Source organism: Chroicocephalus ridibundus, chromosome 1 (assembly GCF_963924245.1).
Source record: "Chroicocephalus ridibundus chromosome 1, bChrRid1.1, whole genome shotgun sequence".
NCBI lineage: Eukaryota > Metazoa > Chordata > Aves > Charadriiformes > Laridae > Chroicocephalus > Chroicocephalus ridibundus.
In genome coordinates this window covers 14154107-14211467 of record NC_086284.1, presented here as the reverse complement: position 1 = coordinate 14211467, position 57361 = coordinate 14154107, and the positions used below count along the sequence as shown (strand labels likewise).

At 38.6% G+C, this 57361-nt stretch overlaps 1 protein-coding gene across 1 annotated transcript; it reads right to left on the bottom strand.

Moving 5' to 3' along the window:
* Positions 1 to 5598: 5598 nt before the first annotated feature.
* DEUP1 (deuterosome assembly protein 1) lies at positions 5599 to 48309 on the bottom strand. Its single transcript, XM_063329131.1, has 13 exons — positions 48197 to 48309; positions 42451 to 42622; positions 40997 to 41092; positions 35045 to 35179; positions 31980 to 32093; positions 29331 to 29543; positions 24210 to 24355; positions 23446 to 23551; positions 21681 to 21878; positions 20571 to 20657; positions 17822 to 18021; positions 12354 to 12654; positions 5599 to 5930 (listed from the first exon to the last, which is right to left on the bottom strand). The coding sequence occupies exons 1-13, from the start codon at positions 48250 to 48252 to the stop codon at positions 5760 to 5762; spliced, it is 1995 nt and encodes a 664-aa protein (XP_063185201.1). The 5' UTR covers positions 48253 to 48309; the 3' UTR covers positions 5599 to 5759.
* Positions 48310 to 57361: the final 9052 nt, after the last annotated feature.

Sequence of the window (57361 nt, the reverse complement as noted above, 5' to 3'; positions counted from 1 at the left end):
AGAGCAGATTAGAGGAACAAACCCATCGGTTTGTTGGCTGAGGAAGGGCAGCTGGAGCGCGGTGTATTACTGTCTGGGGCCATTGCTCAATCCACTAGTGGAAACTTAGATGCAGCACATTAAATTACAGCCTATTTATGGATTTGAAGGTGTCCCTGTGATTAAATAGTAACTTGGAGACAGTGAACTTTGAGATCTGAACCCTACAGTGAGAAAAAGCAACACACAGTTCCACATTGGTTTGGCCAATTCAAACAAGCTCTGCTATGAACAACCTTTAACCTGGCACTTTCTCATCAGACTGATGTCTGAGGAGAAAAAAAAACTTCTCTGGCACAAAGCGTTCGGCTTAAAATCTAGTGGATAGCTCTTTTGCATAGAAATAAATAAATAAAAAGTAAAAAAAAAGTTACCTTATCACTCTCTACAATGTTGTCTATCTGGACTTTGGTAAGGCCTTTGACACCGTCCCCCACAGCATTCTCCCGGAGAAGCTGGCGAATCATGGCATAGACAAGTGTACTCTTGGCTGGGTAAAAAACTGGCTGGATGGCCGTGCCCAGAGAGTTGTGATGAATGGGGTGAAATCCTCTTGGCGGCCGGTCACCAGTGGTGTCCCTCAGGGCTCAGTTTTGGGGCCAGTTTTGTTTAATATCTTTATCGATGATCTGGATGAGGGGATTGAGTGCACCCTCAGTAAGTTTGCAGATGACACCAAACTAGGTGGGAGTGTTGATCTGCTTGAGGGAAGGAAGGCTCTACAGAGGGACCTGGACAGGCTGGATTGATGGGCCAAGGCCAACTGTATGAGGTTTAATAAGGCCAAGGGCCGGGTCCTGCATTTCGGTCACAACAACCCCAAGCAGCGCTACAGGCTTGGGGAAGAGTGGCTGGAAAGCTGCCCCGCAGAAAAGGACCTGGGGGTGCTGGTGGCCGGCCAGCTTAACATGAGCCAGCAGCGTGCCTAGGTGGCCAAGAAGGCCAACAGCATTCTGGCTTGTATCAGGAATAGCGTGGCCAGCAGGAGCAGGGAAGTGATGGTGCCTCTGTACTCGGCACTGGTGAGGCCTCACCTCGAGTGCTGTGTTCAGTTCTGGGCCCCTCTGTACAAGAGGGACATTGAGGTGCTGGAGCGTGTCCAGAGGAGAGCTACCAGGCTGGTGAGGGGTCTGGAGACCAGGTCATATGAGGAGAGGCTGAGGGAGCTGGGCATGTTTAGCTTGGAGAAGAGGAGGCTGAGGGGAGACCTCATTGCCCTCTACAACTACCTGAAAGGAGGCTGGAGAGAGGTGGGTGTTGGCCTCTTCTCCCAGGTGAATAATGACAGGACCAGAGGAAATGGTCTGAAGCTGCGGCAGGGGAGGTTTAGATTAGATATTAGGAAGAATTACTTTACTGACAGAGTGGTCAGGCACTGGAACAGCCTGCCCAGGGGGGTGGTGGAGTCACCATCCCTAGAGGTGTTTAAGAAACGTCTAGATGCGGCACTTCAGGGCATGCTCTAGTGGCAGAGACTGTAGGGGGTTTTTTGTGTGTGTATGGTTGGACTTGATGATCTTAAGGGTCGTTTCCAACCATGAAGATTCTGTGATTCTATGAACTACTTGAAAGAAGGGTGTAGCGAGGTGGGGGTCAGTAAGTAACAGGCGATAGGACAAGAGGAAATGGCCTCAAGTTGCACCAGGAGAGGTTTAGACTGGATATTGGGAAAAATTTCTTCACTGAAAGGGTTGTCTAGCACTGGAACAGGCTGCCCAGGGAAGTGGTTGAGTCACCATCTCTGGAGATATTTAAAAGACATATAGACGTGGTGCTGAGGGACATGGTTGAGTGGTAACTTGGCAGTGTTACATTGATGGACTTGATGATTTTAAAGGTCCCTTGCAACCTAGACAATTCTATGATTCTATGAATGTGAATGATGTAATTGGCTGCTGTTGGTTGTAAAGCCAGACAGGAACGTAATCCCATCGTCTGTGTGATACAGGGTAAGGACCTTCTCCCAGTGTCCTCTCCCTCCTTCCAGCTGTCTGGTCTCTGAGAGAGCCACAGGCAGAAATCAGCAGGACGGAATGGAGCTCCATGTACCTGAGCTGCCCGTGGAAATAAAACTTTGGTAACTGGCCTGAAGTACCATAGATGTCCAGTCACCTGGGGCTCATCTCATTAGACAGTCTCTGTTGATGACTACAGGAGAGATGGGGAGGGACTCTTTATCAGGGACTGTAGTGATAGGAAGAGGGGTAACGGTTTTAAATTGGAAGAGGGGAGATGGAGATTAGATATTAGTAAGAAATTCTTTACTGTGAGGGTGGTGAGGCACTGGCACGGGTTGCCCAGAGCAGCTGTGGCTGCCCCATCCCTGGAGGTGTTCAAGGCCAGGTTGGATGGGGCTTTGAGCAACCTGGTCTGGTGGGAGGTGTCCCTGCCTGGGGCAGGGGGTTGGAACTAGATGGTCTTTAAGGTCCCTTCCAACTTGAACCAGTCTGTGATTCTATGACTTCTCATCCCCACTTGCAGTGTATAGTCTGGTTTTGAATCATTAAGTGGTGGTGGGCTTGATTCTGTGCTCTACTGCACCACTGTTAAATCAGGAATTATCACCAGCTGCACTATGATAAACCCAGACCACGGGGTTTAGGCGCTTTCTGTAGTATCTCTGATCAGAGCAGAGATTCATTAGCCTTTGACTGGGCAAGCTCAAGTCATTGTTTGAGTCGACCCATCAGAGATGCCATGCCTGTGATTTTTCATAAAGTTTGTCCAGTTTTGTGTTCGTTTGGCACCGTGTGTTGCTGCTGCTGTTTGCATTCCTCTCTGCAGGGATCAGCGTACCCACCAGCTGACACTCTCCCATTCCTATACTCCTAAATTTCCCATACGAAAAAGAAGAGAGGAAGAAATGGTAGTAAGAAAATGTGCTAAATACCCAACTTCCACGTGAGCCACTTTTAAAGGTTTCTGTCCAGGGACTGTTGTTTCCCCGACAGCCCCATCAGAGTAAGACTGGGGAAGTGACTTGGTCAGCAACGGGCTGGCAGCTCTTCTACCACCAACTATTTCCAAATTATATCTCAATGAAACGTGTTGGCAGCTGTGTGTACATGACCTTTGTTTTTCCTCCAACGAGAAAAGCTGGTGGCAGCCTGAATCGTTGTTCTTTTTATGTAAAACAAGTCTTTCAACTGGGAGCCAAAAAAATGCTTTTTGGTGAAGCTTTGAAAAACCGCAAAAGTCCAGCAGCTTACAAGAATTTTCCGTTGCCCAGCTATTCACAAAGTAGAACAGAAATTTTTGGTATGTTTTGGGTAATCCATAGCTCCCAAACATTGCACCTTGTCCTGTCAAATGAACTTATGATTAATAATTCATTTTTTTCCATTTTTATTGGTGCTTTCAGACACTTAAAGCCTTGGACCCTTCTGATTATGCCTTTTTTGACAATATACATACATCTCCAACCCCTGTTCATAAGGTGTATCATTCCTCAGTCTTTAGTATTTCTGCTGTCCATCACTCTCTAAAACGTTTTCCAAATGACTTGAAGTGTGGTACGTATTGTACACACTATTTTTGGCATGATAACACCAGGAATATGTGTTTTCCTTTGGACACCTCTCACCAGTTCAATCAAGTTTCTACTTTTTAATATCGTTGTAAAAGCACTGAGAACCAGCGGGGTGGCTCTGCCTGCTCTCTGGCAGCAACGGGCTCTTGTTTGAATTGGGGATCGTCAGATGAGGAACCTTTGCCGATTTTGGCTGGAAAAGAGAAGGATGACCTTTCAGGTAAGTATGTCTTGAAAATAAATGGCACTTTGATCCATAGTCTCAGCACATTTGGGGCATAATATGCTCTGCGCAGGAAATACCAGTAAATAAGTAGGCTGTTCAGATACGGGTGCTTTGCAGTTCTCGGTGCTTTTCATGGGGAGTTTCTTACATGGCATTGCACAAATGCCAGGCTGAAACTAACTCCCTTATTTCGTTAGCCAAAGCCCAGCCAGATCTTCAAAAGCTTTAGAAAAAAACCTTATTAATTTTTTTATAATTTCATTCATTCATTGCGTATCATCACACAGATCTGTATCATGAGAGGGTTCCTCAGGCCTGGACTGGATTCAGACACACAACGTCTCTTCGAAGAACTGGTGCACAACTGTCTTGTTGTACGTTTAAATCTTACAGCGGCAAAAGAGTCTGGCTAACTGGCTAACATCCCACATTCTTCTTCTCTTGCCCTTCTGAAAGACAACATTTTGCCATCTTTCTGCTTCTACAGATCTTTCCCAGCTTAAAATTTAGCTTCATTTCTAGAGGCTCCTCAAATTTCTTCATTCGTTCTTTTAAAACTCCTAGATGCATCTCCCCTTAAGCTGAGGATGCTTATATATTTAGTTTGTTCAGATGGCCTTCCATCATCTTTTCTTTCAGTCCTCGTTCCTCCAGCTGAGTCTAGTAATTTTCCTGAATTTTCCTGTAAAAGGTTCTTTGATTTCCTCATTTTCATTACTCATTTTATTGCAAACCAAGCCAAACCGGTATTTAAAATCTTCGTATTTTGTGTAAGTGTGATGTAGTGTATTTTGTCTTAATGGAAATATAGCTTCCGAAAACAATTTACATTTTTGCTGTGGTCTTGAATATTAATGAGACTTCATTTACTCACAAACTGGAGCTGTTTGACAGTCTGGTATTATTTTTATCCAGATTTTTCCAGGAAGCTGGCAGCAGTATATGCTGGAAAGCAGTTCTTCAGTATCTCTTTCACTGAAATTGGTGGTTCATCAACACTGTCTGTAATTTCTGTTTCGCTTGCACAGCAATAGAATTCAGTATGAATTGCAAATAAAAGGAATCTCAGCATTAGGCAGTTTTTTGGCACATGGAGTTGAATTAACTCTGCTCGGTTTTATAACGTTTTCCTATGTTATAGAAAAATATAAAGAATTTAGGCCCTTACCTAAAACAAGCTGTTTGAAGTTAAAGGTTTTTTTTCCCCTATTCCAAAGTAGTTACACAATGAGCCAGCAGCGTATCCAAACAGCAGTACCAAAACAGGGGCTTTCGAAGACAGAATTTTAAAATTATAAAGTATTAATGTAAAGCACGTAAAGCACCTGAGATCAGGCTCTGCCCCAGGTGAAATCTATAGGTCTGGCAAAAGAGGCAACACGGGTGGCTTCCAAATATGTGCTTTGTCTATTTATGTTCCCCTCACGGACCTGCATGGCTTAAAGCGTAAGAAAGAGCGAGCTCAAACTTCTCATTTCAGGAGTCCCAAGGGCTATTTCTATGGGCAAGAATAAGCAGAGCACAGATAAGCGCTTTATGCTGGGAGCTGTGACATGGCTAAAGGCCCCTGTTGTTCTTGTTCTGTGCAATCTAGAGAATTTCTCTTGGCTGATTATATTTTCAAGGGAATAATTCCAGTTATTAGCCCTCTGTACATCACAGAATTGAAAGTATTTATCTTACTTAATTTATAGTGCTGCAACAGGGTCTCTGCTGCACACAATTTAACTATGCGAAACCAACCGGTATATTTTAGAATATGTTTAGAGTACAATATTTTGTAATACAGTCAATTTACAATACAGCTAAATAGGTAGGATAATGATTATCTTCCTGAAACCTTGGCGTTAAAAATACATGCTGTTGGCAATGTGCCTAAACGCATTAAGCAACTAGTTGCAGATTTTAGTTCTAAGAAATGCATGGGTGATTACTTGCTTTTATTTCCTTAGTCGGGTGAGGGGCTTAAGTATGCCTGCTTTGCTGTGTCCTGGCATATTTTTTTAGGGTATTTTCAGAATGTCTTTGCAGTTCTTCAAGGTGCGAGTTTAAGCGGTCTTCAAACTCTCTCGTATGTTTCTCTTCCTCTTGAAGGAACTTCTCTGTTGTTGCAAGGAAGGACCTCTCAGGGGGATACTAAGCAATGAACAGAACATCACAGTCGGTAAAAGCAGCAAGTACTACGACATGTTTGCATTATCAAATTTTAGATTTGAAAAACATCTTAGCCTATAGCAGCTAATAGTGCTATAATGCTTTATGTCTCTCCAAGAGAACACGAATTTGAGCATAGATTTTTAAAGCCATTCTGGTGCCGAAATGACATAATGCGAACATGATGTTTGACGACCTGTGATATTCACAGCATTAGGATGTAGATTTGCCATGAAAAATTTAAATATCCCATTAGACAGAATTAAGCTGCTTCGCAATCTCTAAAGTCTTTGGATCAGCTAGAGGTTATGTTCGTCACTTGTGTAATTTAGACCAGGACAGAGGACAATAATCTGTTTTTTGGAATTACAGAATATAACTAGATGAGTACTGCTGATTGCCTCCTGTAATTTAGCTCTCTGCTTCTGTGATGTGATGCTTTCTGAGAAAAAGAAGAAAACCTATGCTCATTTCAGTACTATCAGCTTCAAGCCCTGATATTCTGGAAAATGTACTAAATTTTATTCGCTGCAAGTAGTTCACTGAAAAATCTTCTTTCCATTTAAAAAGCATTTCGTAGACTGAGACATAAACCATACCGAAATCGGTCTTAAAATGGTTGTCGTGGGATGCGGAGTTGTAGAAAGCAAAGGACATGAGCGAGTCTTTGCTGGAACAAGTTCTAAATGTTTAAGTAGCCATTTTTGTTAATTCTTTTTGCTAGTACTTAATATGCACTCATTGGAATGTCTTTATCAAAATAAATATGAGCTATTTTTTCTTTGCCTGAAGATATTATGCTTGTTTAAATAAATTCAATGTTTATTTGTATAGATAAATACAATTATATGACATGAATTTTTAAGTCAACTGAGAAAAAACTTAGTATAGGAGCTCTAATACTGTATAAAAGAAAGATAATGTTCTCTCTTTATATGATCATATATTGAGAAAGATGACTGACATTTATGATCTTAATTAAAACATGTTAAATAGTTTTAATAACTGATTATTAGTCTAGAATCTCTGGTTTTGTTTTTCCCAGAATGTAAAAATGAGAGTTTATCTGTCAGCACATCAAGTAGGAATGGCTTCAAACGATGTAAATATTCAAATGTTTTGTGGAAAAGGCCAATTCTATTACACCTGTAAATTTTGATTCTAGGCTCCATTGTATCAGAACGGGGTATTCCCTATTTCCACGGCAGCTGGAGGCAGATTTGGTCTTTGCTTTAAGCCTGGTTTAAAACTGCCCTTTAGCAGCCTTTCAGGCCAAAAGATAATACCTAGAGAAATGCTTTGAAGGACTATTCTGGTCAAACTCTTTGCAGCAGACCTGGAGATGAAATTTAGAGATTTCCTATAGCAAACCCCTTTTCTTTTCAAAGTACAGCAAGTAAGCGATAGCCGGAAATAAATTCTGAACGTAACACCATCCTCTAGAGGGAGACAGACTTTCTAAGGTAGGGCTCCTAAAATAAAATTCACAGCTAAAGCAGAATATTCCTTTTCTGTCCCTCCAAATTAGTGTTTTAACAGGGCAGGGAAGAAAAAGTGACATAATTTGCCATGAAGGAGTAAGGAACCCAAAGGTATTGGAACATTTTGTGCCACAACACTCTTCTATCAATCCCTGCCCTAGCAGAGATGAGAAAGAATGTTAATCTTCCAATGTTCGAGAAACTCTGGAGGGGGATCACCATCCTCAAAAACATAGGCATGATCTCCCACCCAAAAATCATCACTGTTTTCCTATGAATCACAGAACGGTTTGGGTTGGAAGGGACCTTAAGGATCATCTAATTCTGACCCCCCTGCCATGGGCAGGACACCTCCCACTGGACCAGGCTGCTCAAAGCCCCATCCAGCCTGGTTTTGTTGAAGATTTTGAATGCCATGGCTACATTCACATTTATTCCTTCATGGGTGAGGTCACAAGAATATCTCCCTGTGATGTTTGGATTCAATGATAGAGTTGGCAGTACTAGTTTCATAAGTATTTGAAGAATTATGTATTATGAAAAAGACATTGGATTTGGAGGCTTTATTTAAAGAATCACCATGTGTTTCACTTACTGAATACCAGCTCTGAAACCACCGATTCAATACTGAGCAAATAAAATACTTCCAGCGAGAAGTGTAAGAAACTGGGAAAATGTGAATCTGAAATACGAATTTAATAGGTGTCATCACCTAGAGAAAAGTCCTGTCAGGCTTTTGCATATGGACGGCAGATTGACATGAGTGCTATTCTTCAAAAGTGTTATATCAAGTTATGAGAGATTCTCAGAGATTCATTGGAACAATGTTTACAATTGATGACTTCTCATTCGAAACATATTGGCCTCATGATCAAGCTAGCTTCCTAAAATGCTAGTGTCCTACACTTCAACTGGTACTTACTTTGATGTATTTTTTCTTGAAATACACTGTAAACTGCAAATGAGACATTTCTGAATTTCCTCAGAGCTGAGAGAAGAATGTTTATCACTTAGAATAAGCAGATCATGGTTCCCTACAGCTCCTTACCCGAGGGTCAGACATCACTATCATTTTAGATAGGTCCCTAATGCACTGCTTTTTATGCACTTTGAGAGAAGGTTGTATATAAACAGGTCTAAAAGGCAACATTTCTTGTTAGCAACTAAGCTTTGCTTTCAAGCCTGTGGTCTGTTCTTTCACTATGTTCTTTATTGTCTTTACTTTCAGTGCCTGAGGAAGAAAAAACACAAAGAAACTGCTTTAATCCATGTCTGAGATGAGATTCATGGTCCCTAGTTTTGAATTTCTTTTCCTCAGATAACACTTTTATGTCTTTAGGTTTTCTAACTGGAGCTGGATTGAAATAGGTTCATTGGTAAGCTTTCAACCTAACATTTTGGGTAGTTAGGCAACAATAACTCTACTTTTTCGTTTCTCCAGTGTCAGCTGATCCCAGATTTCTTTGGGGAAGACCCGTAACGAGAATCACTTTTTTGCCTCATCATTTGCTTGAAATGAAGGAGTGCACCTGATAGAGGCGCGTATTTCCACATATGAAATCTGTGCTAAATATGTCTTCTCCTTAAGCAAGAACTACCCAAAGTGCTTATGGGCACTTCAGGAAGCTGGGTCTATTCTCTCTCGCAGAATGCCTAATTCATTTGCCTAGAGTTATCTCTTTCTTGCCCCATGAGTTGTCCCAGCATTCTTGGCTGCACCTTCATCAGGGCAGCAAGAAGCCTTTCACACTTGGGATATTCTAACATTTAGTGGTCAAATCATGAGTGGTCAAGTCCCACAGTGTTAAAGTCTTCTCACGTTTAGCCCCTTCTGCTTTCCAGGAAAATTCTTGTAACGCCAAGACTAGAAAATTGGCCTTGCTAATTTTAGTCTCTCTGTGACTTTGGGGGGCTTTTCGGGGTATTTTCCTCTAACCCGACACTGCAATACATCTCAGGCAGCAGGTACAGATGCCTGTCTTCAACACACTTCTGCTCATATATGACAATCAAAGTTGAGAAGCCTAGAAATTGCCAAGCCATATAGGAAGGATTTTAGAGGGCCTAAGCACCTAACCAGCTAGGTAATAGCAATACCTAAGAGAGGCATGGACCACAGAATGTCTCAGGGTAGGCTCAAGACTGTCAAAATCATTCCTAATAATGTCCAGTGGTAGAATTTCCACAACTTTCCATTGCAATCTATTTATTAAGCAATTTCCCATCCTTAACGTTAGAAAGTTTCCTGATGCTTAATTTAAATTTCCCTTGCTACAGCTTAAGTTTTTCTTGTCTTTCCAAGTCTTGAAAGCAAAACCAGACAATGTCTGTCCATCATCGGAAGAGAAACATGAGAAAGTAAAGTTAAAGATGCAGATTGTGAAGTACAACATACAAAACTGCTTGCTCCACCTGAAATGGTGAAATTGTGTAGAAACGTACTATTCTGAAGGGGCAAATAATTTTATTGCCCATTTAAAAAAAAATATTTATTTTTCTTGAAGCTGGACATTGGACTGTTCTATGGAATAGTCTTCCCAGAGACCAGGAATGGATCAGGCAACTATTTTCTGAAGTGATTTATTTCAGAAAGAGAGCACACCCCAAAGCACTCTCCAGAGAAAAATATTTCTGTAGATTTGGAAAGCCTTGAAACAAGAATTTGGGGGGTTTGGGGAATTTCCAGTGAATCCCAGCTGAACTTTCTAGTTACTTAAAGGCAGTAGTGACTTTCTCTACACGTGTAACCTCTAAGTAGGAATGTGAAAGGGAACCTTTACTAAGGTTGTCTGAAGACTCTCTACTGGGAGGAGAGATGTAAGTCTTTGTCTAAAGCCCTAGAGACTATTTTCTCTCTTCCCTAAATACCAACAGAGTAATTTTGGTACGTATCAGGACATCGCCTGCAATTCTGATGTTTTCAGTTGGTGCTACAAATATTCTTCAGAAAAATGGTCCCTTATAACATCTTCAGAAATTTTGAACATACCGGAGATTTCACTTAGGTGAAACATCATTCCCGAAAACTCTGTCAAAGAACTCTAGTTTACAATATATTGTGTGCTTTTTTCCTCTTTCTCCTTGATGCAATGGCTTTCCATTTGAACACAGAGCTCTAGAGTAACAGACTGTTGAGTCATCTCTGCACTAAAGCTGTGGTACCCAATGTCAGTCTGAGCGATGATTTAATTTTGGCGATCTTCTGAACTTGTACCTGCTTCAAAGACACTGATCTGGACTTAGACACTGTATGAGAAATATCCCTTGCTTAATAGTTTAATTATGTACTTTGCCCACACACCAGCTGGAAAGTGTTTTCCTTATAATCTAGTCAACTGTCTTGGCATCAACCCTGTCCTGAGTGCCAGCTGGGAAATAGTTTCCTTGCAGCTTGCAAAAGTGTCTCAGAATGGACATTTTCTTTGGGCTGGCTGGGAACAGAAGCTTTGTGATCTGGTGTCTCTGTCTGACACTTCTGACAGAAGAGAGGAAGAGAACTGGTGTATACCAAACTCTCCTAAAAAAGTCCAAACAATTCTGTCTACAATCATCAGTTTAAAGAGGAAAGCTCTCAAGCCGGAAGAAATCAAAAGCCATTTACTTAAAATTGCTGTGAAGCCTAAGAATCTAAACATGCAAGTGAGGTCAAACAGCCAGGACTGGGTGGTTCTCACTGTTCTCTGACTACTGGGGCACAGCTGCCGGGACCAGGGTCAGTGAAGGGCTGCACTGCAACCCCAGCTTCCCAGGCAGGCCAGCACTATGGCGCTCCCTTATCAACAGTGAGATCCTGGACTATGGAGACAGTCTTCCAGCCGCCACGTTTCCAGTAGGAAAGGATGTGTGCCCATTTCTGAAGTGGACAGCAGAACTGGGGACCACCACAAACTGATTGAAGATGATTGTTGGTGTCATGATGTTCACTTCTACTTAAGTGGCAAGAAAATTGCCTATTGGTTCCCCCCAGTAAATGCTGAAGTCTTCCCTCTTCTCCCTCTACAGGCTCAGCCACACACCTGCACCTGAAGGAGACCTTCAGGGTCTCCTGGGTACACAGATGCATGAATCACAGCTGGACAGAGAGATGGCTACAGTCCGCTCCTCACTAATCTCTTAGTTCCATTATTTAATGATGGTGTGGTTGCACGGTTTGAGGTCTGGAAAATAAGTGCTAAGTTTTCAAGTGGAAACAAATAGTGGCCTGTAGTGGAGGCCTAAGGAAGAATAGAAGATACTAAGAAAGAGGATAAAGCGCAAATTTAGAGAGAGATCTAAAGTCAAAGAAGTATGGAAAGTTTTTCCTAAGAAGTTGCCCTAGGCAAAGTGGGATTTATCCCACTTTGTCATGGAGGTTGGTAATCTCCAGCCTACGGAGACTGAAAGAAAGAATGCCGCATTATTACTCTTTCATTTCAAGAAAAATAGGGATTACAGCAGTTATCGTTTCTGTTCCTTTTCAAATACAATAGCTAACACATAGAAAATAGTTGTTGCAATTCCTCTAATTTCATCCATCAAACAAACGCTGTAGAAACTTGATTTGTTCTAAGAGCACTTAAGGCAGTAAGTTTGCAGGCATTATAGAAATACACTTAAAGCAGAGTGCCCTTGCAGAAGGCAATAAGAAGCAGAGTGCCCCAATATAGAAGGCAATGAGCTAAAATGTAGAAATCTCTCCCACAATCACATAACGGCAGGTAATTATCACCATTGTTATTAGAACAGAGGTATGGCCCAGTAGGGGATGTTTAATCTCCAGAAAAACTGCATTTATGTGAGGATAAGGTATTTCCATTTTTGCTGGGCTGGCACTGTATAAATAATAATGACACCAGGGGTGATCTAATTTTTGGCTCCTCCGAGGCTGCAGTTGGTCCACAGATGGATCTTTGAGAATATATGTTATAGGAAAATAGTTACTTACTGATAATTTGATTTCTTTTGCAGTGTAAGTAGGGCTCAGTAAGCTGCCTGTTCTGCCCTTTTCAGGAAACGGCCCGCCAAAGCCCACAGGATACGCCCCTGGGGCTAATGGAGACTGATCGTCTGTTTTCTTCTCATGACCTCTGGGAAGTGTACGAGAAGATGGAGTGCTATCACTTTCTGAACCAGCGATATTGCCTGGGCCATAGAAAGTAGGACTACTGTTTCTGTGGTAGCCACTGGCTGGGAACACAGCACTCTGTTGCCATTCAATTTCCCACGCTTCTTTCTTTTGGAAAGTTCTAAAAGAGAAAAAAAAATCGAAGTATGAAAACCAGTTCAAACTCTAAGCTACGACAGCAGAGCCAAGGAGGTTTTTTTGTTTTATTTGTTTGTGCAATTTTGATTACTTAGCAAATTTTTACAAATACACTTTTATTATTTTTAAATTTTTAAAATACACTTTTTAAAAAATTGTACAAGAACGTGCTTTTGTAACACTAAGTGAAATCTTCAAGCTTACAAAAGAATTTTAAAGTATTTTATTATGATGTTCCATAGTTCTTGTATCCCACTTACAGTGATCAGAATGGACGTGAAAGCACGTATTTGTAGTTGTGTAAAGCAAAAACTATAATGCTTAACAGCAACTTAAAAAAAAAAAGCAAGCTATTTTCTACCCATTCAGAATATCTTCTTTTCCTGACAGTTAACCGAACAGTTCTGAAACCATAATGTTAAGAGCAGGGAATTTTGAAATGAGCTTGCCCAGATGTCTGCTGAATTAGACTGATTTTCAAATGCATCTTTACTTCTATTGTATACTAAAACATGCAAAAAATTTTTTAAATTATTTCAGATTTTATCACATTTCTGCTATAATATTTCTGACCGAGGTAAAAATTTCCATTGTACTGAGGTCTGTGCTTATGACAAAATTGAAATTTTAGTCTTGGGAGGTAACTACTGTTCTTAACCGTGACAGCTGTTTGAAAAGATCCTATCACTGAAAATATCCTAAAACACTTTACTAATTTGAAATGCAGCTATAAAAGCTTTTAAAGATCAAGTTCCCTGCCATTAAAATATAATTGCTATAAATATCCAAGACTATGTGCTGGTAAGATCCAAGGAAAATAGCTTTTTGGTTTTTTTTAAATAAAAAAGAAGAATTTGCCAAGCACAGGGAATGGACAGTGTTTTCTGCAGAAAGATCACACTATAATTTTCTAATCTTAATTTAAATATTTGGTGTTGGGAGAGTGTGGCTGTGCGGTCCTAATGGATCCTGCTTGTACATACGCCCTGAAACATGAAACTGAGTACTCCATAAATGGACTGTGCAGAACAACTCAAAGAACTAATGAAGAACATATTTTTCTCTGATTATAAAAGAAGTAGTGATTAAGATACTCTGAATGCTACAGGAAAGCAAATTATAAGCATGATGCCATAATATTATTATTACTATAATATTATTATTATACATTCTAACATAAAACTCTCTGAGAATATTCACGAAACCTTCCAGTTTTCTAAATCACCTAAAAATGTTTGCCTTTACGGGGGCAGAGTTTTCTCCTTTCTTTTATGCTTTACTTTACATAAATACATTCTGCTCTTTGGGCACAGGAAAATACCTTTTCTCCTTTTTTCCCCCCTATTTTAAAATCCATTCCACCTATTGTTTGGATGAAGGGCGCAGTGAAAAAAAACTGCCACAATTGAAGATAGATGGCATGAATAATAAAATCGCAGAGTTTTTTTTCATCTTGTGTTCTGACCTTTTTGGAAGTAATTTCCTCTGTAAACCCACAGTAAAGTCTATGTGATCTGTGTTCCTTTTTTTTTTTTTCTTCCCAGAACTGCTTCTCTATGCATTTAATAACAGTTGTTACTGTTATGTTATAGCTTACTTCACCAAGACCAGAATTCTCAGACTTGGGTGCCTACAGTTATGGTAGCTTTTAGACAGTAAAAACAGATACACCCCCCCCCCCTTCCCCCAAAAGGACTGATTTTTTTAAAGGAACTCCACTTCCTACTGTAATCCATAGGATTGCTGGGGCTGTCTGCTATCTTGGAAAAACAGGACACCTACATTTGGGTGCTTTGATATGGATACCATGCCTTCATTTCAGACAGATTTCACAGTTGGGGTCTAAATTTCTGCCAGTTCAATGCAAAATAATATCTAAGAACAGAGTTCTACTTTGAATACAAACGCAAAGGTAGGCAAAGATCTGTAAATTTGTAAATAACTGTCCATTTGTTAACACTGGCAATGCAAATACACTATAACTGCGGCTGAATAACTGATGCTTTCAGCGGGTATTTAACATATACATATACTTCACAAAAATAATATCACTGTTGACATGGCGACATCTGGGACAGGAAGCGAAAGTCCTCGCAAAGGGAGTTTATACAGACAGGATTGATTTTTCCAGACTCATATAAAATCAGCCTGGGCCCTATGCGATCAATGACTTCAGTGGTGCAAAACAAACTCCTTACACAGCTTGCGCTGGTTGACGTACCTAGTCTTGAGAAAGAAAACAATAGGTCTTTAAAGAACAGACTGTCTTCAGAATTCGTGTCCTTGCTTTTACCTTGCAAGTGTAACTGCTGGCTTGATTTTAAAAATGGTTGAAAAACATTTTCCTGAAGAGATTTGTTTTCACTGCTTCCAGTTTATCTATTGCAAGAACCCATACAGCGGTGAGTGTGACTAAGGGTGTGTTACCTCCAAAGGGTAATGAAAAACTCCTTAAGACAGATACACCACCGTCAACACAGATCCTTTACGAGATGCCCAGCTACCGTAACAGGCGTTCAGTCCTAGCCTTTAACCCCTCACTTTGGCCACATGATGACAGCGCGCTTTGGCTTGACCAGTTAACCTATTTTGTGTATATTTTTATGGTAAGTAAATAGCCTTTCATCTGGGAACTCCCATGCTTTAATTTTGGACGAAACGGGCTAAACACATCAGCTTCATCAGAGAAAGCCCTCTTCAACCATGCCAAAATTTAAATCAGCTGTATGTGGCCAAGGTCTAAATAAAGGATTGAAATCCTGAGGGTGGGGAAAGCTTATGTAAATGGCAATTAGAAGTAAATTACTGAGAACAGTAATTCATTAAAGTGGTTACAGGTAGGATGTGGCCAGTCTTTTTTAGCAAAAAGATGCCACTCCTGCATATCTTTGTAATATTTAGAAATTCACTGTATGCTACAAAAAGGAAGAAAGCATGCCTCTTTCTAAACTGCCAATACAATTTCCTGCAATTTCCTGTATTTTCTCTAGAGGTCTCCTAACTAACTAATGACTGTGCCCCATGCTTAGGATTCTAGTGCTTATTGTGAGACATGCCTGAAAAATATTATAGAATATACTTGGTTGGAGACTTTTTTTTTCATTGTGCAAGCCTTTTCAAGTTTCTGAATGCAAACAGAAAAAACAAAAAGTACAGCTTCTGAAAATTACTGTTTAAAACACAAACGCACACCCCTTCGCACAAACACTATGTTTTCTATTTTTTCACTATATAAAAAAAAAAGTCTTTTTGCCCTTTCTCCAGTGCCATAATTACCATGGAAACAGAACTGAAAATTAAAACAGAGAAAACATGGTTTACGCTCACAATAAAATAAAACACACCCCAGAGTTTAACTCAACCAACATCAGTTGCTTGGTTTATCTGCATACATTTGATGGTTGACAATTTAATTCTAGTTTTCTGAGAAAATCTTGAGGTAGTTCCCTGTTTGGGAGCAGAGAACAGACAGTATAGGGAAAGCCCAATCCTAAAAAGACGGGCTGGCTGATGTGTATATACAGGACACATGGAATTTGCACATTTTTTTTTGAAATCTGTGTATGTATTTATTTAGCTAAATAGCTTTTCATTTAGGAAATCAAAGGCTCAATGTATCTGTTTCATCAGATTAATTAGAATCATAGTTTCAATGATGTTCAGTAATGTGGCTGAGATCTGTGTTGTGCGGAAGGTTAGCCCTCCCAGGTTTCTCTCCCCCTGTTTTGGTTTAACATTGGTCTTCAATGGCTATGAAATCAAAACCCTGCAATTACCTGCGTAGTTCTATTGTCTCTTACTTAAATTCTCATGAATGAAATTTCTCAGTTCCTCATGTACAGCAAGTGTAATTCCTGAGAAAATGGGAAAAAACCCTTACTTTTTCTCACTTAAGAAGAGTAGAAGCATGAGCAAAAATTGCTCTGACCAATTTTTGGGGAAATTATGAGACCTAAAGGTGCAGAATAGTCTGGATCCTGGTTTGCAAATATTTGTTTCAGCAAAACTTTCAACATTGTTTGAAACTCTATATTCTGTGTGTGTGTGCATATATATATAAAAAAATATGTACATACAAAATATAATATATATATTTACATACACATGAATGCTACCTCCAACACTAAACATCATATTGAAAAGGAAATTTTAGGTGAGAATGTAGCTATATATAATGGGATGCCTTTCTATTTTGCAGAACGAAAATAACTTTAAATTTTGCCAAAGACTGAATGTATGAGTTTGAAATCTTAACCTGTACAATCTTGTCTCCAATTATTTAAACTTTTCTTCACAGAACTGTTTTACATCAGTGCTATCGTGTAACTTCTTTATTAATTACAAATGATCAAAATATTTAGCTTCCTATTAATTTTTACTCTCCCGTACTGTGAAATATTGTTTAGCAGGGAGTTTAATTTTCTTTTTATTACTGCAACGCCATGTTTATAACATGTTTCAAGGTAATTCAGTTCTTCACTGAACACAGGGAATGAAGAAAGAAGTCATGACTACAATATGTTCTCTATGAGTCTGAATATTCTTAAATCTCATTCTTTTTCCCTAACAAGGAGTTTATTGTAGTAATGATTTATTCAGGGCATCTGAAATTAGGTTTCTTGTAAAAGTCAGGTCACCTAAGAACACCAAAACTAGACAAGGCATTAAAATACATTTAATGAAACTTCCAACAAATGAAATTGGCAGGGCATAAAGCTTTTCAGCAGGAGTTGTAGTTTAATCTGCTTATTAAGATAACCTCCTGTGGAGCAGTTTACCTCTCATGTTGGTTTTTATGTCCTTTCCTTGTCTTGTTTTTATTTGGCAGTAAAAATACATTCCGTCCTGTTTTGCAAAACCTGGAACTAAGAATAACTTAAGCAGCACATAAAAAGTTTTTAAAGTTGTTTCGTGTGACAAATATTAAAATAATGATCAAATATTTCTGGGACTTCATTTATTGCCAAATTCAGTTAGCCACCTGGAAAAATGTAGGAAATTCTTACAAATATGCTAACTAGGTCTGATATTTGTGTCGATGGGAGTTCTGAATGAACAGAAACGGGAAAAAAGCTTAAGAGCTTGGCCCAGTTAGATGCTTCCAAAAGCCTTACAGGAAGTTTCATATATGTGTACAACCTAAATATTACCTCTCTTCCTTTGCGTGCATCTTTGAATGGGTATGGTAGCTGTGCTCTGTTTCTCCATATGTATCCATGCAACCCAGTATTGATGTTTCTGTGTCATTTTGTAGTTTAACAAGACCGTTTTGTAATTTTACATTCTCATGTTCTAGTTTGTTAATGGAAGCTGTGAAATTTCCATGTCCTTTGTTAGATAAATCTATACTCTGTGAAAGGAGATAAAAACATCATTAAATAGTCATTTTTTCCTCAATAAATGGATGTCAGTATTTTTACCAAGCAAACACAAAACAATGTTCTATGCTAAAGAAAGACCTAGCTACCATATATAATCATGCAGCACTTAGAGCAAACCACGAGAATTGCCTCTAGAAAAAAAAAACAACCACTAGATAAATGGGAAAGAAGGGATAGCAGCCTCTGTAACACAATAAAACAAATTAAAATTTCTCAACAAACATGCATTCAAAATATTATTGTTGTAAATTCATTGCTTGCTTTGTAAAACTTATGACATAAAAGCAACCATAACAGCTATAGCTGCAGACTGTATTGCTCCCTCCAGTAACAATTCCACCAAAAATAGCAAGAAAAATTATAGAAGTTCATTACTATCCTACATACCGGCTATGTCTACAGGCGCAATTTAATATCTGTGCCGAGATACAGTCACCTTCAGCTTCAGAAGCAGTAAAGCCACATTAGCACGGTGCTCTCCGTCAGTGTTACTAAACCCTGCTTCTCAGTGGGGTCAGCCCACATGGTATAAAAGTCAAAACACTGGAAGTGCAAGCAACACGTGCACTGCGACCAGGGGCTAAAGAGGCCCATTGACTAGAATATCAAGAGGGGAAGATGGAGCGTAGTTCTGGAAGCTGACTGGCCAGTCCTTTTTTGTCCTGTCACTTATTCCATGAAGCCTATGCTGCACGCCGAGCTAGCTAATTTGGAACTACCTCTCTGCAGTATACTGCATTGCACTGTGTAAATATATGTGCAATAAGACTGTCATCAACAGAAAACTCTCAAAAGATTTATCAGACTACACACAAAAGACTAAAAAACCCATATATTTTATTAAGTTGTGCTTCCATGTATTTCTAGCTTTACCTCATTCTTTGGGAACCCAGTAACTGCTGAGTATTAAGGACTGGGTTCTTAGTGTACTGCTAGCACAACTGGGCTCCCGCACCCGAAATCTTGTCTATTGCTTGCACTAACTGGTCTGATGTCATCTCTTCCTGTAAACCTTGCCTTGCTTAGCTAGTTTAAGGGGAAATTTTTGATCCAAGCGGTCACGGAAGTGCCAGCAAATATAAGAAAATGTAATATTTAGTGCAAGGATAGGGGGCAGGCGGTCAGCTATGTCTCCCAAGTGGAGAGGAGCGGCAGAAGAGGAGGAGGAGAGTGCTATGTCACCTTACCACTAATAGCTCTAGAACCAGCAGTACAGTTATAATGGCATGAACCCCAAAACTGAGCTGGCACAGCTACGTTGCCTTTGAAATCTAAACAAGTAACCCTGCCTGATGATGTCTTACACCATACTACTTAGGCTGGCACTAGTGTGAGGGGGTCTGTGTAGTGCTCTACCATCCTGTACAAACACATCCGTAAAAATCTCTCCAGCCCCTGCAGTCTTAATATCCAAGCACCTCACAATCTTTAATGTTTAGATCCTCACAATACACTAGTAAACCAGGAAATAATTAAATCCACAAACGCATTGACACGTGTAGTGACCTTGGTATAGCTAGTAACTGGATTTTACTGTTACAATTTAACAAACACGTGGTACCTACAAGGATTCTTGCCAAACAGCTCTTCTCAAACTTCATGAACAATTATCATTGTAGAGAAGAGCTAGATATGCATACACACATCCATTGATGTTTCCACAATAATATCTCATATATATACATACCTATATCCATAACATTGTATGTGTATATATAGGTAATACGTCACTGATTGATAGACATCTACTATTTTAAGGGCGTGGGGAATGTGAGATTCTTTCATATATTTGTCAGTCTACAAAAAGGCAATTAAGAGGCGACAAATCCCCCAAAGATGTATTTACAGCAGTATTTACAAGCAACATGCCAGTGTTTTTCTTAGTGATAGATACAATAACTACAGATGTTCCATAAGCAGGGGACATTTTGAAGCTTTTTGTGTAAGGCAGCGTGTATAATATTTATTATATCCATACAAACTATAGTTCTACATGATATTATGGTGCACTTTTTATGAATTAAACTTTAAATATCTCCTGTTTGGAGAGAATTAAATACTAAACGGAAAATAAGCTGGGTGGGAGCAAAATGTGTCAGTTTTTTACACTGTTACTTAAATATCATATGAACAAAGGGATAAAATAGTAAAAAAGGGACATATTTTTGTATCTGTGAGAATGACGACTGTTTAAAAATAAATATTTTCTGAAATAAATAACATCACTTACAAAAAATAGGTGCCCAGAAACTGTTTAGTGTCTACACTGTTAGTGAAAAATTTAGCTTGTGTCTAGTTTACTACTATTAAGGTCAAAATTACTCCTAGCTATACCCATCTTCAGGCTGTGTGTAAACACCACTTGCTTTTGATTATGTCATACACCTTCTTTTTATTTATTTATTTATGTTATGCAAGCCAGAAATCTCTAAATCTGCCATGATCTCAATCTGCATTTACAATAAATACAAGTAACTGTTCTGCATTTCCGCATATTGCATACATTAAAAATCATTACCGTGCAACTTTTACACTCCTGGTTTTCCACCATCTCTTTTAGATGTGTGTTTTCAGATTTGATAACGTTGTATCGGAAATCCAACAACTAGGAAAAGATTAATTTCTTCGTTAAATGTTACTGTTACCTTGAAATAACACTGAGTATAGATATACGTAAGTTCAATTTCACAGAATATACACAAAGAATTATGAAACTAACTATAATAACTTTTTTAAGTACAGCAATCCTAAAGCAGAAAGAAGTCTTAAACCATCTATAGAAGATATACAAACGCAATACCTCTGATTTTATTTACCTTTTTGAACGAAGTAATCACTTAGGAAAATAAGAGAGGTCACATGCAGTTACGAGATACAAAGAGGGACAGATTTTGCAGGCCACTGAAACTGGATTCCGAATCATGAAGCCTAGGAACGACATCCACTCTTCTAGTGACATGACAGGGAATATGGCCTGGTAAAGAGTGTCATAAAGTAGGAGACAACTCTCATTTCCCCAAACATTAACTTTCCTTTTGTCAAAAGGAAAGTACTTCATTAATCACAATTTTCAATATGCAGCGACCCTCTCAGAAACCACAGAGGTACCCAGAAACTCTAAATATGAAGGTTCTTTTGGTTTACAAAACTTAAGTAATGAAGATAACATTTCTTTTTAAAACTGAAATTTGCCATTAAATGGCAAATGGGCGATGTTACAGTCTTCAGCTTTAAAATTACCAGACTTCTCTAAGCAGATTTGTAACATTCTTCAGAAAGCTTTAAAAAAAATTGAAAAATTAGGAAACATTCTAGATAACCTAATAAATGGTTCTAATGATAAGGCACACACAATAACATCAAACTGGAAGTTTTCAAGATCTTTTGCATGTTAAAATGGTAACCAAGTTTGATGGCCAGAATGCATTGCCATTTTGATGTACAGTTGACATTTACGTTGTTTTCTTGTTCCAGTATCAATTTGGCTGCTTTAGTAATACTTCACAGATATTACAGCACTGCTGATGAAAACTACGGAAAGAAATGTAATGTCTTTTTTCGCAGAATGTATGTCATCATTGATAGCGTGGAATAAAATGAACTAGGCTGGTTTTGCCTGCTTGCATACCTGTTGTTTTGCTAACAATTTGTCTTTTATCTCTAACTCCATTTTTAACTGTCTTTCCAGAAGACTAGCTTTCTCCATGATAGTTGCTATAGTGATCTCCTTCTGATGAAGCTCTTCTGTCAGGTCAGAGATTTCTGTCTTCATTCTTTCCTGCTCAGAGCGGTGGGACTGCTCCTCTCGATAAAGATGGTTTCTTATCTGTAGCAAATATGTTTCAAAAAGAAAAAATGTTGTGCAGTAAATATGATTGCATCACTTACTACCTACTAGTGACTTTTTTGCTGTTGCTTCCAAGATACCAACTCTTCTAACCAAATCAGAGATTTTTGAAATTTTATAATAAAATGTCTTCATGAGTCAGTGCACAGGGCTTTATTTTTACGTCTTTTTTCAGTCCTTCTCTTGTGTTTTCATTTGCTTATTTAGTATTAGAAATGAACAAAACACAAGGCATTTAAATTAACATTTTAAAAGAATGTAATAAAAATGATGTTAATTTTAAGAATTGGAATTTACAGCAAAGAATACCCAAGGAAATATCCATTCAACAAACCTAAGTATGATTTATTTATATTGCTCCTAAGTTAATTTAGGTTTAAAATAAGTTTAATGCCGCCTAAATTAACTTGGGAGCAATATAAATAAATCAATATCTAGAGACTCTTTAATGAGAAACTATGTTAGAAATAAAGAGTATATATGGTAAATCACTTTATGAGAATCTCTCTTTCCATTATATACAGCGTTTAAGGTCAAACTTTCTGCACTATCTCCTGTGCAGAGTTCTCCAAAGAATCAACACAAAATTTGTTTTCATAATCTTTCTACTATAACCAACAATTAAGTACTGATAGACTTTTGTATTATGTAAGAAACAAAACTACAAAAGCTAGCAGAACAACCTTTGAACCCATTTTAATAATTCCTCACAGTACTGTACACAATCAGTAGCAGATGGCATTTAATTTTTATTTATGCAAACTACACAGAAATTCTAGAATTGTAAACAAATAGATGTAGATGCGAAAAACCTAAGAGCTAGATCATTACTACCATGCGAAAATGGCTGCATCCAAGTCAGCTGAATGCAATTAGAGATATTCCTGCCTACATTGCTACTCAGCAAAACCACAACATGCCTGTGAGATGAGTTCTGAGAATCCTCTACTCCCAAAGTGTTTTGGCCTGCCAAGCCATATGCCATTCCACAGTGCCATGCCGCTACTGCTTGCACGCAGCACTTCTGCAGTGCAATGCAATATGATGCATAGTTCAAACAGAAGAGCACTGCCCCAGACCGTGCAGCAGGTGACTGGTTAAGCTCAGCCTCGTGTGGGTACCTGCCACAGTAACTCGTATCTGTTGATCTGTTGGCATATCTCGCGTCTGAGACCGCCTACAAACTACTGCCTACCTCCTATAGCCTATGAATTACTCATGCCTTGGCGGGTTTATTACATGCAAGGTGTTACCTGAATATGCTTAGGCACGGTCTCTCCCGTTATTTCAATGAGGTAGCTAGCTGTGTGGTTAGCGCACAGAATGACACTATGTGCGTACAACACATAGCTGTCCAGCTGCACAACTGCCTCCAGAAATGTAACCATATATGAAAACTTTTTCATATAAGAAAACTCTATACTCTCCTAAAGCCACAATTTATCCTCCTGATCTCTTCCGCGTATGCATGTACCCTAGGTCAGTACTCTGCTCTCTTTCTAAAATCACATATTGTACTTAAGAAATACTTAACAATATGAAATACCTTGTTTAGCTCTTCTCGTTGGTGTTCTTGACTTTGTGCCAATAGTAATAACTCAGCATTTTTATTTTCAAGTTGCTCAGTAATTTGCACACAAGATGATTGATGCCTTTAAATAAGAAATAAACAAAACACGAAACAAGCAGAACGTTCAATAACCTCTACCTTACAGTATGCTCTCCTCAGCGTAAAACTGTGTAAGACCTGCTCACTGATGGGAAAAAAACAAACAACGAAAAGATTTGGCCTAAACCAAGTTCAATCTTGGAAGATATCTGGAGATTAAGGACAGTGCAAGTGCGTGCAGAAAGAATCATGAAATGTCTTGTACACGGTATTTCATACAATCTCAAATAGCTGGGGTAGATTAGGTAAACCATAAAAAGATGAACATTTTCCTCAAAGGAGGTTAGCGAAAATCTTAATTGCACTACTTCCAAAGTGTTTTAATGCTGAGAAAATGAAAGGCACTGTTAATATGTAAATAGAAATAAATTAAATGCATTGATTTGTAAAGATCTAGGCAGCATTAAAGCCTTTTAGCAGAGCCCCCATCTATTGCCCGCAACCTTGTCATATATAATGGCTAATGAAAATGTTTATTTGAAAATTGTTTAAAATCTGACATTTGAATCCAGAGTATCTTTTTAAACAGACTTAATTTAAATCAAATGTAAGAAAAGTTATTAGCTTAGAAGTACTTGTTAATTTAAATATTTTTTAAATATTTAAATTGTTTAATGTTTAAAAGCTTTCAACATACATACTTTATTTGAATTTCCTGCATATCTTTATACTCCCCGATTTTCAATATTTCTGTATGCAACTGGTGGCATTCCAGTTGTATCCTTCTCCAAAGAGCATCCCGTGACTGCAGCTCATTTCTCATTTCTGAAAATTCGGCCTCCATGTTCTAAAGACACAAGCAAATACATAAATAGTTAAATAAAATGAGACAGTAGTGGCTCAAAATGCTGTTATTTTAACACATAATTTTTGATACCTGTATAATTTGTGTGAAAGGACATACATGTTTTTATTTTGAGTTTCATTTCTGAAAAAGGCACTGCTTTCATGTCAGTTCCTTTCTCCGGAAATGTCATCTAAAAAATAAGATGCTGAATATTCTTTAGCTCTTGCAATGTTCCAATGCATCTGTCTCTGAAACTATCACAGGAAACACCGTTCAGAAGTTCTTCATTGTACTAAATACATCTAAAATACACAGTCTGCTTGTTTCAGCAGGTTCTGTACCCTAGTACAGGCTTCACATGCAGAATTAGTGCCATAAGTAACTTGCATTTTCTATTTTCCTAACAGCATTTCCAAATTTATAAGCTTGAAAACTAAAAGGCTACAGAAAAGCAGGATTAGGTGCATGTCTTCATTAAACATTGCCTGGAAGCTCGGAGCAGATACATCTAGACTTAAGTACTTAGATAAGGTATGTACCCAATCATCTCCAAAACTAGTTCTATCTCCATGGAGCTAATTGCTTATTTGAATGAACATTACAAAATTTTAAGCAATCACAAAAAGATTTTTCTTAGAGACTCCACAAATCTTATCTCTATTGTACCTTTAATTTCTGATTGATAATGTGATAGACAACCCAAAGATACACGTTATGTTTGGCATCATAAAATCTGAATTCCCCAAAAAATCAGAATTCCCCCAAAATATACTGAAAACATACTAAAGATAAGAACTTGGACATATAAATCACAAATAACAAAAGTAGCAATAATAATCAAATTATTGCAATAATAATATCCAGAGAATCCTTATTTCCTCTCACCCAAGATCCAAAAGCACATTCCAGAGTACAAAAAGAAAAAGGATTTTCCAAGGATGTTGATCCTTTGCCTTTAAAACTATTACACTAAAAAATGGTAGCATTTTTCGTCATTTCTTCATTTTATTTTAATATCGTTTCCACGTTTAAAAGCAAAAATAAAGCCTTTGAACTTTCAAAAGACAACCGGAATCCAGAAATGACACCGCATGCAGGAACTTCAAAGGTCTATTTCCCTTAGAGCCTCACATGAGCATGACCTTCCTTCCAAGAAGCCTGTGGTTTTCCTCTGGCTGAAAGGGCTGCTGAAGACAGATACGAAGCGCTTTTACGTTTTTTATAAGGATTGCATATACAGATTCATTCATCTTATCCTTTGTTAGATAAAGGCTGAGAGTGCTTTTTTAAACTCAGAAATGCAAGTCAGGGCATATTCAAGTGAAATAAAGCCTAATGAATTGTTAAAATTGTCTGCAAGACTTGCTCGTGATCATCTTCATGACTTCAACATTCAAGAAATAACCACAATTATTTTATAATATATGAAGCTCAGGGAGGGTTACTACCCCTCTGATTTCATTCTGGGGTAGATAAGGGGAATGAATGCTGTACAACTGTGTGGTGAAACACGTACCATCTGTGGCAAGACTGCAGTCATCGTACGTATTTACATAAATTGTATTTTCTTCTGTGAATTATAATAATAGCATGAACAACAGCAGCCACAGCAGCAGCCACAATAATAATTGAAACAGAACTTCAGGTCAAGAGTTTCACACATCACTTCAAAAAAATCATTTAGAGATGTACCACTTATTATTTTAGGAAATATCTATTACATCTAATTAAAACACCAAAATGAAAATTAATTTTGAAGCAGAAAACTTTAGGTTTAGTTTGTAAAATATCTAATGAAATATAACTTTTTAAGAATCTGTTTCAAGTTCAAAAATTTGCCAAATCCTCTCTTTTCTTCTGTGAAAAGGTTTGCTTCAACTAGCTTGCTGTGTTTGATACCCAAAGGAGGTCTCAAAAAATTCCTGATCAGCTCCTGTTCTAATTCTACTCAAAGCTGTTCAACCTTTGTAATACAATTATATGCTGTATTTCGATGTAAATTAGTGTCCAGCAGACGACTTAATAAAGACTTTCAAGAACCAAGCCTCCTGCATGACGTTTTCAGGCTGCGTCTCATGTATGCCTGACTTTTTGGCATTTATGAATGGTCAGTTTGTCTGACCATTCATAAGATAGCAATAGTTTGCTATCTTAAAAAAACCCAATAGTTTGGGTCTTCTAAAGTTCGTATTTGCTGTACAGCCAACAAACTGGCCTTCCATACATTTCACCTTATCACTGTTTCCTTGCTAATTAATAGGATGACAGAAATATTTAGAAGCAGACAGGAAATGGTCATAGGCATAGAAGATATATGAGGATAATACTACGCTTGCTGTCATTGCCATCAGCCTTCTCCCCACCAAGATTCCCATTTCACAGAACCACAGAATGGTAGGGTTGGAAGGGACCTCTGGAGATCACCTAGTCCAACCCCCTGCCAGAGCAGGGTCACCCAGAGCAGGTTACACAGGAACACGTCCAGGTGGGTTTTGAATGTCTCCAGAGACGGAGACTCCAAAACCTGCCTGGGCAGCCTGTGCCAGTGCTCTGCCACCCTCAAAGTAAAAAAGTTCCTCCTCATGTTTAGGTGGAACTTCCTACGTTCAAGTTTGTGCCCGTTACCTCTTGTCCTGTCATCGGGCACCACTGAAAAGAGCCTGGCCCCATCCTCCTGACACCCACCCTTTCAGTATTCATAAGCATTGGTAAGATCCCCCCTCAGTTGTCTTTTTTCCAGACTGAAGAGACCCAAATCCTTCAGCCTTTCTTCATAAGAGAGCTGTTCCCATCCCCTAATCATCTTGGTAGCTCTCTGCTGCACCCTCTCCAGCAGTTCCCTGTCCTTCTTGAACAGGGGAGCCCAGAACGGGACACAGTACTCCAAATGCAGCCTCAGCAGGGCAGAGTAGAGGGGGAGGATGACCTCCCTCGACCTGCTGGCCACACTCTTCTTGATGCACCCCAGGATGCCATTGGCCTTCTTGGCCACAAGGGCACATTGCTGGCTCACGGTCATCCTGTTGTCCACCAGGACTCCCAGGTCTCTCTCAGCTGAGCAGCTCTCCAGCAGGTCAGCCCCCAACCTGGACTGGTGCATGGGGTTATTCCTCCCCAGGTGCAGCACCCTACACTTGCCCTTATTGAATTTCATAAGGTTCCTCTCCACCCAACTCTCCAGCCTGTCCAGGTCTCTCTGTATGGCAGCACAGCCTTCCGGTGTGTCAGCCACCCCCCCAGCTTTGTGTCATCAGCAAACCTGCTGAGGGTGCACTCTATCCCCTCATCCAGGTCATTGATGAATATATTGAAGAGGACTGGACCCAGCACTGACCCCTGGGGAACACCACTCATCAATGACCTCCAACTAGACTCTGTGCCCCTAACCACTACCCTCTGAGCTCTGTCTTTCAACCAGTTATCTATCCACCCCACTGTCCATTCATCTAACCCACTCTTCCTAAGCTTCCCTATGAGGATGCTGTGGGAGACGGTGTTAGATGCCTTGCTTAAGTCAAGGTAGACAACATCCACTGCCCTCCCCTCATCTATCCAACTGGTCATGCCATCACAGAAGGCCATCAGATTAGTCAGACATGATTCCCCCTTGGTGAATCCATGTTGAGTGCTTCTGATAGCTTTCTTTTCCTCCACATGCCTTGAGATGACGCCCAGAATGAGATGTTCCATCATCTTTTTTATTCCACACTACCAGCACAGGTATTCCACAACTTTCTGCCCTTCAGCTGACAATGTTATATACACCTAGTTCCACTTCTACTTAAAAAGTCTTCAGTGCGTCCTACAGATCCTGCATTCTATGCACACAATTCCAAAAAGTCTCTTGCTTGAAGATTTTCTTAAAGGCTACAGCACAATGACATCTACTCTCTCTGTTGTACAGCATATATCCACCTGCTCCAATTGCCATGATTTGTTCCACTCCTATTCTAGTTCCAACACTTTTGATGGCAGCCCTTTAGCAGGCCCCAAAACTGAGGTTTTTGCTTGCATACTGATAGCTTGTATACAGACAAATGACTCCGTGAACTAATGTGCAAATTAAATGTATAAAAATCACATGCGCTAAACTTGGCTGTTCTGCCAATACCTGATATTAACCTCCACCATATGTATGTTAATTCCTATAAAGTATATTGCATATGCAGTTATAACTCTTCAAGGTTGTCTATAAACAGAAATAGATTATCTCTCTCCAGAGTCGAGGTTATTATAGGCCACTCAATATATTACTGAACATTGAAGTGTTTAAATAAATAAGCAAAAGCATAATTTATGTATGTTACCAGAAAAAAATAGCAACAAGAATCTCATTCCTGATCTGTTTCAAGCATAGCTAATACAAAAGGCTGTAAAGATTTTGTATTATCTCAATCTTGTCAGAACTCATATGTCACAACTGAAACAAGAGGCCCAAATGGCTGTCTTCCTAGAGCGATGCTATGTTGAAAAACGGTAAACTGGGGGTAAGATAAAAACTGATGGTTGGTTCTTCACATGGCCAGCAACTTAATAATTCACTGACTGCAACATCTTCTCTCAATAATAAAGTATACCATACACTTTTCTAGATGCTTATTTACTAGCTACGTGGCACAGCGTACAACAAGGTGTAAATCAGCTGAAGAGATTTCATAGAAGTCATTTATATACAAGGAACCAAGTGAACTAGGCTAAGTTCCTGTAGGCGCTATGGCTATTGGAAAGTTAAAAAAAACCTCGATAAACAGACAAGAATAAAATATACTACTACATATCAAACATATTTCTGTTTTCTCTTCAAGTGTTACTCAACAAATTGTACTGTTCACAGCTTATTCTGTGCTCCTGCAAAGAATATGCCTAATGTACAGATCTTTTATATAGGCATCTCACTACAACTTTTTAAAGTATACTCTTAAGTAATTAATTCTCCAACATTATTTCCACAGTTGTCATGAAAAACTATTACTACCTGGCATTGGTTTTGGTACATTTTTAGATCCTCCCGGAGTTTCAGATTTTCCTCTTCTAGTTTATTCTTGTTTATTGCTATTTCATTCACAGTTGCCTTTAGCTTTTCAATAATCAGCTCATCCTTTTCACTTTCGGGCTGTCCATACGTAACTACCTCTTCTTGGGTTTGTTTCTTATTGCTTATTTGGAATTGATCATTCTGGGTCTGCTTCTATAAAACAAGAAAATATTTTAAATGAAATTCAATAATTATATGTAAGTTGTTCGGACCAAACCATTACTACTATTTCCATTTCCACCAGCATTTGCTTAGAAAAGATGGCACAATTGTAACAGTTTGCATTACTTCTCTAGAGGATACTTCCTTGTTTTAGACTGAAGTTCTTTGTCCTCAGTAAGAAAAACGCTTCAGAAACTTTCAAGGGCACAGAATATTTTTCAAGGATTTTTCTCCTCTACTGTGTATTTCCCTAGCACCTGATGTTAATTAGCCCCAAATGCGAAGAAGGTGAATATGATGACCTACTCAAAGCAGTTACCTATAAAAAATAATTTGAGGGAAATGTTCCTCTGTGATTCACTGAACTCAGTAGGAGTTGTGTGTGTGCGCGCCTCAGGATAGACATTAACCTTTGACAGGAGGACTAGCGTTACATAGTTCATGTATAAACAGCTCAGTTACTACAGTAACTGTACTTCTTTGATATCATTATCCTTAAACTTGGGGAAGAATCATTTGCACATTCTGCGGAGTCCCACACTCCATTCTGGTACCAATTAAAATCCTAAATCCAATACTTCAGAAAATCAGTACGGCCAGTATTTGTGAATTCACAGGCATCGTGAAGAAGCATAATTACTATGGTAACTGGTTTTGCTGTTTAAAAAATTATCCACATGCATCCCTCTACTGGGAGATTAACAAGCAGCAGTAATCTTTCAGAAGACTGAGAATTAGCTGAAAAATGACAACAAAATATAACCTGGAAGCCATGTATCATGTGCAGAGATTAAGTTGAGCATGAAAATGTATATTAAAAATACATAGGGTTACAAATATCATATTTCATGGATAAGGACTGCAAAAAGGCATGCTTTAGTCAGCTTTTGATGTCATCAACTATGTTCCCCTAATTTGTGTTGGATGAGCACCTAAGCAGAACTGAGCACTGGCTGCGTATCAAATCAAAAGCCAAAAGAAATTTGCAGGTAAGTTTCATTTCTATAGGTAATAACTGAAGGTCCCCCTGACATCTAAGTTACGGAGTCTAACATATCGTAATGTCAAAACATCCTGTGAAAAATATGGCGCAAGACTCCAGCTGGAAATCAAAGACCTCACAAAAGAGGAATTTGAGACAAAGACACAGGACCAATCGAAGCTTTTTAATACAGTTAAGGGCTAACAGTTCATCAGATTTCTATTTAATAAACTAGTTGGTGTTATGTTACAGTCTTGAAGAAAATTGTCTTCAAAGACAGTTCACAGATGGCAGTGATGTAAGTCTCAACAGAGAATTGTGGATGACCACCTTCAGTACTCTATTTTGACTTGTCTAACTATATAAGCAACATAGTCGCAAAAGTAGTTTTGTCTAGTCAAAGCCTTGCTTTTTTAACACGTTTGTACGGAAGTCCAATAGTTGCAATAGAATGCTTTTAGCATCTAAACCCAAACCTTATCTGTCACCCTTAGAAGCTCTGGCTACAGGTAAAGGCTCTCATAGGAATTGCTAAGAAAGCGTTTCACTAGATTAAGATCCAATGAGCTTAGTAACAGTGGAAAAGGGGATTACTAGTTAGCAACGTAAATGGCTTCCACTTACTTAAGTTTCGAGCTGTCTTGTGGCCCAGTTAATCTGTAAGTTATTTTCTAATTTTTTTAGAGCAGGATAGGTCATCAAGACATCATTAAATCTATTTTGTTCTGAATTGGAAGCAATTAGAAAAAGCAAAATATGCTAGATCAACAGGCTATATAAAAAAAGTAGTAAGCAAACTGGTAAGTAGAAAAGAATCACGAAGTCAGACAAGGAGTGAATGGTAACTTGAAAGTGAAAAATATGATAAAAAAGGTATAAGTGATCCAAAAAACAATGCCAAGTCTGATTTTGGAGTAGGATACAGAAATCAATTTTTCTGCATGAATTACATTAATGCATATTTATGATCTTTAAAAAAATGAGGGATCTCTTGGTTTTGAAGGAACTTTATATTTGAGTCAACATAGTAATGGCATGTACTACTTACTTGCTAAGATATTTTTCAATAACTTGTCATCACAATTAATTGCATTATTAGTAAATAGCACAGAAGATAAAAGTATCTCCACGGTGTACTTAAAAAAGTAAAAAGGAATGCGCACTGCTTTTTGCAGTTTTTTTAAAATCAGGAATACTGTCATTTTCATCATGATACTTTTTCTCATTTTCACGAGAAAAATAAAATTAAAATAACTGTATGCATCATTAGATCTTTCTGTATGGGTCTGCCTTACCTAATGCAATGTATTCACTACCAGTATAGCCATGTATTGTCAGATCCACTGTAAGCTTAGTGGTGTTCAGAATTTTTAAATAAAGTTAAAATAACTCTAGCTGAGCTAACAGCTCATTTTCTTCCTAAAGCAGGAAGGTAGGAATTTTACCTGAAATAAACTACGTTTCTTGGACAATAATTTTTGTTGAGCATCTAAATAAATGAGACAATTTTGGCAGCTTGTCCCCTTCTTATCCCATTCTCTTAATTTTGCCTTGAATTCCTGAAAGACAGCAAAACAAGGCTAGTAAACACAGGGAAAATCACTTTTTTCCTTAATCTAAATAACTTTGTAATTTGTATAGTTCTAAGAAAAATCTAATTTTTTAATCAATAATCTTTCCATAATTTTGGAAAGGAGAAAAAAAGAACTATGATATAAACACCCATCTAGCCACCTCCACCAGAAAAGCCATCCCCACCAGTCTTTAGGGCTGTTAATCTGAAAAAAGTGTGTGGTAAACATAATCATTAAATAAAAGTGATAAAATATTTAAAATCATTTCCATTGCTGTAGATCTTAGAGTTATGACTATAATACCTCCCTTTAATTGAAGGGTAGTTCCTGTAACTTTAAAGCTATATCAGTGCCAAGTAGAGTAATTAGCAGGGAATCAAATCCTTAATATTCAGGCAAATGTTTTGAGTGCTTGCTTTTTTCCTTTTTTTTTTTTTTTTGAACAAATGGGACAGCAGCTACCGTGAATAAATTTTACTTCTTGCTCTCTTTACAATTGCTGCTTCTGGTTCTGAGTTCGCCTAGTTTAAACAAAAACTTGTTTAACAAATTCTATTATATCAGATTTATCTAACACTGTTTTTGTATTTGCACTTCTATTCCTATTTATAGTGTATTTGAATTTGCTCTTAAATCATACCAGATCTTACATGTTCACAACTAGACTTTAAAGGCGGTATCCTACAAAATAAGTTGAACTCCAGCTACTAGAGCTGTTGCTCTTTTAGTATGAAGAATTAGCAAAATAACACTATACTGTTTTATACAGTGAAAACTATAATACTTATAAGCTGTTACGAGAACTTCCTATTTCCCAGTGGAAATGTTTCCAAAAAAGACAGATAACTTTTTATAATTATCCTAAACTTGGGTATTCCGCAAATTTTAAAAAATAAGATTTTATTTGCTACTGCAACAAAATTGAATGCTTTCCAACATGGATTATTAATACAAATCTTCTCTATTATAGCTTTCCTAATATCTGCTTTGGCATTTTAAACAAATAAACATCTTCCCATTTTATAAAATGTGATACAAACGGAGTTTCAGACTATTCAATAAGGACTGCAGGTTCAAGGCCTTACTAAAGCACTGCTGAGCTTAGTAGATTTCCAACACAGTCATTATTTCCTGAATACTAGAATTTGCAGAACATATTCCATTCATTTTCCATACTGCATAATTAATCAAATTATTCTTGTGTTACATTATTTTCACATTTTAATCTTGAATAAGGTCATTCTCAAATTAGCTAGATCAGACAGTTTCACAGTAGTGATATATTTAGTCAACGATAGATGTATAACCCATTTATTATTCTTGTAGTAGCAGACGTTGGCAGCCATGCTGCAGTCCAAAGTGTAGGAGCTTTTCTGACGGTGAGGACTCTTCCATGTGAAGAGATGGCAATATCATGTAGCGCTACGATGTGTCTAGGATGTGTCCTGTTATGTAGGTATAGTTACCTAAAGGTCGCAGAAGTTATTCCTATATCTTATAGAATAACATAGAAGATAGGCAAGTTCAAAAAGATCCTTAAGTATGAAAGTACTTGAAGTCTATTAGTTCCTAAGATTTTGCTTGTAAAGTTCTCAAAGTTTCTAAATCTGTATCATAAACCTACATAAATCTATATCATAAGCCTGTAAGTCTTCACAATGCTTAGCAACTAGGCGACTAGCTCACACTTCCAACTGGTATTCCTCTGCTTACTTTCCCTACAGGACCCAGTTCAGTAAACTCTTGAAGCACACAGTACTTTATCATGCTTTACAAAGGATGGCGAGAGAAAATGTAAATTATTTTTTGTGATCCTCTTATGCTTCATCAGACTAGTGGTTAGACTGTTCTCCCCACACGTGGAAGACTCAGTTTAATAATCTTCTCTCCAGGCAGAATCTGAACCAGAAGCTTCCCACGATAATTTTCCACCTAACAAACAAATGTTATTTTTCACCAGGCTCTGGAATTTTTCCTTTTGAAGTCGTTTCACTTTGCACAGGATACCAGCAAATTTATTGTATAAGTAAAAAAGAAGAAGCAAAAATTATCACAGACAGAGATTACATTGCTCAATTATAAGAAATGAGACTGGATATCAGTTTCTGACCAGTGAATGTAGCCAGAAGAGTATCCAGGGAGAAGCCACCACTTGGAGGCACGCTCTCTATATGCCAGTTCTCTGTGCTGGCTAACTCTCCTGTTGGCCCAATAAATATTTTATTATTCCACAGATCATAAAGTAACTTCTAACTCTGAGAAGTCAAGGCCAGGAATTATGATTAGAAATTAGTATCTTTTTGTATCCAAGAATAAGTCAGCTAAAATCCATTCTGCATCCAGAGGGATAGGGAATGTGACCGAATCCTGTCCTCAGCGTCTCATATTATCTACTCCCCCACTCAGTATGCTGGATTCTGTGGAATGTATTTTTAAGTGCCCAATCCTTTCTAATGCATTTCCTAAGGAAACTAGGCAGGGATGTCAACGATTGCCTCAGGCACACGGGTGTTGACAAGATATGTGTGTAACAAACAGTTTTCCAATCCTAAATCCTTTTCCTGTCTAACCCTACATGGTCAAAGTTGTCAAAACTTGAATTAATGGTAGGTATTATGCGACAGTATCCAGCATATGCAAAAGGTCTCATGCCTCAAGAGATTATATAATTCATTTATTAATCAGGAAAAAAGTAAAATTTATTTATAGTTACAGTTATGAAGAAAATCTATATGAACTCAAAGAACTACTAAAAACACTAATAAGACTTGCATAAAAGAACAAAACCTGAATATTAAAATGTGCACCTTTTCTTGCCAGAGCAAGAAATTATATAATTTTTGTAGAATTATCAGGAAATTAACATTTACAACTGTAAACGCAAATTAGTTCTAAAGGCATACTAAAATTCAAATAGAATAACAAAGAATTCTTACCTCCAGTTTCCTATATAAATTGGTCAGTTCAGGTGGTGTCTCTAGGCTTTCCGCACATTTTTCTCTACTTTCAACCTTTTTTTGTTTTAACTGATGTGACTGTAGCTTTTCGTAAATACATGTCAACTTTGAAAACTAAAAATGAAAGCAGAGTTGAACATGCAGAATCTATCAAAGATGACCATATGGACAAAGTTTTCTTTAAACTAGAATCACCAACTGCAGCTTCAGTGTAACAGAATCAATTAATAAAGTTAATTTATTAGAGATGAACAAGACTAAGCTCTCACATAAATGTTAACTAACTGTTCAAAATGGTTCGTTTGACAGATACTTAATTCTGCTGAAGTGACTAGATGACCTTTAAAGGCCCCTTCCAACCCAAATTATTCTATGATTCTTTATGGCACTGTTACCCATAGTGTCATTTCCTCTCCAATATCTATCTGAAATGTTCGATACTTGTTTACTGCCATCTTGTGTTGACATTTTTAAAGGGTGATTCCCCAGCTAGAACGAGGGAGTATCATTAACGCATTTTAAACTTGCATGTTTCTTTTTTTATCACAAAAATTGCTGAAATGTTACATGTGTGATGATTGCATTCTTCTATAATCATTAAGTACCAAAGACTGTCCATGAGAATTAGACACGAAATACAGTTCTGCCTGTTGATCTTACTGTGAAAGCATGGTCAGAGGCAAAGGAGTCAGAGGCAGAGAAGGCAAGGTACCAGTAGAAGTACCAGCCTCTTCAGAAAAACGGCCAGCCTGATCAACAGTTAGCTATACTACACTAGCAAAGGCACAGTAAACCAACATTGTCTGGTAGAGATATGTACCTATAAATAATCAAGGATATTACCAAAGGAAACACTAAAAATATGGTCTTGAGGGAAGCCAAGTGAAAGTACTGTGTCCAGCTTTGGAGCCCTCAGCACAAGAAGGACGTGGACCTGTTGGAGCGGGTCCAGAGGAGGGCCATGAAGATGATATGAGGGCTGGAGCATCTCTCCTACGAAGACAGGCTGAGAGAGTTGGGGTTGTCCAGCCTGGAGAAGAGAAGGCTCCAGGGAGACCTTTTAGCAGCCTTCCAGTACCTGAAGGGGGCCTATAAGAAAGCCATGGAGGGGCTGGTTGCAAGGGCATGTAGCAACAGGATGAGGGGCAATGGTTTTAAACTAGAGCAGGGTAGGTATAGATTAGGCATTAGGAAGAAGTTCTTTACACTGAAGGTGGTGAGACACTGGCACAGGTTGCCCAGAGAAGCTGTGGATGCCCCATCCCTGGAGACATTCAAGGCCAGGCTGGATGAGGCTCTGAGCAACCTGATCTAGTTGAAGATGTCCCTGCTTACTGCAGGGGGGTTGGACTAGATGACCTTTAAAGGTCCCTTCCAACCCAAGAGATTCTATGATTCGATGAACTTTGAGAATAATGTTTAGTAGAAAAGAAGCTTACAACTATGAATACTAATCATGTCTCTTGTTGTTTTGTTCCTTTAAATTCTGGCATATATGACTTAAAAAATTCTGAATCTAACATGAAGTTCTTTGTTTAGACAAAAAAAATACATAGAATCTCATATTTTTGTTAACTGCTCAAGTGAACTACTGTCTGGAAAAGAAATTGCTTCCAAGGAAGTAATTGGAAATGGAATGGAATCCTGTTGAACCAACCTCGAATGAGCAATTGAGGTCTGTCCAGATGACAAAGATGGCCAAATAAGTCCAGAAATCCAGAAAAGATACAGAACAGAAACTGGAGTTAAAGAATCATCTGGAAACTTCCTAGAGACATTTGAGAAGATTTTGGGAACTCATAATACGGAACAGCAAAAAAGAATGGAAAAGATGACCAGAAGATAGATTGTTGTAGGCTAGAAAGTTTCATGAAATTGGGAGGTCCAGGAATAGATTTAACCAACTCGGAATTTCTGAATAGAAATCCTGTAACATGGACTTAGGGAGCTGAGGTATCACCTTCAAAATAAAATCAAAATTCTTGCACAGAAGCTGCTTACATTTGAAATTGACCTTGCCAGAGAACACGGGTAAGATAAAATATTTAAAATGGGTTGGAGTATCCAGGCTCAAAACAACATGGAACTCATTGCCTTTGGAAGAAAGATATCCTTTTGCAAATAACAGGAGTTTTGCTCTTGAATATATTATGGCATATGTGAACTGCCTGGAAAGAGTAAACTCAGAAGACTGTTCTTGCTGAAAAGGCTAGGAAATATAGGATCCAACACTTCAGAAAATCAGCCTAAAAAGGAAAAGAATGGCCAAAATGAGAAAATTTAGTTTGAATATTAGATTTATTTAATGAAAGTAGGATATTTTAGACAGATTATAGTCTGAATGTTATCATGACCGGAAACTAGACTAAAAGCCAAGAATCTTTCCATTTAATAATAGATATTTGCTTTAAAGATAAGATCTAAGTTGTTCTATATGCATGCTGTACAATTCAAAAATAAATAAATAAAAAATAGAGGCATTTTCATGAGTTTTGGGGTAGAATTCATCTAAGTTTAGATTTCCGAAAGTCAGACATCCAAGACTGAGCTACTCTGTGTTAGAAAAAGCTGCCTCCAAATGCTTAGTCATTTCAGCTATCTTAAATTCTCATCATACATTGACATGAATTATATTCTAGGGGTGTCCATTTCCCTCCATTGATTCTAAAGGGAGCCTGAGGTAGCTCAGTCGTAGCCATCTAGCTTTTAAATGTCTATGAGAGGCAATTAGTTGCTGAAGTGCTTAGAGCAAGAATGGATTCTTGTTCTTTTGATGAGGGATTTCTGTCATTTTCAAAATGAGAATAACTACTAAACATAAATAGAGGGAAAAAAATGAAGGAAGAAAATAATGAATATGAACCCCTAAAGTTTTTCCTATTTAATTATGGCAAAATGTTGTACCTTTGAATGAGTGCAGCAGTGTGGCCTAAGAATTTCAGGCCACGCATCATGAATTATTTCCCTAATACAAGAAAAATACAGGTTTTACTGCATTGGACATAATCAATTCAGCGGGAAAGTTGCTCATTAAACAGCTGCTTTTATCAATAGCAAGGGTAGAAAGCACTGAGGACCACAGAACGAGTATATCAGAGAGAAATTTGACCTGAATAGCCTAGCATTCTTAGAGCTAGAAAAAGTGATCTCTATGTCTACCAAGATTAAGAAGGAACAAAAACTGGGAGGCATTTTAAGAATACCTCTGCAGAGAAAGATACAATGCTACTGGCAAATAGTAACACTCACACCATTTGTGCCAAACTAAATTGTAGCTTTTAAGATTATATAGTGTAGAAGGAGGTATAACTTTTAAGTGAGGATAAGAACCAAAAGAAAGGGAGACAAAGGAGATAAGGCAAAGATTAATATTGTCAGGGAAGCTCTGTATTTTAGATATGAGTTTGTGCAGCTGAGAATCAGGGACATTAAGGTCATTCTATTGCAGACTCTGCAGCACTGCAATTTAAGAAAAACTCCATAAGGAGACATAGTAAAAGGTAGAGGAGCAGAGTGGGATAGTCCTACTGTCTAGCAAAGGTGCATGGAATTGTTCTATCAGGCAAACTTTCTGTTTACCACCTAGGGAATCTAAGCAGGCCTCCTAATTTAGGCACTTAAAAGTTTCCTTCTTCACTCGATGGGTACTGGATGGGTATTTCATGAAGACATACGGTTTGGTGAAAGGGAAGGAATAGGAACAGAAAAGAAAATGCAAATGGCATCAGTGCTAGAACCTTTGGTAAAATAAACGGGATGGCTGAGAGAGAAGGAAATGTTTGGAGGCATAGATTGGGAAAGTGATGTATATTCTTAAGAGCTAGAAATCAAAGCTTGCATAAAGATAAAAGCAGCAATCAGGACACTCAAAGAAAGGTTAGGTGATCTGAGTGGTAACTAAAAAGGAGAATCTTGGCAAGAAGTATAATCAGGGGTACAGAGGGAAGCTTGTAGGTTAGGAAGTGTCGGATTCTTTATAAAAAACAAAAAGAGAAAACATTATATTTGACCACGGAATGGACTTGTAGGGCAAATAACAACTTCAATCAAAATCAAAAGCTTTATGAAAAATGACCTGGAGTTTCAATTTCAGGAAGTTCAATTACAATGAAGCTCTTAGCAACAACATGTAACATAAACCCAGTCATTTTTAGCATGTGATAAGATAAAAAAAAGTGAAAAAATTGCAGGAAATGTGAAAAAGGATGAGAAAAGACATATCTGCTGTATTTGGGGGGATAGTTTTGCATTCCTAGAGGTACCTTAAAACTTATATGTAAAAAGTCACACCTTTTTTCATTGTATGATGTTTATCTTCTCAATAATCATGCTAAAATGTTGTTTCTTTTTCTGTAATTTGTGTAAACTATAAAACAGCGTTTGTTTCTAGCTACTTTCCCAAATGTTTAGAAGTGTTAATTACATAAATAACCAAAACATTCTCTCTTTACTCACAGAACTGTTTGCCAAATCAATTTCCATATATAAAAGAAAGAAACAAATTAAAGACAATATAATCTTAAAAATAAATTATAAATTTATTGGTTTGATGGATTTGGGTGGTAAAGGTTATCACCTCTAAATGAAAATAATAATATTCAACTTGTGCAATCCAAGATGATTCTAGGATAAGTGTGATGATTGGAAATTTTTAATTAAAACACTAAATCTCCAGTAGGGTAATCCAGTGAAGGAAACGGTAGAATAGCAGGAAAAACAATGTAGGATTGTGTGTGTTAACTTGTTAAAATCTGAGAAACAGAATAGACTGAAGTTTCCTAAGAATTTAGATTCATGATTGAAGTGGAAAATAATGAAGAGACAAAAATACAGGCACAGAGCAAAGACAGCCAAACAGATGCATAGAATCATAGAACCATAGAATGGTTTGGGTTGGAAGGGACCTTTAAAGATCATCTACTCCGATCCCCCTGCCATGGGCAGGGACACCTCCCACTAGACCAGGTTGCTCAAAGTCACATCCAACCTGGTCTGGAACACTTCCAGGGAAGGGTGATGCACAACTTCTCTGGGAAACCTGTTCCAGCGTCTCACAACCCGCATTAAAAAAAAAATATTCTTCCTTATGTCCAATCTAAATCTCCCTTCTTTCACTTTAAAACCATTGCCCCTTCTCCTGTCACTACATGCCCTGGTAAAAAGTCTATCTCCATCTTTCTTAAAAGTCCCCATTAAGTATTTAAAGGCCACAGTAAGGTCTCCCTGGAGCTTTCTCTTCTCCAGGCTGAACAACTCCAACTTTCTCAGCCTGTCTTCACATGAGAGGTGCTCCAGCCCTCTGATAATTTTTGTGGCCCTCCTCTGGACTCAATCTAACAGGTCCATGTCCTTCTTGTATTGGGGACCCCAATATAGTACTCCAGGGTGGGGTCTCCTGAGAGCAAAGTAAAGGGTGAAAATATCTCCCTCAAACTGCTGGCCATGTTTCTTTTGATACAGCCCAGGATCCAGTTGGCTTTCTGGGCTGTGAGCACGCACTGAAATAAATAAATCCAAAACAAATTACCAATGTCAATAATCCAGGTTACTCTAGTTTTGATACTATGTTCCCTTATGGAAAGCTATCAGAGCACTTTAACAATCCTTGTCAATCAGGCAAACTAAAACCAGAAAAAATTAGAGCAAAGACATGACAAGAATAGTTTAAGTCTTAACATTCCTAATGTGCATCAGAGTCTTATTAGCATGAATCTAATTATCTATTTTATTCATTCACCACGGTTTTAGGTTAGTAGTCGAAAGTCAGGAAATCAAGTATCTGTCTTCGTAACAGATGTCACAATTACATCAAAATCCATCCAAAGAGTTTGGACATGTCAGTACAGAAAGGATAATGGAGCCTGTATCATTAGGCATGTATAAACTCTTTATACTGCAATCATAAAATAATGAAACAGACATTTTTCTTACTTGAGATTTCAGTGCCTGAAGCTGAATTTCATAACTCTGAGCCATTTCATATTTAGTTTTATGTAAGTCTTCCAGTTTCTGTCGAAGTAGTCCTACCTAGAGTTAGAATAAGCATTCAAATTTACCTTTTCTGAAGTGCTCCAAAATATGTCATTTTTGGAATAGTGATTTGAAACTTTGAAAAAAGACCGTTGCTTAAAAGATAGATATTAAAAACATATATTCATTCAGTATCTTAATAATAAAACCGGATACCACAAACCGAGATTGTGTCAGCATCGAGTTAGGGATTTTATAGTAAAAAATCTCATTGTATGCTTACGTTATGATTTAATGATAGTACTATATGATTCTGCCATGAAAGACCATCTAATGAAAGCATTTCTGAACCAACTATACGAATGAACTGCTGTGCCCCATTGTGAACATTTTGCTTAAGTGGCTTGTATAATCATATAAATGACTTTCAGCTACTTATGTAAAATTATTGGAAGATGCTGTAGACTCATTTCAGCTCGCTAAGTACAGTGCCATTTGAGCTATCTTGAATTATCTAAGAGTTTCCCAGAGGTCTAAGAAATATGACAAAGAGCATACATGACACCTGTGTTTTTCTGGAGGCGCAGCTGGAAGCTAGATGGAATATGCTAAAATATTTCAGATAACATCTTTGTATAGGCAAATAAATGGACGCTTTAAGGACTGGCTATCTGAATTATTCTCTTGGCTCCTCTGACTGCAATGACTAAGGGCAAGTTCCTAATTGCTCATGAGGGAGAGTTCTTTCATTTTCAAAACTCCCACTTGGCAGTTTGGACAACTAGCTCACAGAAAGATGCCCACGTGTAAACACCTAACTTCAGATGTCTTGAGCTAGAGCTGAACACTGTGCTAGGATTTACTGATGGTTCTGAATGAATTCTCAGCAGTCAAGATTGTGAAGTATGGATAATATCAGGTACACTGGGCTTTCAGTTTGATAAGCAAGTCTAATTGGTAACACAATGTGAATCTTCACTATTAATATTAAAATTATGATACAAAGAAATATCATGTAAAAAGATAAAAATCAGGTATAAACAGGAATTACAAAGACATAATTTTGTGAAACTTTTGGAACTGCATATTTCTGTTTAAAATTTCTGATGAAGCTAGAAGTGTTGGCATTTAGAAAAAACATCAAATTATCTTTTTAGAGCTAAACTAGGAATATTTGATTTAGACTTTAGGGGAATAGAAGAAATATGAGACTTCCAATGACATTTTTACAACCACTTTTCAGAACACAAGCACACTTTAAAACAAAACACTAAGGATAATTAGTGACCTTTAAAAGGTGTTTGGTATTTTTACATGATAGAACAAACAGGTCTCCTTATAGAGCATTTAGAGCATACTATTAACTAACTCCCAGAATAAATACTTTCTTTACAGCATGTGATATTCTTAAATACCTCTTGACCTTTTTGATCCAGTTTGCATTGGGCACTTGCTAATTCTTGATCCTGGATATCCTTTTTTGCTTCTAAAGCTTTCATCTTCCTTTCCCATTCCACTTTCTTGCTGTTTACCATGCTGTCAATTTGATGCACTAATTCCTGAAGTTCAGCTTCACACAGAGAAGCTCTAATAATATAAAAAAAAAGATATTTTTTTCAAATAAAGAATAAGGGAGAAAACAAATTTTTATTTACATGGCTAAGATTTTATTTTAATTCTTCTGGAAAGAATTACTTTTCAACATGAGAAAGAAAGAAATGGGAAAGCTAAATGATGCCTTCAATTGTAAGTGGAATCAAAACCAGAGTATTTAGCATGGACTTTTTGCCTAGCTTAAATGCTGTTTGATATCCTCTCACTTTTCCAGGGATGAACTTTTAAATGAGCATAAGACGAGTTGAAATTATCGAGGCCCAAACCTCAATGGGCAAGAGTAGGAGAATCTGAATACTAAGTTGCTTATGGGCACAGGACTTCCCAGTAAGCAGAGTTTGCTGATGGAATTTATTAGACAGCTGGCTCGAAAGCAAGCCACAATTCTAAATTGCTTGTTTGACTTTTACACGTTGTTTTCCCATTCTCTTTGTGGAAAAAGGACTTAAATAACAAGGCGACCTGTACAATAATAGTAAGTTTTTATGCTACTAGAAAGCACAGAAATGAGTGCATTTTGAAAAAGAGCTTGTCTTTTGGGGGGACCGTGTGCTTAATTAGTTTTATCAACTTCATGTTTTTTTGAAAATACCACACGTTCTAAGCATTTTTAGTGTGTTCAGAGCTCATTGAATGTTGGATGTAGATATTTTTATACTAAGTACCAAAAGGGGCATGTATCTCACTGGAGTGAAGGAAAACCTTTAACTGACTGTTTTTAGCCAGTGCAATAATGTGATGGATTTTTAAACTTTTGAGGAGTAGCATCTTTCATTTCCCTTTCTGTAAACATTTACTTTCCACACAATTTTTTAGTGGCATCTGTTATTTGCATACCCTGTTCTCATATCAGTTACTGTTGATAAACTTTTCTACTTCTTTTCCACTTCTTTTTTTAGAGCTTTTTTTATACCTTATTGTTTCCTGTTGTAGTTTTAATTGCTTCACATTTTTTTCTAAATAAGAGATTCTATTTATAAATTACCCTAGTATACAACTTTATTGCTTTCTTTAGAAGACATACTTCTATCTTAAGTTTATCACATATTGAATGTATTGAAATGTGTCATCTTTAGTCACTGCAGCCTTAACTTGGCATGAAAAAAAATCTCATTTAAAATCTTCAAATTACTCTTTTCAATGGTATGATCTGATAATTGTGAAAATTTCTGCATTTTTCCTTCTCCAATGATTTAGAAATTACTATATCCAATTACTGCCGTATCTAAATGAAGGTACAAATAAAATCAATGGGGTTTTTCCACTGTCAACCAGTTATACTGTTAGTAAACTCTAAGTGGTACAACTGCTTTCTCTTCACTTTTTTCATCTGTCATAGTGACTATTCATTGTACAACGGAAATTTAATCTGCATTTAATTTCCATTTCCTCATACTGTTGCATAATTTTCAAGTCTCTTCTTTCTTTTTATGGTTTTGATTAGAAGCCTGCATCAAATTTCCTGTAGATAAAACCAGCAATTGTATTCTTTCATAGATTTGTTAACTATCCCTCCTGAAATCTAAACTAATGCAAAAAAAGTGTATTGTAACCTGTTACTTTTCATGATATTAACCTTCTGATAAACAAGTTTCTTCACTTAAAATAATCTAAGAATGCTGTGACACTGTTTTGAGTCATGACATGTTCTATTTTCCTTTTAATAATATCTCACTGACATTTTCCCCAAAAGTAAAAGTGATAGCCACTAGTTATAATTTAATTGGTTCTTCAATTTATAAAAATTTAAAAGCTGTGTATTCTCTTGACTGCTGATGGTACACTCCTCTGTGTGCACCTCTGCGTGCATATAAAGTGCCTTTAAGATCACTCATCAGTTTGCAGTCATTTTAATATCTCTATGGCGTGATGGTTTGTTAAAATGAGCATAGCTATTTCCTTAAAATGAGCATAGCTATTATTTTATGAAATAATTGCCATAGAGACAGTCACATAGAGACAAAAGATGGTGCACCATCTGAATAATGTAACAGCAACCTACAAAAGGGTTAACGATAAAAAGCACAGCAGTATGCCTGTAACTGCTCCATCCTAGGAAGTGTTGGAGAGGATTTCAATACCTAAAATTAGCAGGGAATGTCATTTCGTGTCACAAACATTACAATCTGGCATGTGTTTTTGGGGGACATTGCAACCGAGAACGTGCCAAGCAATTAGGAACTCTACTTTAGCAGAACTGCGCTTAACCAAACACAAACTGAGCCATGCGCTAAGAGGTAATATCCCTATTGCCAGTGAGCCTTCAACTGCTGATTGTGCTGCCAGCACTAACTAACGTGGTCCTCTACTGGAAGTGACTGCGCAAACCAAGCCTTAATGTAAGCAGATGCTTTTACTGCTGGTAGTTGATACCACCATCTTGTGTGAAGGCCAGCATGAAAATGCTTCCTTTCTTTCCTGGCTATCTTTCACAGCCCAGCTCTTCACTCAGCTCTCCAAATGTCTGCCCTCCCAGTGCCCACGCAGACAGAATGAAGTCCCCCGTCTGTAGGTTGTGCTCTGGGTCAAGCGCTGGTCCCACCCACTCTGCGTTTCATCTCCTGCATGCTCGGCTTTTGAAAGCACTGCACTAAAAAAAAGAGTTCTTTAACATGGATATGTGTTTATTGACTATCTCTTTTTTTGGTGCTTAAATGGTGCATATCCCTTGTTTTGATAATTATTACAGGAAACTGGAGCAAATTTGTTAGATTTACAATATCATAATTAAAACTTAACAGGATTTTTTTAAGTTAAATTCTTTAAAACTTTTTATATCAACAAATGCTTGAAACTTTATCAATGTTAAGCTTGGAATGGCTTTTTAAATACATGTATAAATCTTAATGCATTTTTAATGTTAAAACTGTTAGCAATGGCATTTTAGAATTCAATATGACTCACAGAATGGTAATAACCAAAGTGGAAGCAAGTAGTACACTGTGACGTACATATCACTAAACAAAAATGTCCCCCTCCCCAGGTGCCTGAAACTCATCTCAAAATAGCATTAATGACGCAGCAAACTTGGATTCCCTCTGGGTGGAATACAAAATGGGATTTTGAAAACAGACGATGAAGCAATACTGCATCACGACTACCTTTTCTTTGATACTGCTGTAAGGAGCTGTGCCCTTCCAGCCTCATGTATTGTCCGGTGGCAACACTTTGGTTAACCACCAGCAATGACTCCGCTATCTGATTTTAGCCTTCAGAAATAGGTACTTTCTTTATTGCTTGTCACATGAATCATCTAAATATTGTCATGCAAGTGCAAATGCAACCGCTAGCCCGGATCATCAGGTTACCCCTTCAGACCCACCATAGCTGACATCTTCCTCTTAAGTCTCACCTGTCTCTCAGATCATCAGTTTTGCCTCAACAGTTCTTGCATGTTTCTTGAACCTAGAACCACCAATATATAAAAGGGAGGCGCTGAAGGAAAAATCCCTTCTGAAACAGCTTCTCAGTCTATCTGCACCTTCTCTCTCTACTTCCTCGCGTAGATCCTCTAGGTACCCCTGCAGGTGAAAAATTACCTGAATCTACCTGAAGCTGTAGATTACTGCTGCCATTCTACTATGAGAACTACTCCATATCATGGCTGTGGCGTTACAAACAGATCTGCATAAAGATGTATCTGGCAGTTAACCCCCCCACTAGCATAGAGATACTACTAGCCGTTGTAACTACTACTTTAGTCCATTCAGTGTTTTGAAAAGAGTGATAATTAACCCCTTCAGAATATGGAAAATCATATGGTATCACAATCATGAGAATTTATTTTGATGACTGGATGTGGAATGTGGAAAACTCTGGTATCTTTTATTTAATATGCCATCAAGTAAACAAACACACAAAGAACAAGTTTTCCCATAAAACAAAGAAGTATATGTATGTTTTTCTTACCCATACGCATCGAGTGTTCCCACTTTGCTGAATGCATACATCAGATGGATTCTTCATACATGGAAGTAATGACTTGTACTTAAGCAAGAGGCAGCTATTTTTTTTGGTTGCATTTACTTTGAAAAAGCTCAAAGAACTTAAAGGTATTTCATTTCCAAAGTGATGTAGGCAAGCTCTTAGTCTTCTTTTATTCTGTTTCCATATTGGTGAAAACAGAGATGATTCATATTCTGCTGTCATTAATAACTATTTATCTTCACATAAAATCCAGGTTTCCAAATTTAGACAAACCACAATCCAGATAATAAATTTTACCAACTCCAGGCCTTTATCAGAAATTATTTTGGATGTGTATTCCAAACTACTCCTCCAGATTCTTTGGATAGTTAATGGAAATACATAGCTACCAAGAATACCTGGTTTATGGTGGGACAAATCACTCTCTAGATTCATCTGCAATGGCCGGAAATTTCACATATGTTGATTACAACAAAGGCCAGGCAGGATCTGAACTCCTGAAATAGGCTTCTGCTTTGTTAAAATAGTATCCAAAAAATAGCAATATTTTGATCTTTTTTAAAATTCAAGTTTTTATATGACTATATTTACCAATCAGCACCAACAAAAAGAATGCCCCTCAAAGCCAAAAGAAACGGCCGCATTGTTAAGAACATCATAATTTACCGCAGCAGTTTTTTTCTACCATGAAAAGTGTGCAAATTATTTTTTAGTCCAACGGAGCACACTTTCAAATCCCATTAACATTTTCTTGGGCCAGAATAAGGTGTGATAGAATATGAGTGTTTCTGTTATTTTAAGTAATAACAAAAGTATTAATACACTTAATATGCATCATATTACCTTGGACTGCTTCTTGGTGATAATGATAGAAGAAATAGTTTTATATGAAAAAAGTTAGTAAGTGTAATTACAAATTATGATAGATAAATATTCTATTTAGCTCATTATATGGGGAAGTAGTTTTTATATTGCTGTGTTCCTTGAACAGCCTGGATGGGGTGAGGCCCTACATCAAATCTCACCCATGTTTACACGTCTTTAGAGAGATTTTGAGCTGTACTAATATTTTTTTAGATTAACACTAAAAGAATTAGACTTGGATTATGTCAAAAAAAGATGATTGTGTTGTGTTGAAAGATGCACTTAATACTTGGGAAGAACAATTGTGGTTATTACCTGTGCAAAATAAGACTAGAGTTTTAGCAATTAATAGCCTTGTTTTTAAGATTTTTGAATGTTTTAAGAGCTGTGATATGTAAGTTTATACTGCTGTAGCCTAGCAACTTCAACTATTTTTTAAAACTGTTTAAAATAACATTTCTTAACATCTTAACAAAACCCAACATAGCTTTCATTTTTTCCTCTTTTGTTCAGATATGAAGATTTTTAAAAATTTACTAACAGAAATAGTCAGTAGGTTATTAGCTAAAGCAATAAGACGTGTTATCTTAATTATCAGTAACCTCTCCATTTGCATAGAAAGCAGAAGAAATTGAGAAATTCACATTTTTAATAAACCCACATAATTCAATTCCATTATATTTTATATATATATAAAAATATATATATATATATCCAATTTCAATTGCAACTCCCAGACAGTAACTCATTACTTACTTAGCGACAGCTTGTTCCTGAAACACTTCTAGGTCCGGCTCCATATTACCAATCATTGTTTTAACCTGCTGAAACAATAAAAATCAAATAATTCAGATTCTTAAATGCGTGCATTTATACAGCCAAGTAGTGCATACTGGCTAGTTCTACGCTTTCCATTTCTGCAATTCAGGAGCAGGGGAATGTAGCCCTAATTACAGGCTGGAATAGGCAAAATTAAAACTTCTGGCGTAGCAGAACTTCTCAGCAGCTCTCACGCTTGGTGCGGCACTGAGGTACTGGAGGTGGAAAGATCAGAACAAGACTGTGGCTGGGACCAGTCTGGTTCCGTGGGTCCAGCAGGACACAAGGACGTGGGACAAGTGTGGCTGCATGCAAGAACAGGAACCAGCCACATTATGGGTGACAGGGTGGCATGAAACAGCCCTAATTCCTCATGGGGGTGCGCACTGGGGGTCTCCAGGGCACGGGTACCACCACATACAGATGTGCAGGCACCGCCACATGGCACTGCAGCCTTGGCTTTCCAGAGACCAGGCATCTCAGATGACGCTGCCACAGCAGGACTGGCTCCAGAGGGGACCAGCACCTGAGGTGGCACTGCCACAGAGGCAGTCGCGGCTCTAATAGGGACTGGCACTTGAGGTGACCCCGCCACAGGACCACCACCCTTGAATCCATAGGAGACTGGCACCTGAGGTGACACTGCCACAGGACCACCACCCTTGGCTCCACAGGAGACCGGCACCTGAGGTGACAGACACCGGGGCAGCCTTGGCCGCGCCGGACACCTGAGGAGACCGGGGCAGCCCCGGACGCCCGGGCCCCCGCGGACGGCCAGGCGGCGAGTGCGGCCGCCCCCTCCCCGCCTGTTACCTGCCGCGCTCCCCCCGTCGCTCCATTCGCACCCGATGTCGCCGTGGCCGCGGCATGAGCCCCGGTTACCCCCGCTCCCCCATCCCGCCCCAGCTCCCGCCCGCCGCCCCCAGCGGCCGTTGAGGACCGTCGCCGCGGTAACGCGAAGGGCGGCCCGGCGAGGCGGGAAGGCGGGCGGGCCGGCTGGGCGGGCCGGCCAGCGGGGCAAGGCGAGGGGCGAGGCCGGGGCGGTGGCCCCAGGGGCGGACACCGGCCGCCGCCGGGTGCTGGAGGGGGCGGCGGGGAGCTGCCGGAGAGCCGAGGGGAGGGCGACGGGGCTGGGGCAGGGCCAGGGCCCGGCGGGGTCGGGCATGAGGGTGCTGTGGGCGCTTCCCGCCTCGAGGTCCCGTGGGGCCGGCAGGGAGCTGCCATGGCGCGGGGGGAGCGGCCCGGCCATCCCGGTGTCACCCTTGTCTTGTTTGCGGGGTCCTGCGTCCCTCCGGTGGCCGCCCATCGGCTGGAAGGAACCCGGAGTGGATTTTACCTCAGGAAATGTCACCCGGGATAAAGAACATGTATTTTTGCTTTAACATTATTTAAGAAATCAGTAGGCAGGATGGGTGGGGGATTTTTCCTTCCTTTTTTTTTTTTTTTTCCCTTTAAAACGCTACTATTCCTAGATAATGAGAAGGCTGAACATTACCCTTTTCTTTCTGAATGACTAGCTATGCTCTTGGAAAATGGCTTCGAACGATTTTCAGATTATTGTGCAAATGACCTAGGTTTGGATGACGCTTCTCTTTACATTTTTGTGGACTTCAGTCTGTCTTATTCGACAACAAAACACTCCTAAGAATCACAGCTATTTCGACTTTTTAGAGTAATAATTTGTGCTTCCAAACTTAGCGTTTATAGATTTCTTCAAACACCAGGGAATTTTTCTACCAGGACAGTACAATTCACTTTATTGTCCTGAAATTGCACGGAGCATTTTTGGGAGCTGCTAGTCTATTTATGTACACTAAATTTCAAGCTTTTTGTTTGTTTTGCTTGGACTGTTTGCTTCAATTAGCCAAGTGAACCCCATTTTTAATATCAGTTCTAAGGAATAGTCTTTTTCGTTTGGTTCCTACCTATGGTGCTACAGCAGGTGATTGTCATGTCAGCAGAAGTACTGTTTCAAGCTGTGAATTATGAAAAATATTTTTTTAAATGGAAGATTTAAAAATTAAAAATATTATAAAGTTTCCTTAGTCGATCTAGAAAATAACTGACAATTTTCCTTTGTAGTTTGCCTAAAGATTACTGAAAATGTTTTTATTTTTGCTTTACGCTTTTTTTCATGGCTATATTTCATTTCAGGGATATCCTGGGAATGCTTTAGATCATTATTTGTCAGGCAGCAGCAGGAGCAGCTGCTGGGCGATGGCAGGCGAGCCCAGAGCCCAGGGAGCCAGGCAGCACTCTCCCCAACACAGCGCAGTCCCACAGCACCCGGCCAGAAGAGCAAAGGGGACAATGACAGTGACTGGGGTCCGCCACAACCAAGGGATGGCCAGACAGGCCCACAGTTTGTCAGATATGAGGTGACTCTGGAAGGCAAAATTCAGAGCAGCGAGGTGTGATGCTGAGCACAGGCACGGCTACAGCATTGCTCAGACAGCAACATGGCCCTGAGCTGAAATGCTGCTCCTGAGCTGAGGGCATGGGCCCCCAGCAGAGCATCTCACAGCTCTGCCTTGTAGGGGCCTTGACCCCAGCTTCTGGCTGCACCATGTCAGAGCTGGCAGTGAGGACAGGCAGCCAAACCCTTAGGGAAGAGGGGAGGAGGTTGCAGCACCAGTTGCTGCACTCCGAGCCCTGGAAACACTTTCTTCATTACACTTCGGTGATTACACTTTTCTTCATTATTTACTTCCTGTAATAGAATTAGTGTGAAGAAATCTCACTGAAACATTTGATTTTTGATACCTGAAATGTTTCAAATATAATTTCTTCTAATTGAAATACTGGTTTAAGATTTAAAAAAAAATAGCAAAACTTAGGTTGATTTATTTTAAATACTTGAATTTAGGATGATTTAAAGTATTATGTACTAGGAAGAATTTTTAATGTAACTGCCGGCAAATTTCCATTTGTTCATCTGGAGCGATATTTATCAGGCATATTCCCAGTGCATATATTTTAATTTCTTCCCTGTCTCATCCTCTCTCAGTGGTAATCAGTTATTCAGAAATATAACTTCCATCTGTCATGCCCAAATAGAATTGGGGGGGGCAACTTGAAAAAATACAGAAAAATAATTTTAAAATTACATATCAACATTTTCAAAGCTTTTTAGACGGACAGTTCCCACTGCCATTATCCAGAGTTGTGTTTCTGACTCCCTGATGTGCTTTTAAATATCTCATTCACTATATTAAAAAAATCCCATATCAAATTGTTGACATTTTCTATTAGCTTTTCCTCATCCACATGATGTCTTGACTGGAGCTTGTCTTATGAGACCCAAAACTTTTACTTGTTGACTTTAAAGAATGTGCTTTACACATGCTTTACAAATTATGCTAGCCAGCAAAAAAAAAAAAAAAGGAAACTGCTTTGAAATCAATTTATAGATTAAAATTAATGGAAAGATATAAGCACATTTCTGCAGAAGAAAAGGAGGTAGATCAGGGCAGGGACACAACAGGGTATGACCAAAAGTCAAACAAGACAAGGTACAATGTTGATATTTGTATGAAAACAAGGGGAATTAGCTAGGAAGATACCCACTGTCACAACTGGCTGGTAACAAGAGAATAAAGGGAAAGCCAAGTAGTGATCCAGGGGGCATAATGTTTTATACCTTCAAGAGCATGCCCCTTGCTCAGCCTGGTCGGGGCATGCAAGGTGAGATCAACTGTTTTTTCTTCCATTAAAAAAACTGGAAGAAGTAGTGTAAAGAGAAATGTTGATCTTTCAGTGTCTGCAACTCTGTATTTATTTTCTGCTTTTTCTCTTTTATGTCGCATTGCAACACATTATTGACAGGTATCCTGACGCCAACAGAGTATATGCCACAAATGTTGCTGTTTTGGAGAGAACCATGGAAAGTGAGTCTCGTTGTACAAGATGTCTTTTGTCACTGATGTGGTCTTTACATGAGGTTGCTGAGCTCTTGTTGATATTTGTGAAGTACATAGCTATTTTAACAGGCTTTGCTGAAAGAGAGGAAACATTAATTCTGTTAACAAGTCCATTCCACCACCAAATTGTAATAAGAGAGTTTAAAGAAGCCCTGAGTAAAGCAAAATGCTTTTAGTCTAATAATCATTCTGAGAATTTGGTGCATTTCTAATAATAAATCAATAATATACAATTCAGTATAGCATATTTCCAGAGCAGAATAAAAGAGGTCGTGTTAAGGAAGTAACCTAATTGAGTAGTGATTTAAGTGATAAATTATTATATACCTACCGATTACCCTTACTAGATATTTGTCACTTGAATTCTTCGAGATGTGTTATTTTTGTAGTGTGATATGTAATGGTAGGTAAAATCTAAGTGCATTTGTGTATTTAACTTTAAATACAGTTTTTATTTACAGGATATATTCACACCTGAGCTTGCAATCTCAGATGACAAGTTTGATTGAACGTTTTGTTACAGTAGGCTCAGTGTAGCTTTCATATAAGAAACAAGCTCATTTCTTCAGCATAGAAATCACATGGGTTTAGTGATATTTATGTGGTGGATTCATAGCAGCTCTATAATAGTTTTATAATTACATTCTGTATGTTATTTTGGATGTTTATGAACATACCAACTTAATTTGCAGAAGCTCTGTTAGAAGTGACAGAAAGAAAGGAATAGGATTTGCTCAGTATAAGCCATCCATCAACAAATATGCAGAAGTCACTGAGAGACAACAAAACTTACGAAAAAAATCCCTAAGACATAAGCAATAAGAGAAGAATGACATTTAAAAAAGAACCTTTGCAACAGGGTTTTCTGTTTGTGAAAATTAGACAGGCATAAAATCTGCCTGAGGATTCTGAGGATGCCTAACCAATTTACTGGCAGGAGGTGATAAATCCGGACATAATACAGGCATAGAGGCAAAGTGCTGTTTCTAAATATTTTGTTTCTAGTTTAAACAGAAAACTACTCTTTTCTTAAGCTGTTTGTGAGATCACTGAAGGGAAGAACAGAAGGAGCTTGGATTTAGTTGGATTTACCAGGTAAACTGATTGATAAGTCATACTATAGGCTGGGACGTAGTCTAAAAGTGGAGAATTGTAACAATTCATCCTGTAATAGGAAACTTGAAAATTAAGGGTAGAGCTCTGAGAGAATGCAGCAAGGAGATAAGGGTGCCATTAGGGCCGTTGCTGTGACAATTACAAGTTAATCTTTCTGTCTCATTCTTTAATGATGACAAAAAATAATCATAGAATCACAGAACCATAGAATCATTTTGGTTGGAAGAGACCTTTAAGATCATTGAGTCCAACCGTTAACCTAACACTGACAAAACCACCACTAAACCATGTCCCTAAAGGCCACATCTACACGTCTTTTAAATACATCCAGGGATGGTGACTCAATCACTTCCATGGGCAGCCTGTTCCAATGCTTGACAACCCTTTCAGTGAAGAAATTTTTCCTAATATCCATCCTAAACCTTCCCTGGCACAACTTGAAGCCATTTCCTCTTGTCCTATCGTGTGTTGCTTGGGAGAAGAGACCAACCCCCACCTTGCTACAACTTCCTTTCAGGCAGTGGTAGAGATTGATAAAGTCTCCCCTCAGCCTCCTTTTCTCCAGGCTGAACAACCCCAGCTCCCTCAGCCGCTCCTCATAAGACTTGTTCTCCAGAGCCCTCACCAGCTCCGTTGCCCTTCTCTGGACACGCTCCAGCACCTCAATGTCTTTCTTGTAGTGAGGGGGCCAAAACTGGACACAGCACTTGAGGTGGGGCCTCACCAGTGCCCAGTACAGAGGGATGATCGCTTCCTTGGTCCTGCTGGCCACACTATTCCTGATACAGGCCAGGATGCTGTTGGCCTTCTTGGCCACCTGGGCACACTGCTGGCTCATATTTGGCCGGCAGTCGACCAACACCCCCAGGTCCTTTTCTGCCAGGCAGCTCTCCAGCCACTCTTCCCCAAGCCTGTAGCGCTGCAGGGGGTTGTTGTGGCCAAAGTGCAGGACCCAGCACTTAGCCACATTGAATCTTATCTATCTAATGCTAGATAACGTGTGCACAAAAGAAAAATCTCTTTTTTAAAGCTTTCCATTTTCCTGGGAACTTCTAATAATGTTTAGCATTACTGCAACATCTTTTAGCATGGCATACTCTTTCCTTTGTAGCTATTGATATGGCAGCATAAAAATAATACTTTATGGTTTAGCAGCATAGGGATGGTTTCTAGTTCTCTGTAGACAAGAATATTTCTTGATTAACTTCTTTTTACTTATAAAATGAAGCATTCTCTTGTCTGTGACATTGTCTGCAATTAAAAAAAGAGAAAAGACTGTTAAAATTCATGTAGTGCATTTCATCTGTTGCTGTATATTGTACCACAGCTGCTTCAGTTGCTATACTGTGCCACACTGACACAAGGATTTATTAAAAATTATTCTAGTTAATATAGGCAAGTTATAGAAAAATACAAGCTCTCTAAAGCATAAATTTGAGCTTGTACTGTCTAAAGGGATTGCAGGAAACAAATTCTGCGTTTTGTTTCATCTTAAATTTAAATTATTTTATGATATCTCTACAGCTTTAGTTTTCAGTGGCACAAAATATGATAAGGACTGTAGAAGCTGCTTTTGGTCACATTTAAGTTTGACAACTGAAGGGTGGATAACTGGCACTTTTGCAATCTTGCATAGATTTAAGATTTACATTTTTGACTCAAGCACATTAAGTGAATGTTCTGTTGAAATAACTTGCAGAGAAATAATTAACAATGCTGACATTTAAGTTGTCATTCAGGGTTTCAGACTTAGCAATTGAGGAGATGACATGGGAGTTCACATTACTCACTTGCATAAGAATGTATTCATATAGACTTCAACACTATATCTGATAGATTAAGAAAGATGGTATTTTCAGGTTATGCTCAGATGATCATGTACTCGGGGAGGGACTCTTTATGAAGAAGTGTAGTGATAGGATTGAGGGGTAATGGTTTTAAACTGAAAGAGAGGAGATTTAGATTAGATATTAGGAAGAAATTCTTTAGTGTGAGGGCGGTGAGGCACTGGAACAGGTTGCCCAGAGCAGCTGTGGATGCCCCATCCCTGGAAGTGTTCTAGGCCAGGTTGGATGGGACTTTGAGCAACCTGGTCTGGTGGGAGGTGTCCCTGCCCATGGCAGGGGGGTTGGAACTAGATGGTCTTTAAGGTCCCTTCCAACCCAAACCATTCTATGATTCTACGATTCTATGTACTCTGCTCTAACTAATGTTATTTCTTTTATCTTTGGGTTCACCGTTTGGTTTTCTAGTGATCTGAATGTCATTATTTTTAGAATTAGTATTGGGGTACAGTGATAGAGCAAATAAAATGTATTGCTATCTTGCCTTCTACAGAAGTTCACTATGAGACCTGAGCTATTTCACTGGTCTGGCAAAGTTAAGCCCCATTTGACTTGACTGTAGAGGGGTATTTGGTCAGATTAGGGACTTAGAGGCAGGCATGTACGATACTGGCTGTGTCACTCTCTTCCTTTTCTCTAGAAACAGAAAATAGTGCTTTTTAACGATCTAACATCTAAATTTAACATTCTGACCTCGAGAGTTGTCATTCTATTTAGAGTGCTAATAACAGTCACACAACATTTGCTTACTTTCTTTACCTTTTGCAGGATTTTGATCGTTTACATGCTCAAGGCTGAGTTTGGTCTGAGCAAATGCTGCACCTACTTCAGCACCAAGTTCTGCTTAACAGTTGACAGTTGACAGTGATGAAACTTCAGTTCGGATGCGTGTTCCTTGCAGGGCCAACTGCATTCAGATATATAACAGCAACAGCAGCAATGGAAACTTTGCTTCAGCTTGCTGGAAAAAGCAAAAGCAAGCAAGGCTTTCCTGTAGAATTTAACAGAAACACTCTACATTTTCTAGAGGCTGAAAATGTGGGTTGGAGTGCTCTCCCACTCTTCAATAGAGGAACCAGATGACTTCTAAGGGACTTTCCCTCCCAACCTGAACTGACCGCCACCTCATAAGACCACATTACAACTTTATCTCAGTCATCACTAATTATTATATTGTAAGCATTATGCTGTTATCCAAAAGAATAGCTGGTCAGATATAAGCCACAGTCAATTTATTTTTTATTGAGAGTAGCTGATCAAATTAGAGGGGAAAAATGTGCAGGATCCATGGGGAAACATGCAGACACACACACGTATGCACACACACACTAACACAAATGTGCACTCTGAATCTTACACCAGTACTGGGTGATTGACCGGCGAGGGCAAGAGATTCTTGGAGTGGCATGGCTCTTGAAGCATCTGATCTCCCAGCTCAGTAGGTGCGGCAAGAAAAATATTACAGTTGGTTCTGGCATCTGCCCTTTCAGAGCTTTGGGGTTGCTTAGCCAACTCGCTGCTGGACATTTCTGGGGCGTTAGAGTTCTCCTCAAAGCAGTTGCTCTTGCTGACCTCTTGGCTGAACTTGTCTGAGCCCTCTTGGGCTGAGGGCTGTGTTTTTCCTCTCTGATACAAAAGGTATCAAAGGCTGATTTTACCTGGACGTTGTCAAATGTCATATTTTTCTCATGAATAACTGGCCAGGGTTTGAGCCAGTTTTTCAATACCGTGATAAGGAGCATCACTGTTGAATTTTAAGAACATCAACCTCTGATTAATCACATTTTCCATTGTTCTTCTTAGGAAACAGCAATTAGATCTGTTTTTCTCCTGTGTCCACACTTTAGAAGCTGATTCTGTTACTGTAAAGTGGTGACAAGAAAGTAGGAAAGAAGTCAGCCCTGGTTTTATTTCTCTCTGGCCTTTGAGCAAAGGGATTTATTTTCTGCTTCCGTCTTCCTATCTGAAACACAAGACTTGAGAAAGAAGATAGTCTTGTAGCAGCCCTCACAGCCATCAGTGTGGTGTGTGAAAAACACCAGGATTAAGGGAAGAGCTAAGAAAGGCTGAGGAAGGATGAAGCAGATTAAAGAATAAGGGGAATGGGAACAGTGCTGCTGCAAACAGGGTAGATACGGGGCACACGTGTGAAGGGAGTTGGGAGAACAGTAGTTTGCTATAAAATGAAGAGGAATGAGATTCTGCCAGTATGGACAAAAATC

Excerpts from the sequence above, each read along its gene's own strand:
- DEUP1 (XM_063329131.1), bottom strand. The coding sequence starts at position 48,252 with ATGATTGGTAATATGGAGCCGGACCTAGAAGTGTTTCAGGAACAAGCT. Across the intron at positions 32,094-35,044 it reads ATTTATATAGGAAACTGGAG|GAATTCAAGGCAAAATTAAG; the intron begins GTAAGAATTCTT and ends GCTGTCTTTCAG. Across the intron at positions 18,022-20,570 it reads AGGAGTGTAAAAGTTGCACG|AGTATAGATTTATCTAACAA; the intron begins GTAATGATTTTT and ends CTCCTTTCACAG.